The following is a 72,089-nucleotide window of genomic DNA, read 5'->3' on the forward strand; positions in this document are numbered from 1 at the left end:
AATTTAATTGGTTGCCCCAGATCTTATTTAGGGGCTTCATAGCAAAGGGGGTGAATACATATGCACACACCACTTTTCCGACATGTTTTCTTTAGAATTTTTTTAAACAAGTTATTTTTTTCATTTCACTTCACCAATTTGGACTATTTTGTGTATGTCCATTACATGAAACACCAAATAAAAATCAATTTAAATTACAGGTTGTAATGCAACAAAATAGGAAAAATGCCAAGGGGGATGAATACTATTGCAAGGCACTGTAGTGTATCTTAGAAGTGAGATGACTGTAGTTGATCTGGTTGCGATGCTACGAAGGTTATTATAGTTTTGTGTTTTTATATTTGTTTTGTGTTTTATAGCCCGTCTGAAGTTTGCCAATGAACATCTGAATGATTCAGAGGAGAACTGGGTGAAAGTGTTGTGGTCAGATGAGATCAAAATGGAGCTCTTTTGCATCAACTCAACTCGCCGTGTTTGGAGGAGGAGGAATGCTGCCTATGACCCCAAGAACACCATCCCCACCGTCAAACATGGAGGTGGAAACATTATGCTTTGGAGGTTTTTTTCTGCTAAGGGGACAGGACAACTTCACCGCATCAAAGGGACGATGGACGGGGCCATATACCATCAAATCTTGAGTGAGAACCTCCTTCCCTCAGCCAGGGTATTGAAAATTGGTCGTGGATGGGTATTCCAGCATGACAATGACCCAAAACACACGGCCAAGGCAACAATGGAGTGGCTCAAGAAGAAGCACATTAAGGTCCTGGAGTGGCCTAGCCAGTCTCCAGACCTTAATCCCATAGAAAATCTGTGGAGGGAGCTGAAGGTTCGAGTTGCCAAACATCAGCCTCGAAACCTTAATGACTTGGAGAAGATCTGCAAAGAGGAGTGGGACAAAATCCCTCCTGAGATGTGTGCAAACCTGGTGGCCAACTACAAGAAACGTCTGACCTCTGTGATTGCCAACAAGGGTTTTGCCACCAAGTACTAAGTCATGTTACTTATTTCCCTCATTAAAATGCAAATCAATTTATAAAAAATTTTGACATGCGTTTTTCTGGATTTTGTTGTTGTTATTCTGTCTCTCACTGTTCAAATAAACCTACCATTAAAATTATAGACTTATCATGTCTTTGTCAGTGGGCAAACGTACAAAATCAGCAGGGGATCAAATACATTTTTCCTTCACTGTAGGACAGTGTAAAATCAAACCGAGTGAAGAACAGGGCCCACCTGGCCTGGCGAGGGTTCAGCCTCCTCGCTGCCCAGATGTACTCCAGGTTACGGTGGTCAGTCCAGACGAGGAAAGGGTGTTTCGCCCCCTCGAGCCAATGCCTCCACACGGTCAGGGCTCTGACAACAGCCAACAGCTCCCAATCACCAACGTCGTAGTTCTGCTCCGCCTATCCCTACCTCGGACGCATCCACCTCCACTACGAACGGTAATGATGGATCGGGATGGGCCAGCACCGGGGCTGAGGTCAACAGAGCCCTCAGGTTACTGAAAGCCCTGTCAGCCTCAGCAGACCAGCGGAGCCGGGATGGCCCACCCTTCAACAGAGAGGTGATGGGAGCTGCGACCTTGCCACAGCCCCGTATAAACCTCTGATCGTAATTGGCAAAGCTAATAAAGCGTTGCACGTCCTTTACCGTGGTTGGAATCGGCCAATTACGCACGGCTGAAATGTGGTCTCCCTCCATCTCCACACCTGAGGTGGTGATGCGGTATTCAAGGAAGGAGACGTACTGTTGTAAAAACAGACACTTTTCTGCCTTGGCATAATGGTCATGTTCCAACAGTCGGCCCAGCACTTTGCGAACCAGAGACACATGCTCGGCGCGCGTAGCAGAATACACCAGAATGTCATCGATGAAGACCACCACACCGCGACCAAGCATGTCCAGAAACACCTCATTCACAAAGGACTGGAAGACTGATGGAGCATTCATCAAACTGTATGGCATCACCAGGTATTTTAATGCCCTGTGGTGTGCTGAATGCTGTCTTCCACTCGTCCCCTTCTCGAACACGCACCAGGTTGCACTCCGGAGATCAAATTTTGTGAAGAAGCGCACCCATGCATTGATTCAATCACAGATGGAATGAGGGGTAGAGGATAACTATAACAAATTGTCCCCTTGTTAAGTGCTCGGTAATCAATGCAAGGGCGCAGACCTCCGGTGGACGAAGTGTTGGGACGTATGAACCCCTGGCGCAGGGACTCGGAGACGTATGTCTCCATTGCCTCCGTTTCAGCCTGCGACAGGGGATATACAGTGCTATGAAAAAGTATTTGTCCCCTTTCTAATTTTCTCTACTTTTGCATATTTGTGATACTGCATGTTATCAGAGCTTCAACCAAAAGGGAACATAAGTGAACAAATAACACAACAATTACATATTTATTTCATTAACAAAGTTATACAACACTGAGGCAGCAAAGCATCCCCAAACCATCACACCACCACCACCATGCTTGACCTTTGGTATGATGTTCTTACTGTGGAATGCAGTGTTTGGTTTTCGCCAGGCATAATGGGACCCATCTCCCCGGAGGTTTATCGTACAATCCCCTGCCCGATGAGGTGGTAATTTGGTCGCCTGCGTTATGGAAAATGCGTGCGCCAAATTGTGGTATTCGGGGGGAATGCGCACGATGGAAGTAGTGTCTGGACTTTCCACCGTGGTTGCACCAACGGAAACAGCTAGACACCTACCCTGACACTCTCGCGACCCCCCCGAGAGAACCCTCTGCGGCCATGAATAGGTGGGGTTGTGTAGTGCTAGCCAAGGAAGGCCCAACACAACAGGGAAATCAGGGGACTCAATAATACAAAAAAAGTGATTTGCTCCTTATGGGTCTCCTGCGTAATCATCGTGACTGGTGCTGTAACCTTCCTAACAAAACCTGACCCTAATGGTCGACTGTCAAGTGCCTTAATGGACAATGGAATGGAAAGGGGAACCAATGTAATACCTTGACTATGAGCTACCAACCTGTCCATGAAGTTCCCTGCTGCGCCTGAATCGAACAGCACCTTACACTGGGAAACTACCGTGTGCTCAGGGCAGTGGACGTGTATGATGCGGTGTGCAGCAGAGGGCTCTGAACGAGTGTGGGTTTGCGCTACCTGGGATGATGCAAGAGTGCCCTGCCTACCGCCTCCAGACCCGGAAGAACCCTGATGATAACGTGCAGCAGAATGTCCTCTCCTGCCACAAGAGTGACACTGGAGCTGTCATCCTTCGTTCTCCCAGATCGCTGCACAACCCAGCTCCATCGGAATATCATCCGGGTTGAAGGGGTATGAAATGGGCAGGCCCCTTCCAGGACGTCCTCTTGAAGCTAGCAGGTTGTCCAACCGGATGGCCATGTCCACCAGCTGGTCGAAAGTCAACATGGTATCCCGGCAGGCTAGCTCCCTTTGGACGTCCTCTCGCAGGCTGCATCAGAAGCTGTCGATGAGGGCCCGCTCGTTCCACCCGGACCCAGCCGCTAGAGTACAAAACTCCAGGGCGAAGTCCTGCGTGGTCCTCGTCCCCTGCCTCAGGTGGACCAGCCGTTCGCCTGCCTCTCTTCCTTTGGGCGGGTGATCGAAGACTGCCTGGAAGACTGCCCGGAACTCCCTGTAGTTGTCCAACGTGGCTCCTCCTTCACTCCAGACCGCGTTGGCCCACTCCAGGGCTTTCCTCGAGAGGCAGGAGACGAGGGCGGACACCTTCTCCCGCTCCGATGGAGCCGGGCTGATGGTTGAGAAGTAGAGGTCCAGCTGCAGGAGGAATCCCTGGCAGCGGGCAGCTGTCCCGTCACACTACCTCGGTCGGGATAGACGAATCCCTCTGGGTGCTGGGGTGTGGGTGGCTGGATCCGGTCGCTCAGCTGGTCCCGAAGGGTCGGGTCCTCTCCTCTCCAGGCGTTGGACGACCTGGAGAACCCGATCCATCGCTTCTCCCAAGCTGGCTAGCATAGTAGAATGCTCCCGGACCCACGCCACGACTCCAGGCATGTTCCCTTCTCCTGCTGACTCCATGTTTGGGTGTGTGATTCTGTAGCGGGTGATTTAGGACGGAGTCAGGTGCAGGAGAGTAAATCACGGAATAAATTGTTTATTCGATAAACAGTGGTACGCAGCAATGCGTAATACACACCAGTGCGTTGAAACGGCGCACTGGGGAAAACAAGGCACATGGGTGAATATCCCGGCGATACACAATATAATCTAGCTCCACCAAGCTATAATATCCTCTACAATAAACAATCACACACAAAGACAAGGGGGCAGAGGGAACACTGATACAGGTACTGATGAGGGGATATGAACCAGGTATGTGTAATAAACAAGACAAAACAAATGGAATGATGAGATGAGGAGCGGCAGTGGCTTGAAGGCCGGTGACGACAAACGCTGAAGCCTGTCCCGAACAAGGAAAGGAGACAGCATCAGAGGAAGTCGTGACAGGTTTAGAATAAGGGTTAGGGTAAGGGTTAGGGCTAGGGTTAGGTTAAAGGTTAAATGTATGGTTAGGAAAAGGGTTAAGGTTAGGGCTTGGGCTAGTAGATAGTTGAAATGTTACTGATACTCTGTAGATAGTATATAGAGCATCTATAGATGGACTATCCAAATAAAGTGTTACTAAATGTTTTGGTTTGAGGAAAATGTATATTCTGTCTTTGTGTAGGCTATATATATATAGAACAAAGGTGTTTCTGTCTGGTCTTAACTTACTTACTTAACTTACCCCCCACCACACACACACACACACACACACACACACACACACACACACACAGACACATGCAACTTCCCCACCAGTGGCCCCCACCCCTAGTGGTCGCTTTATGTTGATTTTTGCAATTGTGCGAAGGGGAGTGACTTTTCTTATGGTCTGTACTGGGCGACGAGTTGAGTTGACAGGAGTTTCACTGTTGACTAGGCTACTCTCACCACCTCAACCTACAGAACCTCAAGCTGAGATTGTTGTCGTCAGAGAGAAGAACTGCAGCTCATATTGGAAAACGCTATGACATCAGGAAAATAAATAAACTTCTCAGGGACGCTTTGAGCATTACCAGGATGGACAAACAAAAAGGTAGGCTTACGGAAAAGCAGTGGGATATCATTTACTTTCAAGCAAAATAATGTTTCAGCAATACCTAGACGCGGTCATTTGCTGCTCCGGTTTCATTGCAAGTTCACCAGGCTACAAGCAAAACGTCACACATCATAATTCAGTTTATGAGGCTTAAACTTTCTAGTAAATTCTCTACAAGCTTTATTCATTTGATCAACATCTAGCCTACCTTACATGAAATAATTACTTCAAATAAATGTATAATCTTTTGTGTTAATAAATCAATTAGGCTTACTAATTGGGATATAATGTACTCGCCTATTATGTATTATTGACATATCACTTACATCAATGCATAGGCTATTACTAAGATATTACATGTAGAAACATTTTCCAGTTTGTGGCATTTTCGGTGCGCGCAACGGTACAACTGCAAAGCTTCAAAATGTTGCAAATAGAAATGTGATAGAGCTCCGCTCTTCCTCCTCTTGTTCAACATCAGTGCTCAGCACCTGCATTGTTTAACTAGGCCATCAGTTAATAATCTATCAGTCCATCAATCTATCTATTTCATCTTCTATCAATTTAATGCTACTTCGATCACTGGCTAATGCAGGACGTTTTATTGAAACCATTGAAGTCCAAAAAAGAGCTCCTGCGAGTGCCCCTGAATCCATTGGGTTTTCAGTTAGGCTTTATGACTTTGTGGCTTCTATCATGGAATGTAGCCTATTTAATAGCAGAAGAAAAGCAATAGGAAATAACCTCCTCTCTTTTCCGCCACTATGAAGTCTACAGAGATTTTAAGGTTAAAGTCTGGCCCATTTCACTTCTCAGTGAGTTCCTGAGAAGCATTAAAGCAACTTGTTTTGGCTTGTATTAATAGTCCTTGTATTTAGCTTTCAATGCCCCAAAACTGGATTGGAAATAAAATGACATCATGGACAATATCACATCCCCAATATCACTGTGTCAAAAGATATAGGCTACTTCAAGGTTTTAAGGTAGGCGATTGTGTACAGCTTAAAGCTGTCATGCTTAAGCTGACTGTCAGTCATTGCCCCACCACCACAGATTGTGTACATTGCTGATATCAGTTTTAATCATGTGTACATATTTGTGTGGCAAACACGCCACAGCTTCAATGGCTGCAGTGCCAAACCCATAGCAGCTCAGGAACAGGATGTTGTGTTGATGGTAGGATAGAGTCCTCTTTAATTTAGGAGATCAACATTCCCCACTCATTAAGACACATCCACTTTTCACCATTTTACCGCTTCTAAGAGCCTGTACACACACAAGCATGCATGCCATCCATGTACGCACGCATGCACACACACACACACACACACACACACACACACACACACACACACACTCCCACAACCCCATCACAGAGGAGAGTCCCTCATTTCAAGACTAGACACAACAGAGCAGGAACTCTTCTGTCACCAGTGAATACTTTTGATAGCTTTACATCAACAGCATGTTCAATATCCTACCATAGCTCTAGCCCCTTCTTTCACATTTTGGAGTGGGTGTCTCAAACATTTTTGAAATGTGGAAAATGCTACTGGTTTAAGCAACATTAGTTTTGCTAATATATAGTTGAAAAGCACCCACTTGAAAAACTTGACTTCTGAATAATGAACTTCAAAGTTCACTGATTTAGCATATCTGTCAATGGTCTCTCTGTTTGGTTTGAAATGAATGGTCACCTACTTTGAACACTCTTCAGCACTCCTACTCTGATGCACTTTATCAATACGGGCCCTTTCAATATGATCACCCAGACAGAGCCATATATTGACGTATTGTATATTATATGTCTTTGTGATCACCGTCAGTCTCAATGCAAAGACTCTCAAAGCAATCACCCTGCTATTCCTTGACATGGGGTACGGTACTGCGGTAATATAAAAGTTTAGACTATGAGGTAGAAACCATAGCGCAGGGGGTATTAGAAGACGTCATTAGGGAGACCTGCCAAAGCCCTTTTTCCTTAGGTGAGGAACAAAGGAAAAGAGGGAACCCGCTGGGGAGGAGAGAATGAGGCCAATGGAATCTCACTCCCAAGAATGAGCTGGTCGATGTCTGTTGCCTCTTGCTGTAACCCATAGAGCCAGACGCCAGTGCATCATGGCCTGCGTCACAAATTGCACCCTATTCCCTACGTGGTGTTCTACTTTGACCAGTGCCCTATGAGCCCTGGTGAAAAGTAGTGTGCTATATAGGGAATAGGGTGCCATTTGGGACGCATCCATGGCCCACAGAGCCTGCTGCCTAGATATTATAGTAGGATCAGCTTCAAATGAGCCATAGGAAGCCACACAGTACATCTTTATTCTTTGTTTGCCCTCGCAGCTAAACATTGCCACCAGGTTAACAGACAGTATTTGTTTAGTGACTTGGTTTTAGCGCTTTCTTGTCAAATCTGTCTTGTCTGAAGGTCGCTATGTGCAGATCAAACAAGTGAGGTAACAATGGAAGTCCTTTATCTCAAAGGGTTAGTAGTAATACCACATTGAAGGGTCTCCTTGTAATTAAAGACTATTACTAGATTATGAAGGTATATTCTTTCAATAACAATATTGTTCTTACATGAAAAAGCAATGTATTTTTACTAAAGGGCTGCTGGCAAAGGTGGGAACATGAAGTGAAGCATCATTGTAAATCATTGATTCCTAAAGGATGACAAACACACAGAAGAGGTGAAGAGAGTGAGAGAGTGAGTGGACAGGGGGAAATGCTGATTGCCCTGCATGTATTGGCTCCCGAGTGGCGCAGTGGTCTAAGGCCACTGTGCCACTAGAGATCCTGGTTCAAATCCAGACTCTGTCATAGCCGGCTGAGACCGGGAGACCCATGGGTTGGTGCACAACTGGCCCAAAGTCGTCCAGGATAGGGGAGGGAATGGCCGGCAGGGATGTAGCTCAGTTGGTAGAGCGTGGCGTTTGCAACGCCAGGGTTGTGGGTTTGATTCCCACGGGGGGCCAGTATGAAAAATAAAATAATAATGTATGCACTCAATAACTGTAAGTCGCTCTGGATAAAATGTAAACGTATTTGGTCTCTATGTAATTCCCATTATGAGAAGACCTCTGACTTTTTCATGTTTCCCTGTTTCTCTCCCTGGAGTGATGAATGAATAAAGAACAACTAAGCTCCTGAGTGAGACAAGACAAGACAAGACCTCAATGCCGCCCAGGCACTAAGGAGTTATTTTCATGGCGCCATTTAAAGACCATTGAGGACATCATATCAAGGGACATGTTTTATGTGGTCAATGTTGCAGTGGCAGTACAGAGTAGAAAGGCCCCGAGCCCCTCCCGCAATTTTCTCTTTTTGTTAACAAGTAGAGATAAAGGGACTACTGCAGCACAAAGGGCCTCTGATTGCCTCGCCCACATACTGCAGGCTGCAGAACTGGGCCCTCACTGTGGGGCTAGAACAGAAGCACTGCTCTATTCCCTTTGACGCTCTTCTACATAACAAAAAAATAGTTGTCATCATCACACATACATGATTGTCACATAGTCACATACAGTTGAAGTCGGAAGTTTACATACACTTAGGTTGGAGTCATTAAAACTCATTTTTCAACCACTCCACACATTTCTTGTTAACAAACTACAGTTTGTGCATGACACAAGTCATTTTTCCAACAATTGTTTACAGACAGATTATTTCACTTATAATTTACTGTATCACAATTCCAGTGGTCAGAAGTTTACATACACTAAATTGACTCTGCCTTTAAACAGCTTGGAAAATTCCAGAAAATGATGGCTCTAGAAAAAAAGTAATGGCTTTAGAAGCTTCTGATAGGCTAATTGACATCATTTGAGTCATTTGGAGGTGTACCTGTGGATGTATTTCAAGGCCTACCTTCAAACTCAGTGCCTCTTTGCTTGACATCATGGGAAAATCAAAATAAATCAGCCAAGACCTCAGAAAAAAATGTGTAGACATCCACAAGTCTGGTTCATCCTTGGGAGCAATTTCCAAACGCCTGAAGGTACCACGTTCATCTGTACAAACAATAGTACGCAAGTATAAACACCATGGGACCACGCAGCTGTCATACCGCTCAGGAAGGAGACGCGTTCTGTCTCCTAGAGATTAACGTACTTTGGTGCGAGAAGTACAAATCAATTCCAGAACAACAGCAAAGGACCTTGTGAAGATGCTGGAGGAAACAGGTACAAAAGTATCTATATCCACAGTAAAACGAGTCCTATATCGACATAACCTGAAAGGCCGCTCAGCAAGGAAGAAGCCACTGCTCCAAAACCGCCATAAAAAAGCCTGACTACGATTTGTAACTGCATATGGGGACAAAGATTGTATTTTTTGGAGAAATGTCCTCTGGTCTGATGAAACAAAAATAGAACTGTTTGGCCATAATGACCATCGTTATGTTTGGAGGAAAAAGTGGGGCCCTTGAAAGCCAAAGAACACCATCCCAAACATGAAGCACGGGGGTGGCAGCATCATGCTGTGGGGGTGCTTTGCTGCAGGAGGGACTGGTGCACTTCACAAAATAGATAGCATCATGAGGAAGGAAAATTGTGGATATATTGAAGCAACATCTCAAGACATCAGTCAGGAACTTAAAGCTTGGTCGCAAATGGGTCTTCCAAATGGATAATGACCCCAAGCATACTTCCAAAGTTGTGGCAAAATGGCTTAAGGACAACAAAGTTAAGTTATTGGAGTGGCCATCACAAAGCCCTGACCTCAATCCTATAGAACATTTGTGGGCAGAACTGAAAAAGCGTGTGCGAGCAAGGAGGCCCACAAACCTGACTCAGTTACACCAGCTCTGTCAGGAGGAATTCACCTAACTTATTGTGGGAAGCTTGTGGAAGGCTACCCGAAACGTTTGACCCAAGTTAAACAATTTAAAGGCAATGCTACCAAATACTAATTGAGTGTATGTAAACTTCTGACCCACTGGGAATGTGTTGAAATAAATAAAAGCTGAAATAAATCATTCTCTCTACAATTATTCTGACATTTCACATTCTTAAAATAAAGTGGTTATCATAACTGACCTAAAACAGGGAATTTTTACTAGGATTAAATGTCAGAAATTGTGAAAAACTGAGTTTAAATGTATTTGGCTAAGGTGTATGTAAACTGCCGACTTCAACTGTAGCTCTCATATTGATATCTTGTTGAGTCCATTTGTGTTTGGCCACATATGCTATACTATAACGGTCAGTTTCCCCAGTCACAGAATAAACCTAGTCCTGGACTAAAAAGCTCAATGGAGTCTACTGTCTGTGCTGAAAGGTATTTTGTTGAATGTCATAAGAAGATAATTGGTTCAGCTTTGCTTCCCTAATTGGAATCATGAATCTGCACTAACCTCGTTCCTTCTTTAGTAAAGGATGTTTCCCAAATTAGCAGGGAACATGAAATTCAGTGGAACACCAAAATGACTCACCAAATGTGTACACACATTCACCACTTCTGACCTTGGTGTAACAGAAGCGAGAATTTGAGAAAAGAATCCCCCTTTTCGTATGGGTTTTGGTTTTCCAGGATCCATATTCATAAAACAGAGTGCTGATCTAGGACCACTTTTGCCTTTTCGATCATAATAAATAAGATTACATGGACAGAGAAGACCTGATCCTAGATCAGCACTCCTACTCTGAGGCTTTATGAATACGGGCCCTGGCTTTCAGAAGGTTCAGAAGGTTCTAGTCCTTGTTGACGTCCGGGGGTGTATTCACTAGGAACCAAACAGAAGCATACGGCCGAAACGGGCAGGGACTAACCTGAATGTGTCCAACAAGAAACGCTAGTTTTCATTACCAGCCAACTCCTTTTTTCTATTTACAACTTACATCAGCTATGTTGGCCTACGGAGTCCCTTGGGAAACCCAACTACCAATCCATCCAATGATGGAATTTATAAATAAATTATCTGGGCTCCCGAAAGGACTGATCTGAACAAAAATATAAATGCAACATGTAGTGTTGGTTCCATGTTTCATGAGCTGAAATAAAAGATCCCAGAAATTTTACATAAGCACAAAAAGCTTATTTCTCTGAAATGTTGTGCACAAATTTGTTTGCATCCCTGTTAGTGAGCATTTCTCCTTTGCCAAGATAATCCATCCACTTGACAGGTGTGACATATCAAGAAGCTGATTAAACAGCACGATCATCACACAGGTGCACTTTGTGCTGGGGACAATAAAAGGCCACTAAAATGTGCAGTTTTGTCACACAATGCAATGCTACAGATGTCTCAAGTTTTGAGGGAGCGTGCAATTGGCATGCTGACTGCAGGAATGCCCACCAGAGCTGTTGCCAGAGAATTTAATGTTCATTTCTCTACCATAAGCCGCCTCCAGCGTCATTTTAGAGAATTTGACAGTATGTCCAACTGGCCTCACAACCGCGGTGGGGTTATGGTATGGGCAGGCATTAACTACGGACAACAAACACAATTGCATTTTATCAATGGCAATTTGAATGCACAGAGATACCGTGACGAGATCCTTGAGGCCCATTGTTGTGTCATTTATCCACCGCCATCACCTCTTGTTTCAGCATGATAATGCATGGCCCCATGTCGCAAGGATCTGTAAACAATTCCTGAAAGCTGAAAATGTCCCAATTCTTCCATGGCCTGCATACTCACCAGACATGTCACCCAATGAGCATGTTTGGGATGCTCTGGATCGACGTGTACGACAGCGTGTTCCAGTTCTCTCCAATATCCAGCAACTTCGCACCGCCATTGAAGAGGAGCAGAACAACAGATTTATTTTTTTGGTATCTGTGACCAACAGATGCATATCTGTATTACCAATCATGTAAAATCCATAGATTAGGGTCTAATGAATTTATTTTAATTGACTGATTTCCTTATATGATCTGTAACTCAGTAAAATCTTTGAAATTGTTGCGTGTTGCATTTATATTTTTGTTCAGTATATATAAACAACTTTTGGAATGCTCATATTTTGAGCTAGCCATTAAAAATCTAATGACATTTTCAAAAAAACGCTCTTTGTTGTTGCAAAATGTTTTCCTTTGCACTAATGAGTAATGAAGACACATCTGTTGTGTCAACAGTCCTGAACCGGCTGATCACAGCCTTGCATTCATTCCTGGTGGTGCTGGACAGTGAGAATCTCAGCTACATCGCTCAGGCCCAGAAGAAGTCCATCTCTGAACTGATGTCAAAGCTGCAAGACACTCCTGGTAGGTCACTGTTGTTGCTTCTTACTTACTTAGGCCCATTTCCCAATGAGGAGCATTGGCCATCAACAATGCCTCTCCTGCATACTTGGCAAAAGGTGTAGAATTGCAGGAGATTTGCTTTAAAACTGCAACATTCTCACTCAGCTCATGGCAAAATGTGTAGAATAGCAGGAAATGTGCTTTAATACTGCAAAATGTTATATCATCCTCATTGCAAAATGTGAAGAATTGCATGAGAAGAGCAGGGGGGGGATAGGATTGGCCCCCCCATTCTCATTGTGTCAGAGCGCTGTCAATCTGGGTTAGATTGTGCTGTTTTCCCGTTGGCTGGAATAATTTTTTGGGCTGCTCCATCGAGTTTAACAAGATGAAAACGGCACCCCTGGCAGCCTGAAACGAATGCCGTTGTCTGCATTTCTGTCATTAGAAGAAAAACATTCAACAACACAAGTGTCAGTCTTTGTCCATGGTAGGTACACACTTGATTATATATATATATATATATATATATATATATATATATATATATATATATATATATATATATATATATATATATATATATATATCTATATATATATATATATATATATATATATATATATCTGTACTATGTGGACACTTGCTCATTGAACATTTCATTCCAAAATCATGGGCATTAATATGGAGTTGGTCCCCCCTTTGCTGCTATAACAGCCTCTACTCTTCTGGGAAGGCTTTCCACTAGATGTTGGAACATTGCTGCAGGGACTTTCTTTCATTCAGCCGCAAGAGCATTAGTGAGGTCGGGCCCCTTTTTTAAAATGTTAAAACATACAATCTACTTGCAATGAAGCCGCTCAACATTTACATTACATTCAGTCATATAACAGACTCCCATCCAGAGCGAAACCACAGAGGCCACCAGGGTCAACGCCCTGCTCAAGGGCACGTCAACAGATCTCCCACAAGGTCAAAAACGAGGACCTGAACCAGCGAACTCTCAGCCATCGGCCCAAGCTCCCAACCGCCAGGCCACCAGCCCCCCACAGTTCCCCGAGAGCTGCCCCTAAACCATCCGAGACCACCCCCTTCCACTTGTCTCCAATTCCACATCCCAACCCTCAGCTTCCCTCAGCCCATCCCACCTATCTCTGCTGGCCACCCTCTTCCGATTTCTACACCCCATATATCTTTCAAATATGATGTGATGTTTAACATACCATTTTAATCTATCTAATCAAATAGAATCCACAGATTGTGAGTTGAAGATAAATAATTGTACTAACAGTATTAGTATATTAGTAAATGACTGACCAGGTCTCTCCAGATCTCCGAACAATGCTATTTATAGGGTCAACTTTAGATTAATGCTATGCTTTTTCAGCCATTCCTGAACCTGAGACCAGAAACATGCTACCTGAGGGCAATACCAAAACAAATGGTCTATTGATTCTGTATAGTCACAACAAAATCTGCAGAGGTTTGATGATTGTATGCCCGAAATATTCAACATTTTGTTGGTGGCAAGAATTCTGTACAATAGTTTTAGCTGGAAAGCACATTCTTGAACCTTGCATCGTTTTATATCAGTCAATCAATCAATCAATCAAATGTATTTATAAAGCCCTTTTTACATCAGCAGATGTCACAAAGTGCTATACAGAAACCCAGCCTAAAACCCCAAACAGCAACTAATGCAGATGTAGAAGCACGGTGGCTAGGAAAAACTTCCTAGAAAGGCAATAACCTAGGAATAAACCTAGAGTGGAACCAGGATATGTGGGGTGGCCCGTCCCATTCTGGCTGTGCCGGGTGGAGATTATAACAGTACATGGCCATTAAGGACAGATTTTTCTCCAAGATGTTCAAACGTTCATAGATGACCAGCAGGGTCAAATAATAATCACAGTGGTTGTAGAGGTTGCAACAGGTCAGTACATCAGGAGTAAATGTCACAGGGTATTTAGAGGTTGAAATAGCAGGTGCGGTAGAGAGAGAGAGTTGAAAACAGCAGGTCTGGGACGAGGTAGCATGTCCGGTGAACAGGTCAGGGTTCCATAGTCGCAGGCAGACGAGTTGAAACTGGAGCAGCAGCATGACCAGGTGGACTGGGCTCAGGTCCTCCAGGAGGGGAGGGAGAGAGAGATAAATTAGGGGGTGACAAACCGGGCAGGAAGATCACGTCAGTGACACAACCCACTCAAGTGACGCACCCCTCCTAGGGACGGCATGGAAAGCACCAGTAAGCCAGTGACTCAGCCCCCATATTAGGGTTAGAGGCAGAAAATCCCAATGAAGAGACGGGAACTGGCCAGGCAGAGACAGCAAGTGCGGTTTGTCGCTCCAGTGCCTTTCCGTTCACCTTCGCACCCCTGGGCCAGACAACACTCAATCATAGGACCTACTGAAGAGATGAGTCTTCAGTAAAGACGTAAAGGTCGAGACCGAGTCTGTGTCTCTCACATGGATAGGCAGACCATTCCATAAAAATTGAGCTCTATAGGAGGAAGCCCTGCCTCCAGCTGTTTGCTTAGAAATTCTAGGGTCAATAAGGAGGCCTGCATCTTGTGACCATAGTGTATGTGTAGGTATGCACGGCAGGACGAAATCGGAGAGATAGGTAGGAGCAAGCCCATGTAATGCTTTGTAGGTTAGCAGTAAGACCTTGAAATCAGCCCTAGCCTTAACAGGAAGTCAGTGTAGAGAGCCTAGCACTTGAGTAATATGATCATTTTTTGTTTCTAGTCAAGATTCTAGCAGTCGTGTTTAGTACTAACATAAGTTTATTTAGTGCTTTATCCGGTTAGCCGGAGAGTAGAGCATTGCAGTAGTCTAATCTAGAAGTGACAAAAGCATGGATGAGCTTTTCTGGATCATTTTTGGACAAACGTTTCTGATTTTTGCAATGTTACGAAGATGGAAAAAAACAGTCCTTGGAAATATTCTTGATATGTTCGTCTAAAGAGAGATCAGGGTCCAGAGTAAAGCCGAGGTCATTTTTTTATTTTTTTTGATGACTGTACAACCATCAAGATTAATTGTCAGATCCAAAAGAATATATTTTTTTCTTGGGACCTAGAACTATCATCTGTTTTGTCCGAATTTAAAAGTAAGACATTTGCCGCCATCCACTTCCTTATGTCTGAAACACAGCCTTCCAGGGTAGGCAATTTTGGGGCTTCACAATGGTTCATCGAAATGTACAGCTGTGTGTCGTCCGCATAGCAATGAAAGTTAACATTGTGTTCCGAATGACATCACCAAGAGGTCAAATATATAGTGAAAACAATAGTGGTCCTAAAACGGAACCTTGAGGAACACCGAAACGTACAATTGATTTGTCAGAGGACAAACCATCCACAGACACGAACTGATCTCTTTCCGACAGATAATATCTAAACCAGGCAAGACCTTGTCCGTGTAGACCAATTAAGTTTTCCAATCTCTCCAAAAGAATAGTTGTGATCGATGGTGTCAAAAGCAGCACTAAGGTCTAGGAGGACGAGGACAGATGCAGAGCCTTGGTCTGATGCCATTAAAAGGTAATTTACCACCTTCATGAGTTCAGTCTCAGTGCTATGATGGGATCTAAAACCAGACTGAAGCATTTCGTATACATTACTTGTCTTCAGGAAGGCATTGAGTTAATGCACAACAGCTTATTTTTTTTAAATGAGAGGAATGGGGGATTCGATATAGGCCGATAGTTTACATTTTCTGTGTCAAGGTTTGGATTTTTCAAGAGAGGCTTTATTACTTTCACTTTTAGTGAGTTTGGTACACATCCTGTTACGCGGAGTGGAACAGGGGAACCCAAGAGCAGACTCAGATGAGGAGACTGGGATGAAGTAACCAGGGTATTTATTGAAACACAGGGGAAGATGGAGTGCAGGTCAGGGGAAACTGCTGGAAACCAGGTGCGGAGGCTGAAGCTGGAGTGAGGGGGGTGGAGACAAGGTGAGCAGGGCCGGAGGGATATTCAAGGAAGTAGTAGAGTGGGGAATCCAGGACAGAGTAGCAGGATGACGAGGTGTGGGACTGGAGACAGGGACCATAGTCGGAGCGGGCAGAACTGTAGCGGAGAGGAAAACAGCGTCAGGCAAGGAAAACAGGCACAACAGGATAACAGGATCTGAATAGTAACAAACGGCTAGAACCGTAGACTGACTGAGCAGAGATTACGATCTGGCAGTGTGGAAGTGGCAGGACTGAGTATTTGTAGAAGTCTTGATTATGGAACAGTTTGCAGCTGGTGGGGATCTGCTCTGACTCCAGCACACCTGTCTCCGCCCACACAATCATACACAGAGAGAGAGAGAGAGAGAGGGAGAGGGAGAGAGTACTCGGGGAGTGGCGGCAGGTCAAGGAGACACAGGATGAGCAGTAGAGGGCGTTGCAGGAGCAGATGTGAAACATCCAGTGGCTAGGGAGCCATTTATTATGTTCAACATAGGAGGGCCAAGCACAGGAAGTAGCTCTTTTAGTAGTTTAGTTGGAATAGGGTCCAGTATGCAGCTTGAAGGTTTAGAGGCCAAGACTATTTTAATGAATGTGTCAAGAGATATAGGATTAAAAACTTGAGCGTCTCCATTGATTCTAGGTCCTTAATTTGCTTTCTAATGATCATGATCTTTTCGTCGAAGAAGTTCATAAATTCATCACTGCTGAAGTGAAAGGCATCATCTCTTGGGGAATGCTGCTTTTTAGTTAGCTTTGCGACAGTTTCAAATCTAAATTTTGGATTGTTCTTATTCTCCTCAATTAGGTTGGAAAAATAGGATGATCGAGCAGCAGTGAGGGCTCTTCGATATTGCACTGTACTTTCTTTCCAAGCTAGTAGGAAGACTTCCAGTTTGGTGGAGCGCCATTTCTGTTCCAATTTTCTGGAAGCTTGCTTCAGGGCTTTGGTATTTTCTCTATTCCAGGGAGCTAGTTTCTTGTGACAAATGTTTTTTGTTTTTAGGGGTGAGACTGCATCTAGGGTATTACGCAAGGTTAAATTTCGATCCTCAGTTAGGTCGTTAACTGATTTTTGAACTCCGACGTCCTTGAGTAGGTGGAGGGAGTCTGTAAGGGCATCTAGGAATCTTTGGGTTGTCTGAGAATTTATAGCACGGCTTTTGATGATCCTTGGTTGGGGTCTGAGAAGATTATTTGTTGCGATTGCAAACGTAAGAAGACGGTGGTCTGATAGTCAAGGATTATGAGGAAAAACATTTAGATCCACAATATTTATTCCACGGGACAAAACTAGATCCAGAATATGACTGTGGCAGAGTAGGTCTGGAGACATGTTGGAAAAAAAACACTGAGTCGATGATGGCTCCGAAAGCCTTTTGGTGTCAGTCTGTGGACTTTTCCATTTGAATATTAAAGTCACCAAAAATTTGAATATTATCTGCCATGACTACAAGGTCCAATAGGAATTCAGGGAACTCAGTGAGGAACTCTGTATACAGCCCAGGAGCCCTGTAAACAGTAGCTATACAACGTGATTGAGTAGGCTGCATAGATTTAATGACTAGAAGCTCAAAAGACAAAAACGCAAATTGAAATTTGCTATTGTAAATGTTAGCAACACCTCCGCCTTTGTGGGATGCACTGGGGATATGGTCACTAGTGTAACCAGGAGGAGAGCCTCATTTAACAGAGTAAATTTATCAGGCTTAAGCCATGTTTCAGTCAGGCCAATCACATCAATATTATGATCAGTGATTAGTTAATTGACCATAACTGCCTTGGAAGTGAGGGATCTAACATAAAGTAGCCCTATTTTGACATGTGAGATATCACAATCTCTTTCAATAATGACAGGATTGGAGGAGGTCTTTATTCCAGTGAGATTGCTAAGGCAAACACCGCCATGTTTAGTCTTGCTCAACCTAGATCAAGGCACAGAAAAGGTGTCAATGGGGATAGCTGAGCTGACTACACTGACTGTGCTAGCGGCAGACTGTACTAAGCTGGCAGGCTGGCTACAACCCTGCTGCCTGGCCTGCACCCTATCTCATTGTGGAGCTAGAGGAGTTAGAGCCCTGTCTATGTTGGTAGATAAGATGCACCCCGCCAGCTAGGATGGAGTCCGTCACTCCTCAGCAGGCCAGTTTTGGTCCTGTTTGTGGGTGAGTCCCAGAAAGAGGGCCAATTATCTACAAATTCTATCTTTTGGGAGGGGCAGAGAACAGTTTTCAACCAGCGATTTAGTTGTGAGACTCTGCTGTAGAGCTCATCACTCCCCCTCATACAACCCTGTACCATGGAATCGGTACATCATCAATCTCTTCCTAACTATTTTGCAATCTTTATTGCACAGCTGTCAACATTCTGGTCCTCAAATGAAACTGGTATACTTTCCTATTTATGCTATTTTTATTCCACGGTATTTATGCTATTTTTATTCCTCTGCCAGTTTTGATCCTTTATATTGGGCAGACAGACCAGTTCCCTACCTCCTCCCGCTGCCACCTGCCTCCTCCATTTTTGGGGTAATTGGTTGTAATCTTAGATTGAGCAGACCTTCCCATACAATTATGATAACTCCATGAAATACATAACTCTACCATTCCAATTTACAATATAATTTAAAAACAAAATACCCTTTTCAAACATATTTTCCATAAAAACAGGTATTTTATCAACGAGCACATTTGAGTTCAGCCACAATATTTTTTGTAACATTTGTTCTATCTTTTCAGGGGGATAAAATTGAAATTGTAACCAGCTCTGCAATGCTTGTTTGAAAAAGAGAGATACTTTGAAAAAGGTTTCATTTTCAATTAATCGAAAACGAGACATGACAATCTGCACAAAGGCAAAAAGTTCATTTTTAAACAATGGATGAGCTTTTCTCAGTAATTTAATTGAGAACAATTTAAGGTTCAAGTAAAACTTTTGTATAAGTGAAGCTTTTAGAGAGAGGTTTAGTGCTTTAATATTTAATCATCTCAACCCACCCAGTTCATATTCATTATATAGATAGGCACGCTTTATCTTGTCTCCCAGATAAAGCGAAATATTTTTTGCTCATATGATTTGAAAAACTAATCATCAGGAGTAGGCAGTGCCATAAGTGAGTAAACTGAGATATGACTAAGGAGTTAATCAGTGTAATTTTCCCATAAATAGACAGGTATTTACCTCTCCATGGTTGCAGGATCTTGTCTATTTTTACTAGTTTTCTATTGAAATTCATTGTGGAGAGCTCATTTATATATTTTGTGATATGAATGCTAAGTATGTCTACTTCACCATCAGCCCATTTTATAAACTGCAGGGTGATGTAAAAGTTGTATTTTTTTTAGATTAAACATAATATTGTACACTTATAATAATTATGTTTTAGTCCAGAGAGTCCAGAAAAGTTATCTTCAATGAGACATTGCAGGGATCTAGTTTGTGGACTTAATATAAAACTTGAGTCATCGGCATACATGGGCACCTTTGTTTTTATGCCTTGGATTTCTAATCCTCTAATGTTGTTATTTGATCAAATTTTAATAGCTACTATTTTGATGGCCATAACGAATAGATATGGTGACAGTGGACACCCTTGTTTAAGTCCTCTTGAGAATTCAAAACTCTCTGAGAAGTAGCCGCTATTTATTATTTTACACCTGGGGTTGCTATACATTGCTTTTACCCATTTTATAAGAGACTCACCGAAATTGAAAAAGTCCAGGCATTTATAAATAAAATCCAGTCTTACTTTATTAAAGGCCTTTTCAAAATCCGCTATAAATACCAGGCCTAGCTTCTTAGATGTTTCATGTTGTTCTATTATTTCTAGTAGTTGTCGTATATTATCTCCAATGTATCGTCCATGTAAAAAATCTGTCTGATCAGGATGAACAATACCTGGTAAAACCTTTTTAATTTTGAGTGCTATGCATTTTACTAGAATTTTTGCATCAAACATTGAAGTTTAAGAGGCATACAGTTTTTAGATAGACTGGATCTTTATATTTGCCATCTGGGTCTTGTTTTAATAATAGTAAAATCAGACCGACTTGCTCAGTACCTGACACACTACAATTTCTATAGGAAAGGCTTGATATACCTCTACCGGTATGCCATCAAGCCCTGGGGGTTTCCAGACTGAAAGGATTTAATAGCCTCAAAAAGTTATTCCTCTGCCTTCGCACTGATCTTTTTGTACAATTGTTAATTTTCTATGTTTTGTATTATTTGGAACGAGTTCGGGCACTGATGTTGGGCGATTAGACCTGGCTCGCAGTCAGCATTCCAATTCATTCCAGAGGTGTTCGATGGGGTTGAGGTCAGGGCTCTGTGCAGGCCAGTCAAGTTCTTCCACACTGATCTCAACAAACCATTTTTGAATGGACCTCGCTTTGAACAAGGGGTCATTGTCATGCTGAAACAGGAAAGGGCCTTCCCCAAACTTTTGCCATAAAGTTGGAAGCACCAAATCGTCTAGAATGTCATTGTATGTGGTAGCGTTAAGATTTCCCTTCACTGGAACTAAGGGGACAGATGGTGAAGCGTGATTCATCACTCCACTGCTCCAGAGTCCAATGGCGGCGAGCTTTACACCACTCCAGCTGACGATTGGCATTGCACATGGTGATCTTAGGCTTGTGTGCGGCTGCTCGGCCATGGAAACCCATTTCATGAAGCTCCCGACCAACAGTTCTTGTGCTGACGTTGCTTCCGAGTTTGGAACTCGGTAGTGAGTGTTGCAACCAAGAACAGGTCGCCGGTCCCATTCAGTGAGCTTGTGTGGCCTATCACGTCGCGGCTGAGCCGCTGTTGTTCCTAGATGTTTACACTTCACAATAACAGCACTTACAGTTGACCAGGGCAGCTCTAGCAGGGCAGAAATTTGACGAACTGATTTGTTGGTAAGGTGGCATCCTATGATGGAGTCACGTTGAAAGTCACTGAGCTCTTCAGTAAGGCCATTCTTCTGCCAATGTTTGTCTATGGAGATTGCATGGCTGTGTGCTTGATTTTATACACCTGTCAGCAATGGGTGTGGCTGAAATTGCCGAAATCCATTAATTTGAAGGGGTGCCCACATACTTTTGTATATACAGTGGGGGAAAAAAGTATTTAGTCAGCCACCAATTGTGCAAGTTCTCCCACTTAAAAAGATGAGAGAGGCCTGTAATTTTCATCATAGGTACACGTCAACTATGACAGACAAAATGAGATTTTTTTTTCTCCAGAAAATCACATTGTAGGATTTTTAATGAATTTATTGGCAAATGATGGTGGAAAATAAGTATTTGGTCAATAACAAAAGTTTCTCAATACTTTGTTATATACCCTTTGTTGGCAATGACACAGGTAAAACGTCTTCACAAGGTTTTCACACACTGTTGCTGGTATTTTGGCCCATTCCTCCATGCAGATCTCCTCTAGAGCAGTGATGTTTTGGGGCTGTCGCTGGGCAACACGGACTTTCAACTCCCTCCAAAGTTTTTCTATGGGGTTGAGATCTGGAGACTGGCTAGGCCACTCCAGGACCTTGAAATGCTTCTTACGAAGCCACTCCTTCATTGCCTGGGCGGTGTGTTTGGGATCATTGTCATGCTGAAAGACCCAGCCACGTTTCATCTTCAATGCCCTTGCTGATGGAAGGAGGTTTTCACTCAAAATCTCACGATACATGGCCCCATTCATTCTTTCCTTTACACGGATCAGTCGTCCTGGTCCCTTTGCAGAAAAACAGCGCCAAAGCATGATGTTTCCACCCCCATGCTTCACAGTAGGTATGGTGTTCTTTGGATGCAACTCAGCATTCTTTGTCCTCCAAACACGACGAGTTGAGTTTTTACCAAAAAAGTTATATTTTGGTTTCATCTGACCATATGACATTCTCCCAATCCTCTTCTGGATCATCCAAATGCACTTCAGACGGGCCTGGACATGTACTGGCTTAAGCAGGGGGACACGTCTGGCACTGCAGGATTTGAGTCCCTGGCGGCGTAGTGTGTTACTGATGGTAGGCTTTGTTACTTTGGTCCCAGCTCTCTGCAGGTCATTCACTAGGTCCCCCCCGTGTGGTTCTGGGATTTTTGCTCACCGTTCTTGTGATCATTTTGACCCCACGGGGTGAGATCTTGCGTGGAGCCCCAGATCGAGGGAGATTATCAGTGGTCTTGTATGTCTTCCATTTCCTAATAATTGCTCCCACAGTTGATTTCTTCAAACCAAGCTGCTTACCTATTGCAGATTCAGTGTTCCCAGCCTGGTGCAGGTCTACAGTTTTGTTTCTGGTGTCCTTTGACAGCTCTTTGGTCTTGGCCATAGTGGAGTTTGGAGTGTGACTGTTTGAGGTTGTGGACAGGTGTCTTTTATACTGATAACAAGTTCAAACAGGTGCCATTAATACAGGTAACGAGTGGAGGACAGAGGAGCCTCTTAAAGAATAAGTTACAGGTCTGTGAGAGCCAGAAATCTTGCTTGTTTGTAGGTGACCAAATACTTATTTTCCACCATAATTTGCAAATAAATTCATTAAAAATCCTACAATGTGATTTTCTTTAGAAAAAAAATCTCATTTTGTCTGTCATAGTTGACGTGTACCTATGATGAAAATTACAGGCCTCTCTCATCTTTTTAAGTGGGAGAACTTGCACAATTGGTGGCTGACTAAATACTTTTTTCCCCACTGTATAGTATGTATATATATATATACACTACCAGTCAAAGGTTTGGACACACCTACTCATTCAAGGGTTTTTCTTTATTTTTACAATTTTTTACATTGTAGAATAATAGTGAAGACATAAAAACTATGAAATAACACATATGGAATCATGTAGTAAACAAAAAAGTGTTAAACAAATCAAAATAGATTGTATATTTGTGATTCTTCAAATAGCCACCCTTTGCCCTGATGACAGCTTTGCACATGCTTAGCATTCTCTCAACCAGCTTCACCTGGAATGCTTTTCCAACAGTCTTGAAAGAGTTCCCACACATGCTGAGCACTTGTTGGCTGCTTTTCCTTCACTCTGCGGTCTGACTCATCCCAAACCATCTCAAATGGGTTGAGGTCAGAGGATTGTGGAGGCCAGGTCATCTGATGCAGCACTCCATCACTCTCCTTCTTGGTAATATAGCACTTACACAGCCTGTTGGTGTGTTGGGTCATTGTCCTGCTGAAAAACAAATGACAGTCCCACTAAGCCCAAACCAGATGGGCTGGTAACGTTAATGAACTTATCCTCTGCAGCAGAGGGAACTCTGGGTCTTCCATTCCTGTGGTGGTCCTCATGAGAGCCAGTTTCATCATAGCGCTTGATGGTTTTTGCGACTGCACTTGAAGAAACTTTCAAAGTTCTTGAAGTTTTCCGGATTGACTGACCTTCATGTCTTAAAGTAATGATGGACTGTTGTTTCTCTTTGCTTATTTGAGCTGTTCTGCACATAATATGGACTTGGTCTTTTACCAAATAGGGCTATCTTCTGTATACCCCCCTACCTTGTCACAACACAACTGATTGGCTCAAACGCATTAAGGAAAGAAATTCCACATATTAACTTTTAAGGAGGCACACCTGTTAATTGAAATGCATTCCAGGTGACTACCTCATGAAGCTGGTTGAGAGAATGCCAAGAGTGTTCAAAGCTGTCATCAAGGCAAAGGTGGCTGTTTGAAGAATCTCAAATATAAAATATGTTTTGATTTGTTTAACACTTTTTTGGTTACTACATGATTCCATATGTGTTATTTCATAGTTTTGATGTCTTCACTATTATTCTACAATGTAGAAAATAGTACAAATATGAATGAGTAGGTGTTCTAAAACTTTTGACCGGTACTGTACAGTCTTCTTAATATAAATAGACATACATGTAATACAACTCAGTTTTCATTGTTTGTGTATTCTTAATGTTGTTCTTGAAACACCTTCATTAACCCATAAGAGTCTAAGCCCTGTCTAAACCGGGGATGGGGGGAGGGAACTTCTAAGCTATATGGAATTGTTTTAAGAAGGCCATACCAAGGATAATTTAGCTACTTGATTTTGAATTTTAAGACCGTGTGTCCAATATCTGAAAGATATAAGAAAGATCAGGAAACATTTGTTATTTTCTTGGACATGTATTTAACCCCTTATTTTGGCACTAAACAGTCTAAGACCTGTCTAAGCTGGGGAAGGGGGGGGGGTTCTACTAAACTATATGGAATTGTTTAAAGAAGGATCATTTTGCTGTTTGATTTTGAATTTTAAGACCCCTTGAACTATAAAAGAAATAAATATTTGATGAATATTTTTATTTGGCCTTACTGCTATTAGCACATACAAACACATTGAATAACAGATTCACTACATGGAACAACAAATAGTCCCAAAAAATTAATCCAAAGGAAGTTTGTTCTGAGGTGTTTATCCTACAGTGGGGAGAACAAGTATTTGATACACTGCCGAATTTGCAGGTTTTCCTACTTACAAAGCATGTAGAGGTCTGTAATTTTTATCATAGGTACACTTCAACTGTGAGAGACGGAATCTAAAACAAAAATCCAGAAAATATTTGATACATCAGAAAAGCAGAACTTAATATTTGGTACAGAAACTTTTGTTTGCAATTACAGAGATCATATGTTTCCTGTAGGTCTCGACCAGGTTTGCACACACTGCAGCAGGGATTTTGGCCCACTCCTCCATACAGACCTTCTCCAGATCCTTCAGGTTTCGGGGCTGTCGCTGGGCAATACGGACCTTCAGCTCCCTCCCAAGATTTTCTATTGGGTTCACGTCTGGAGACTGGCTAGGCCACTCCAGGACCTTGAGATGCTTCTTACGGAGCCACTCCTTAGTTGCCCTGGCTGTGTGTTTCGGGTCGTTGTCATGCTGGAAGACCCAGCCACGACCCATCTTCAATGCTCTTACTGAGGGAAGGAGGTTGTTGGCCAAGATCTCGCGATACATGGCCCCATCCATCCTCCCCTCAATACGGTGCAGTCGTCCTGTCCCTTTGGAGAAAAGCATCCCCAAAGAATGATGTTTCCACCTCCATGCTTCACGGTTGGGATGGTGTTCTTGGGGTTGTACTCATCCTTCTTCTTCCTCCAAACACGGCGAGTGGAGTTTAGACCAAAAAGCTCTATTTTTGTCTCACCAGACCATATGACCTTCTCCCATTACTCCTCTGGATCATCCAGATGGTCATTGGCAAACTTCAGACAGGCCTGGACATGCGCTGGCTTGAGCAGGGGGACCTTGCGTGCGCTGCAGGATTTGAATCCATGACGGCGTAGTGTGTTACTAATGGTTTTCTTTGAGACTGTGGTCCCAGCTCTCTTCAGGTCATTGACCAGGTCCTGCTGTGTAGTTCTGGGCTGATCCCTCACCTTCCTCATGATCATTGATGCCCCACGAGGTGAGATCTTGCATGGAGCCCCAGACCGAGGGTGATTGACCGTCATCTTGAACTTCTTCCATTTTCTAATAATTGCGCCAACAGTTGTTGCCTTCTCACCAAGCTGCTTGCCTATTGTCCTGTAGCCCATCCCAGCCTTGTGCAGGTCTAACATTTTATACCTGATGTCCTTACACAGCTCTCTGGTCTTGGCCATTGTGGAGAGGTTGGAGTCTGTTTGATTGAGTGTGTGGACAGGTGTCTTTTATACAGGTAACGAGTTCAAACAGGTGCAGTTAATACAGGTAATGAGTGAAGAACAGGAGGGCTTCTTAAAGAAAAACTAACAGGTCTGTGAGAGCCGGAATTCTTACTGGTTGGTAGGTGATCAAATACTTATGTCATGCAATAAAATGCAAATTAATTACTTAAAAATCACACTATGTGATTTTCTGGATTTTTGTTTTAGATTCCGTCTCTCACAGTTGAAGTGTACCTATGATAAAAACTACAGACCTCTACATGCTTTGTAAGTAGGAAAACCTGCAAATCAGCAGTGTATCAAATACTTGTTCTCCCCACTGTATATCTGAGCGATATTACAAAGAAAGGAAACATTACAAAGGAAACATTATATGTATTTGTTATATGTATTTAATTCCTTATTTCTGTCACTAAACAGTCTCCATATATACAGTTGAAGTCGGAAGTTTACATACACCTTAGCCAAATACATTTCAACTCAGTTTTTCCGCAATACCTGACACTTAATCCTAGTAAAACCTCCCTGTCATAGGTCAGTTAGAATCACCACTTTATTTTAAGAATGTGAAATGTCAGAATAATAGTAGAGAGAATGATTTATTTAGCTTTTATTTCTTTCATCAAATTCCCAATGGGTCAGAAGTTTACATACACTCAATTAGTATTTGGTAGCATTGCCTTTAAATTGTTTAACTTGGGTCAAACATTTTGGGGAGCCTTCCACAAGCTTCCCACAAAATGTTGGGTGAATTTTGGCTCATTCCTCCTGACAGAGCTGGTGTAACTGAGTCAGGTTTGTAGACCTCCTTGCTCGCACACGCTTTTTCAGTTCTGCCCACACATTTACTATAGGATTGAGATCAGGGCTTTGTGATGACCACTCCAATACCTTGACTTTGTTGTCCTTAAGCCATTTTGCCACAACTTTGGAAGTATGCTTGGGGTCATTGTCCATTTGGTAGACCCATTTGCGACCAAGCTTTAACTTCCTGACTGATGTCTTGAGATGTTGCTTCAATATATCCATATAATTTTCCTTCCTCATGATGCCATCTATTTTGTGAAGTGCACCAGTCCCTCCTGCAGCAATGCCCCCCCCACAGCATGATGAAGAAACATTTCTCCAAAAGTACAATCTTTGTCTCCATATGCAGTTACAAATCGTAGTCAGGCTTTTTTATGGTGGTTTTGGAGCAGTGGCTTCTTCCTTGCTGAGCGGCCGTTCAGGTTATGTCGATATAGGACTCGTTTTACTGTGGATGTAGATACTTTTGTACCTGTTTCCTCCAGCATCTTCACAAGGTCCTTTGTTGTTGTTCTGGGATTGATTTGCACTTTTCGCACACAAAGTACGTTCATCTCTAGGAGACAGAACGCGTCTCCTTCCTGAGCGGTATGACAGCTGCGTGGTCCCATGGTGTTTATACTTGCGTACTATTGTTTGTACAGATGAACGTGGTACCTTCAGGCGTTTGGAAATTGCTCCCAAGGATGAACCAGACTTGTGGAGGTCTACCATTTTTTTTCTGAGGTCTTGGCTGATTTCTTTTGATTTTCCCATGATGTCAAGCAAAGAGGCACTGAGTTTGAAGGTAGACCTTGAAATACATCCACAGGTACACCTCCAATTGACTCAAATGATGTCAATTAGCCTATCAGAAGCTTCAAAAGCCATGACATCATTTTCTGGAATTTTCCAAGCTGTTTAAATGCAGAGTCAACTTAGTGTATGTAAACTTCTGACCCACTGGAATTGTGATACAGTGAATTATAAGTGAAATAATCTGTCTGTAAACAATTGTTGGAAAAATTACTTGTGTCATGCACAATGTAGATGTCCTAACCAATTGCCAAAACTATAGTTTATTAACATGAAATGTGTGGAGTGGTTGAAAAACGAGTTTTAATGACTCCAACCTAAGTGTATGTAAACTTCCGACTTCAACTGTACTGCCATTAATTTTTTTGACTGGTACCGGGGGACCTTTACACGAGTCTTGTGAGGCCTGTGGGCGTCCTAGAGCAAATCAACCAACATGTACTGTACGTATTGTGTGTATTGTGCATATAGTGTAGCCCAAACTGTTCAGACGCTACAGACAGAAGTTGGCAGATCGGCTGGACCGACTTAAGACAAGTCCCAAGACGCTTGTGGGGTCGTAGAGCAAGAACACCATTGTGTTCGTGAGAGTTTAATCTTTCCATAAAGGGGTCATAATAGTTTGTAGGCCAATCCGTTCGGACGCTACAGACGATTTTGTGAGAAGACCAATATTCGGGATGTCTCATGGTCTGACAAACACCGCTCTAGCTCTGTCACCTTTCACCGCAGATGCGGAAGTGTTACATAGGCGGATGCTGTGGATTGAGACGCATACAATGCAAAAAACATCTCTAGCTTAAACGGTCTGAATTTTATGGGTATCTTTTTTATGCTTATTATATTTCCGTCGGGGCGCGGACATCAACCTTGGGGGGTCCCCCGTCTACTGTTCGTCCCTCCACCCAATATCTACACCACAATTTTGCCCTTTTACCATATAAACAATATGTTTGCCATGACTAATGTAGGTCTACTTACTTATCTTCTAACTACTACTCTACTGTTGTTACCACTCTTGCCACCTTTACCACCACTAATGCCAATGAAAATCCAGTCGTCATGCATCTGACCATTGAATAAACACACTGCTGTATCTGGAAGTGGCTGTAATGACAACATAGTGCTGCATCGTTGTCTGCATTTCTGTCATTAGAAGAAAAACTTTCAGAATGACTGAGTTGATGCTGACAGAATACAGTCGGGACTCGGGAGTCTGGATCAACATTCTACAGCACTTTATAGGAGATTCCCCTGTCCTTGTAAAGTCATTATGTGTCCCTGTTAACCTGCTGGCCACTGTATCGGTGTGGAAGGAAAATCTGGAGCAGGACCAGGAGGATTCTTCTCTAGCTCCGATGCAGAGTCAAGGGAAGTGTGTCTGGGATCGATCCTCTCCATCTCTGTCCAGGAGATGAATCTGCCTGAGTGCAGTCATCCAACCTCCATGGGCTCTGGTCAAAAGTAGTGCACTATAAATGGTATGGGCTGCCATTTAGGACTCAGCCAATGTCTGTTTTAGCATTTTAAGAGACTGAGGCCAATGTTTGCCTGAAGAACAAAGATATGTAGATGTTTAGCATATGGTGCTACGCAAGGTTAATAAGGAAGAATCTATGCACCATACTATTGTTCAGTATATGGTCCAAACTATTTACCAACTGTAAAATCTAATCTTGAATAGCTGGAATTCTGGATCCGGACACATTTTGGAAACATCTGAACAGAGATAGGGATCTGATGAACCATTCATTGAGACATTTTATTTTTCTGTATTCCTGTGTTCCAGTCGAGGATGCTGAATATATGTTAATGAGCTGTCCATCAGGGGCCCCAAGCAACGATCTCAGGGAAACCCAGCTGTCAGGCACAGGTACATGACTGCATTTCTCTCATCAGTATCATGTGCATTTGATTTTGTCACTGATGTATTGAGGTGGAGGTTATACAGGTGTTTTTTCCTGTAACCTCTGACATTTAACCTGTAACCTAGCTGTGACCTTTACCACTAGATGGCCTTTTCCAGTCAGGACCAGACCCAGACTCAGCCAAGGAGTCCTCGTCCTCTGCATCTCCCGAATGGCTACGGAAAGGGGTAAGTGCTTATCACAACAGCTGCCATAGCTGTTGATAACTTTGGTTCAAGGCATTTTGTGCATATTCCTCCACTTACACCCTGTGTTGAACAATGTTAAACCCCATAGATGAAATTCTTAACCAATTTGGGTAACACTTTATTTTAAGGGGTTCTTATTACAGTGTAATTACATGCATAATTACACTGTAACAAGTATTGTAGTTAATTGTAATAACTCATAGTTACACTGTAATAACAACATGTAACTAACTGGTGGTAATTGCAGTCTGTAATTAGAGGTGTAGCAACAAATGCTTGTTACCATGCTTGTTTCCACTAAGTTCACCAATGTAGTGTATAGTTTCCTCTCCGCTGCATCCAATACAGTAAGAATTGTCACGAGGTTGTAATCTCTTGTGGACACATGCACGGGGGTGTCCGGGATTACAAAGGTTGGAGGCTCAATAGGCTAACTAGGCTTTTGACAGGATGTTTTGGGTATATGTGATTCATTATAGTTGATGATGTGTATCTTTGGTTTCGTGATCTTTTTTCCCAGTGCCTATGAAAACAATTGGCCATTTATAAGATAGGGCTGCCTGCATCATTGTTGCTATTTACGCTACCCCTCAGGGAAGTGTGAATGAAGGAATAGCCTTAATCAGTTTTAGTTTTTAAGTAGTCTTAATCAGATAACCAAACAAGCTCTTTTGAATTTCTTAAATCTGGGTTGGGTCAGGACACCCCATGTAGTACTGTAGCTAAATGTTCAACTGTGTTGGGACTTAATTGTGAAAAGGGGTGTCTTGTTGTTGGAGTCCTGAGATGTTTTTAATAGCAGCCTCAAGTCCAAGTTGGTGTGTTTTTATAACACAATAATGTGAGGTGAACATTCACAGGACTAATTTGGCCTACTTTATAAAATGTTCCAACCAAAAGGGAAACATACCTGAGTGATGTAAGAATGGTTTGCTTTCTAAATTCAGAGACGACTTTGTTATTGTGTTACAAAAAATATCTACCGAACCTGCTTTGGACCGTTTTAATTATGTGACGTGGTAGACATTTTGGAAGGCTGGGAGTACATTCAGGTGGGCTACAGCGACTCTGTAAGTGGCCTGTGCTCCTCTTCAGATGACTGGGAGAGAAAGTTACAGCAAGAAGGTGAAGATCCAGTGACATCATTTATTTTCAGGGCCTTCGCCAGAGCATGTGACCATAATGACAAGGAAAAGTGCATGCAGCACTAGTAGCTGAGGGCCATGGGGGGCAGCGAGTGGGAGGAGGGCAGGGGGGTCTGTGATGTGGGCCGCTAATGAGAGGGCCCCAGGCCCTGCTGAGGTTTGTGTCTCGCCGAGTGTTGAGGAGTGCAAGAGGTCAGAGGGCACGCTCCTGCCTCGAACAGGGGCCTTTTCAAGTAGCCAGCGGGAGCGACCCGAAATAAACAACAGAAAGGGGGGTAGCCTAACTATTCAGTGATGATCAACTGCAACCACAGTAAACTAAGCCTCTCCTCTGCTGCGTGGAACTCTGTTCCTCCATCCTCCTCCGGCCTTTTGTCAGGGGTACAGAGAATCCCAGCATAGGGATTCGTAATCAGGGTTTATGCTGAGGATCAAAGCGGGAAGGAACGGTTGAGGGGAAAGAGGGGCAGTATCAGCGAGAGAGGAAATGCTCTGTTTATGCGAGAGGCCATCTCCCCTTCATCAATGATGCCATTGGTGGAGATGGAGCCAAGGTAGAGGAAGTGGATGTTCATGCCGCAATTACTTCTGTCTACGTGATGGAGTAATAGAACACCCACACAGAGGAAGGCAGGAGGAAGTCCGATTGCCAGAGTCAGAACCCCTCGGAGACCATGAGCTCAGTGGCAGCCTTCCGTTCTGTAGACAGACACACAGACACACATAGACACACACACTGAAATGACCAGGCTACATACACATTCAAACACATACACTCATTCAGGGATGCTCACACACACACACACACACACACACACACACACACACACACACACACACACACACACACACACACACACACACACACACACACACACACACACACAGTAAGTAGGTACAGAACCCCAAGAGAAGGAGCACTTATGAAGACCAGGTAGGAGGCTGCTGTGTTAACCGTCTGAATCTCTGCCAATAATTATCCAGCTAACCCACTCAAGACTCTCGTCCAGTTCCGTATTACTACTATGAATCAGAATCACCTTTATTCGCCAATACATTTACACATACTCAGAATTTTACTTGGTGATATGGTGCCGCTAATGATAGACAACATTTAGACACTTACAGACAATAGAGTTTAAACAAAGTTTACATAAATTATATACAACTAGGTAGAGTAAGCATGAAGCTACAGTGTAAGAGAATGAGCAGCTATACAAATGTACAGTGGGTATACGGTTGATATACAGTGTATGTACACATTTACAGTATCAGTATGAATATATCTAAATGCAGAGAGATGGACAGAGTGCAATGCAGTATAGTGCAGTTATTTTGTGTACAGTTCAGATGGCCGGTTGGTGAGGGCCACAGCCTGGGGGAAGAAACTTTTCAGGTGGCGGGAAGTTTTGGTCATGAGTGACCTGAACCACCTGCCAGAGGTGAATTTTTGGAGGAGGTGGTGACCGGGATGGGAGGGGTCGGCTATGATCTTTCCTGCACGCTTCCTTGCCCTGGAGTCGTGCAGCTGTGTGGACTGGGCACTGGGCTTACACAGCTGCAATCACTCTCCACTTTACCACTGTTTGTGCAAAACAAAGGCTGTGGCGCGGTGGTGGTGACCGCTAACTCACTATGAAAAAAGAGCTGGCTTCTCCCAATAAAGTGTAAAGAATGTGCAGAGAGCGTTTACAAGCACATCTCTCTCTCTCTCTCTCTCTCTCTCTCTCTCTCTCAGTGCATGCTGAGTTTGAGAGGTCGTGTGGAGGGCTCTGTTCTTACATATTTTCTTGATTCTTTCCTTGGTAAATTTTTATTTTCTATGGTGGAGGGTTAACACACTGTTTGTTTTAGCGGTACCCACTGTTAGTTTTTTTCAAAGTTAGAGAGGACGAGGACAGAGTTTTTAGTTTCCTGGGTTTTGAACGGTGTGGTGTGCCCAATGGCTTCGCAGTCTAGCGCGGAGGAGACGCTGTCTTCACGGCATGGATTCAGGTGTGTTCCTAAGAATGGAATTAAGGTGGAGGAAGTTCTGCTCATGGTCGGCGAACAGGTAGGAGCTGAATTTATACATTCCGCATCCAGAATGAACAAAGATGTGGTTGTGTTCATGAAAAGAGCACATTTGGTGAGTAGGCTCATTGCTAGTGGAATATTTGTAAGGGATGTGTTGGTGCCGATTTCTCCTCTTTCGACTCCTTCGACTAGGGTGGTAGTTGCTAATTTGCCTCCGTTTATTACGGATGATCAAATCAGGAAAGAGCTGAGTCGTTTGGGTAAGTTTGCTAGAGGTTTCCGTGTACTGTCTGCAGGTTTTCAGGCAGATGCCGTTAAGCATGTTGTTTCGTTCCGGAGGCAAGTGTTTATGTTTCTGAATAACAATGAGCAACAGTTAAATGTGCATTTTAAAGTGAGGCATGTGGAGTGGCTCTACGCGGGGTTTGGCAGCACAGATAGTCTACGATGCTTTGAGTGTGGGGACTTGGAGCATAAGATCTTTGTGTGCCCACATAAAGGCTGTAGACAAGGTGAGGGTACAAGCGCCAGTGGGGGATATCGAGGTCAATGTGCAGGGGGCCATTAGACGCAGGCAGCAGAGGCTGGGTCTAGTCATGCTATAGATGGTGGTGTAGATGAGGCTGGGCCTAGTCAGGTTATGCTAGTGGATGAGGAGAGTATAGTGCGGAAGGGTAAGCAACTAGCAGGGGTGGAGGAGAGTGTCAGGCGGAAGAGGAAAAAGGGGGAGAAGAAAGGAGGTGGGATGGGAGAGGCTGGTGTGGTCAAAGGCATCAAGGAACTGGGAGGGAGGCCCCGACTAGAGAGAAAGGGCAGGTGGTCAGGATGGGAGATGGAGTTGAGGAGGAGGAAAGTGAGTCTGAGGAAGAGGACGATGAGAAGGCTTTCTTTTCAGACTCCTCCTCAATGGTTCCAGAGCTGACAGACAGTCAGGCAGAGTGGTCAAAGTACACAGTGAGGGAACTGTCAAGGTTACTGAATGAGACTAAAAGGAAAAAGGTTAATCTTGAAGCTTTTTTTTGCAATCCAGAAAAGTTTGTACGATCAGTACAACCCGCTATGGAAAATGAGGGGCATGGTGTCCTCTCACCCAGGAAATGTTTTAGGTTGAGGAAGTGGTTCACAACCGTGTGTAAGGGTCTACCTTAAGATGCTGTTTAGATTAATAGTTTTTTTTCTGTCACTGGGGCTTTTTGAGCTTTGCTATTGGTCTCTTTCTTAGCTGGCTTTTCTCCCACTTCTTATGGAGACTCTTCGGGTAGGCTTGCTTAATATAAATGGCGCCAGAGATGCGGGAAAAAGGAGTCTGTTGGGTGAATATGTAAAACATAAAAAAGTACAGGTGTTGTTTCTGCAGGAGACGCATCAGTCAGTTGCTCGCCCCTGAAGTCGATTGGGGGCTCTGGTGGAAAGGGGCAAGTGTGCTGAGCCATGGAACAAATGTTAGTGCAGGGGTGGCAGTCTTTTTTGCACCGGGTCTGGCCGTAAAAATGTGCTCTTCAAAGGAGGTGTGTAGGGGTAGACTTCTTGTAGTAAAAGCAGAAATTAACAATAGGGGTTTTGTCCTTATACATATGTATGCGCCTAACACAGGGAGAGAGAGGGGGCGTTTGTTTGGGTGTCTTAGACAGGAACTCTCACAGGTAGCTCCTGACGAGACACTGGTGGTCAGCAGGGACTGGAACTGTACGATGGATTTGACGAAAAACAGAAATGGGGAGGAGCCTCATTCAGGCTCAGTTGGGGTGTTAAGGGACATCATTAATCAGTTTGACCTAGTGGATGTTTGGAGAACTAGACATTCCAACACAAGACACTATACATGGGTGAAGGTCTTTGGGGTTAGGGTGAGTGCAGCATGACTAAATCGGTTTTACATGTCCAGGAATCAGAGCAATAGGCTGTTGGGTGCTACCATTCTCCCGGTGGGTTTTTCGGATCACCACATGACCATGGCTCGGCTGTCTATTTCACTAGGGCCTCGGCAGGCATCCCTTTGAAAGTTGAATGTAAAGCTCTTACAAGAGATAGCAGATAGCATTACTGGGTGATCTGAAAAGTCATAGTCAATCGATCAATAATATAATCATACTTTTAGCAAAAATGTTTATTTTCAATTCACAATCTGTAGAAACAATGTGAATAGAAAGGTTCAGAACTTTTGTAAGACATCACAGTACAGTTGAAATATATATGGCAAATAGAAATCCTATATGGATGGTGTTAAGAGATAGATGGGAGGTGTTGCATGGAATTGAAGGATGGGACTAATAACAACTAACAACAAATAATAACAAGATAACTAATAATGTAAGCATACTGTGTCCATAATAAGTACATAGGTTGTATGTTGGGAGCTTTTGGGAAAGAGCACAGTTAGAAAGATATGGCATATAGAAGCAAACCGGATGGACATCATGAAAATGATCGGAGAGGTTGATAGTAGAAGAAGTTCAGGAGAAAAAACAAACAAAATATAATTATTGTAAAATTGACTGTGTCCATAAAATGTAGATAGTAAGTATAAGCTGGAAGTAGAGGCCTAAGCATTGTTGTTCACTAGTTTACTCCAAGTAAGTAATAAAGAGGAATATATTTTTTTTAAGGATATGTATGTGTATGTATGTATGTGTGTATGTATGTATGTATGTATGTATGTATGTATGTATGTATGTATGTATGTGTGTATGTATGTGTGTGTGTATGTGTGTATATGTGTATATATGTATATATGTATATATGTATATGTATATGTATGTGTATGTATATATATATAAAAACATGGGGGATTGGAAGTGATGCAGACAATTACATTGATGGATGTTCCAATCTATCTGCAATATTAAGCTGATCTACCCCAAAAAATAAATAAAAATAAAAATAAAATCTCTTACAAGATGCCACTTTTTGCTCAGGTTTCCAGACTTTTTGGGAAAGGTGGGGGCAGCGAAGAGAGGTGTATGAGTCTCTAAGTCAATGGTGGGATGTGGGAAAAGTCAAAATTTGGCTTTTCTGTCAACAGTATACAGCTCTCTCATCCTCAGAGGCTAGGAGAGTATTGGGGGAACTTAAGCATAGTATCAGTGAATTGAATGTAGAGCTGGTGGGGCAAGGCAATGTAGGTTGATTGCATAAACAGATCTGGGACCAGAATACATCAATTCGGTTCAGCCACCAGCAAGGCCTCTCATCTCCTCCAAGTGTGTGGTTTTGGTTTAGTTCCCTGGGGTGCACAGTACAAATGACTGACCTCTGAGCAGGATTGACCTTTTTTATGTACTACATTCAAACAGTCTGGGCATTTTTCTCATTTTAGCTGTTGCACTGCCTGACCTCTGAATGCTTAAATAATGTCCTCTTTCCAGTAAAAGTGTTTGTTGTGTGCACTGGATTTTGTACCCCATAATTAAATGTTGGCTCATTGCTTTCACCCTTTGAAAGTAGATGTAGCTTGCCATAATGGTGGTATTGTGCAGATGAATGTTACCATTCAACTGATTTGGGTGATGTTCCAAACAGTGAAAGCAATTATGTGAAGCAAGAAACATACAGGATGTATGTATTACGTTAGTTGGCGAAGGTATTGAAGCACAGATATATCTGGGCTGTGTCTCAAATGGCACCCTATTCATTACATAGTGCACTACTTTTGAGCATTGACCCTTGTCAAAAGCAGTGCACTATATAGGGAGTAGGGTGCCATTTGGGACGTAGCCATAGATCAGGTCATGTCTCACAAAGATAAATAACAGACAGTTTTCCTAAACTAATCCAATCTGTTGGATTTATTGCATCCGTTACTGAGATGATTGTTCCAGTTTAGATGATTGCATTAGTCTCAGTATTCAATCATTCTGAATGTAAATTGCGGGTGATTAAAAATTCCACTTGTTGGATATCCTAACTCTGGTGGGATTCCAATAAGAATTACACATCACTTTGCAAGCCAGCATAATGTGATTTGCAGGCCTGATGTGGCCTGTAAACCTGGATATTGCTAACACCACTGTGTTAGGGCATAACTAGGCCCTCAAAGAAAGGCCTTATGATATATGTATTGTTATAAATAATACATTTTTTAAGGCTAATAAGGCTGGTGAACCGTTCATAGAGGGTCCTAAGATAAAAAAGTTATTAGTAGAACCCTTCATAGACGGTTCTAGGAAGAACCTTTAGGTGATAAAATGGTTCTTGGTAGAACCGTTCGTAGATGGTTCTAGGCAAAACCCTTCATAGGGGGTTCTTTGAAGAACCCTACATAGAGGGTTCTAGATAGATGTCACGCCCTGGCTCTGGGGACTCTTAAATGTTGAGCCAGGGTGTAGATTTTCATTGTTTAGTTTTCTATGTTTTTGTTCTAGATCGTGTTGATCTATGTTGGCCAGGGTGGTTCCCAATCAGAGACAGCTGTAGCTCGTTGTCTCTGATTGGGAACCATACTTAGGCAGCCTGTTGGCACCAGTTAGTTTGTGGGATCTTGATCCGTAAAGGTTTGGTGTGTGTAACCACAGGACTTCACGTATCGTTCATTTTGTTGTTTTGTTCGTATGTTGTGTACTAAATAAAATGTACGCTTATCACGCTGCGCCTTGGTTCCACGAGTCATCAGTCAACGTGCGTGACAATAGAACCCTCTACAAAGGGTTCTACCCAGCACCAAAAAGGGTTCCCCTATGGAGACAATCCGAAGAACCCTGTATGGTTCTACTTAGCACCTTTTTTTGTAGGAGTGCATCCCTACACATGTAAATATGATATTGGCACTGACCCTGGAACTGACCCTGTATATAGCTTGCTTAATTTCTCGTGTTCTTCTTATTTATATTTCTTGGATGTTTTTGTTCTACCTAACTTTATTTTATAGTACTACTTATATTGATTACTGCACTGTTGGGAAAGAACTTGTAAGAAAGGCATTTAACTGTACTTGTGCATGTGATAATAAAACTTGAAACTTGCAGGCCCCCTCTCATGACCACTTCCTGTGTGCCCCCTCAGAGCCAGGGGCCGGCTGTACCCCTTCATCCGCCAGAAGGTTTAGATGAGGACTGCTACGAGGAGGCTGAGCCCTTTGTTTCAGTCAATCACACCACAGGTATGCTCAACAAGTCATTAAATACATCAGTCTCACTCTCCCTCTCTCTCTCCCCTGTCTCTCTTTCTCTCTCTCTGTCAAGAGCCATTGCCAACAACTTGAGTTACTTTCACAATGGGATACATGTGACTTTGTGCTGTTTCTACAGTCAAATAATGTACTTGAAATATAGCTCAAATATAAACGAAATGTCATCCTCAAACCTTTGAACTTCCACAGTTGTATACTATGTATTTTACAAAAAAAGTAAAAACCCAGCATGTCTCTCTTTTTACAGTGGTATCAAAAAAATAAAATACAGAAATGCATCCCCTGTGTGTATGTGTGTGTGTGTCTGTTTGTGTGTGTGTGTTCATGCGTGTGTGTCCTCCAGACAAAGGTGACTCAGACAGCAGTCACTACGAGTCATACGGGGAGGAAGATGAGGAGGAGTTTGTGAAAGACCGGGCCCACTACATCCAATGGAGTGCCACCCAGCCCTGTCTGCGGCCCACTCCTGAGTCACGCATCTGTGGCTACCTGTGGAGGAAGAAATGGCTGGGCCAATGGACCAAACAGCTCTTTCTCGTCCGCAACAATCTGCTCTTGGTAAGCACATCCCTAAGGACAAAATACATGGTGCAATCACCTGCTGGGTGTCGACGAATGTGTTTCGAACATGTTTCATCCAGGTAGGCTGTAGCTGTTTTAAAGGCATTAACCTCTAAGTAGGCCATAAATTGTTTGTCTTATTTGCCTGTTGCATGTTACTTCCAGTTCTACAAATGTTAGACAAAGTCATACTGGCAAGAGCAGTGTGTGGGTTCTCCCTTTCTTTTAAGAAAACATGATTCCCATGCACCTGCAACAAGCATACTCAGATGTGATTTTCCTATTTTGAATAACAGTGCTACAAATGTGCCAAGGACCTCTACCCGCTGCTGGAGCTGAACCTGCGGGGCTGCCAAGTGGTGTACAAGTCCAAGCACAACAAGAAGATGCAGCACGAGCTTAAGGTGGTGGCTGGCTCCGACATGGTGGTGATGGGCTTCCAGAGCTGCCAGCAGGTGGAGGAATGGAGGAAGGTTTGGAGGTGTTTATCATTACAGAAAGACAACAAAATATTTTAAAAAGACAGAAATGTACTGTTTGATACAGAAATCAACTGAAGGGGAGCAAAGGGAGGGGTAAGAGGACATGCCTTTTTGGATGGGTAATGCCCATGATTGTCCAAACAGGCATGCCTAGCCCATCTGAAATAAATGGCGGTATTATCAGGTTATTATCAGACTGGGAGAATTTGACAGTTACGGCCGTATTTGGAACTCGGGAGATAAAGGGTATGGCTGTGTAGGCATTAAGGGGCGGATTCCTGGACACAGATTAAGCCTGGTCCTGGACAAAAAAGCAAGATCAATTAAGAATTTCCATCGAAAATTCTGCCCCTAAAGCTTTTGTGTGTGTGTTGTTTTAAATTCTTACTTGTTGTCTGGCTGGTCCCTAGATCATTGAGGAGGTGAGTAGCTCCTCCTACTATGAGCCAGAGTCCCAGAGTTCCTCCTCGTTACTCAAGTGTGACAGACTGGACTCTTGCAGGGTAAGTAATCTGCCACCACAAGAATTAAAGCTACTCCGGACCTTAGTTCACATTCAATTAACTTCCTCTCGACTTGACTGAATTAGGTGGCTCAGATTTTCTCTCAATGCAGCCCTTTCATGTGTTGTTTTCCTCACAGTCAAGCACAGTCATTCACACTTCAGACTCTGATGTAGAGAAACTGTCCACGCTGTCCTCTGCTCTCAGCAGTGGGGAAATTAAGGATAAAGGTAAGCACAGGCAATAATGCCGTCCCTCTCAGCCTATCCTCCCGTTTGTCAACATAAACAAATGCCTCTGGTCCGTACAGGACTGGAGCACCCTCTGTTTCAGAGGCTATATATAGCTCCATCTTAAGTTGCTCCGTAGGGACTGATTGCATCACTGAGAACTCTGTGGAGACAGTGTGGTATTGTTTGCCTCGTTTGGAAGTTACTAGAGGTCTACCTTTAAGTCATAACAGGCACGTTGTTGGTGGAACACTGGCTCATTGTGAATGGGAGATTCCTGGGGAATTGATTTGGCACCTTTGGCACAATTAGAGTCTGGTGGTGAGCCCAACAGGTTAGCAACCCCTCTGAACCCTGTTGGCCAACATAACCGGGAGGAGAGAGAGACACATTTGGTGGTTTTAGGCTGTGTCCAAAGTAGCATACGTTTGACCAGGCCCCATAGGGCTATACTGTATATATAGGGAACAGGGTACCATTTCAGATGCAGCCATATACCCTGCCCAGCTTGTTTGTAGCCCTAATTGTGTAATTAGCTAACTGGGAATAAAAAATGTGATGCTACCTCTTCATGGTGACTTCTTTTCAATGTCCATTGATCTGGGTGTGAACTTCATGACTAGAGAAAATATAATGGCTAACGATGTCCACAAACTGTAAGATACTGTCATCATCTTTGTGCAACAGAGACCAGGTACAAATTGCCCACATGTTTTCTTTCTATTGTCAATGTATTCTTTGTCCGGCCTCTGTCTGGTAGCCTGGTCTTAGATCTGTTTGTGCTGTCTTGCCAACTCCTGACCATAAGAGTTGGAAAGACAGTCATTACTAGGGCAGTGGCGGTCATGACATTTTGTCAGCCGGTGATTGTCAAGCAAATGCTCATATCGGTCTTATGTGGCAAAATTTGAAATTGTGTTTTTTACATTGGATAAAAGTAGAGACTCAGAGCTACAAAATGGTATATCATACACTGCATTTGAGGAACAATAGGAAAGTAATTTAGCTTTGAAAGTTGATAAACTTGTAAACTCACTTTTGAGAAAATGGCCTTTCAATCTTTTGGTACTACTATTGGAGAGCCCTTCTTTGTCTACACCCATTCAGCATCGTTCAAACCCTCTTAAGCTTTATCCCCACCCATCTCTTTAAGTGTTGATCCGAGAGTTCTGTACTAACTTGCTAGCTACTTCCAGACATCTAAGTAAGAGAGAACAGCTCACTGATCATTACTCGCCCTAGCAGAGCTGGTTAGGCTGTTATGTTATCCAGAGCGTTGGTGACTGCAACTGTGCTGTCAGATTGTCTGTTCGTAAATTCAGAGCGTTTCGCATTCAGAGTGCACACTGGACGCTCTGGCCAATGAGTAGGGTTGATCCAAACATTCTGACCACACAACAACAGTCTAACTGGCTAACATTGGCTAGTTTGCTAGCTACTTCCAGACAAATAGTTAGAGAACACCCCACTCTGACCATTTTACTTGCCCTAGCAGAGCTAGTTAGGCTGTTTTCATGTTATCCAGAACGTTGGTGACTGTAACTGTACTGCTGGCAACAATTTAATTACGCTTTTTTGCCTACGTTTATTGACACCGGCCATGTTCAACGGGTGTTGAATGTTCGTAAATTCATCAGTTATTCTGCACTCTGGCACACTAACACAAGAGTATTTTGTTAAGACATGTACAATGAACCATAATCTCAAAGCATTACGTTACTACCCTGCATGAATCTACAGGTAGCTAACCAACCAGGTTCAATATTAGCTGGCTAACATTAGGCTATAACTAGTGGCTCTGAGATACAAATTATAAGATCATACACGTAACGTTAGTTAGCGAGCCAGCCAGCTAACGTTAGCTAGCTAATAGTACACTTTAACTTGAAATGAAACAACTTTCTGTCAAAATTAGAAATGTGTAATATCTGAAAATGTAGCTAGCTAGACTATCTTACCCATATACATCATGGTTGGACGCGTCTCCTGTCGGATGCCATGGTTGCCCTTAGTTTGAAGATGTAATCCGGACATCTCCTTAGCTATCATACTCGAATTCCACTGATTTCAAAACTCGGTCCTCCAGAAAGTGGAGAGCATACACATAACGTTAGCTAGCGAGCCATCCAGCTAACGTTAGCTAGCTCATTTACATTTACGTCATTTAGCAGACGCTCTTATCCAGAGCGACTTACAAATTGGTGCATTCACCTTATAGCCAGTGGGATAACCACTTTACAATATGTATACTTTTTTTGATGGGGTAAGGGGGGGTAGAAGGATTACTTTATCCTATCCCAGTTATTCCTTAAAGAGGTGGGGTTTCAAGTGTCTCCGGAAGGTGGTGAGTGACTCCGCTGTCCTAGCGTCGTGAGGGAGCTTGTTCCACCATTGGGGTGCCAGAGCAGCAAACAGTTTTGACTGGGCTGAGCGGGAACTGTGCTTCCGCAGAGGTAGGGGGGCCAGCAGGCCAGATGTGGATGAACGCAATGTCCTCGTTTGGGTGTAGTGACTGATCAGAGCCTGAAGGTACGGAGGTGCCGTTCCCCTCACAGCTCCGTAGGCAAGCACCATGGTCTTGTAGCAGATGCGAGCCTCAACTGGAAGCCAGTGGAGTGTGCGGAGGAGCGGGGTGACGTGAGAGAACTTGGGAAGGTTGAACACCAGACGGGCTGCGGCATTCTGGATGAGTTGTAGGGGTTTAATGGCACAGGCAGGGAGCCCAGCCAACAGCGAGTTACAGTAATCCAGACGGGAGATGACAAGTGCCTGGATTAGGACCTGTGCCGCTTCCTGTGTAAGGCAGGGTCGTACTCTCCGAATGTTGTAGAGCATGAACCTACAGGATCAGGTCACCGCCTTGATGTTAGCGGAGAACGACAGTGTGTTGTCCAGGGTCACGCCAAGGCTCTTCGCACTCTGGGAGGAGGACACAACGGAGTTGTCAACCGTGATGGCGAGATCATGGAACGGGCAGTCCTTCCCCGGGAGGAAGAGCAGCTCCGTCTTGCCGAGGTTCAGCTGAGGTGGTGATCCGTCATCCACACTGATATGTCTGCCAGACATGCAGAGATGCGATTCGCCACCTGGTTATCAGAAGGGGGAAAGGAGAAGATTAGTTGTGTGTCGTCTGCGTAGCAATGATATGAGAGGCCATGTGAGGATATGACAGAGCCAAGTGACTTGGTGTATAGCGAGAATAGGAGAGGGCCTAGAACTGAGCCCTGGGGGACATCAGTGGTGAGAGCACGTGGTGCGGAGACAGATTCTCGCCACGCCGCTTGGTAGGAGCGACCGGTCAGGTAGGACGCAATCCAAGAGTGAGCCGCGCCGGAGATGCCCAACTCGGAGAGGGTGGAGAGCTAACAGTACACTTTAACTTGACATTAGGTTTATGCAGTTTTACCACGCGATACATTACAAAAAAAGCCGCGTTAGACAGGATTACCGAGATATACTGACCAGCTCAAATAGACAGAAGCGTGCTATGTGGCAGACCAATCCAAACTCATCTCTCGGCATGTCCAGCCCACTCATTATCTTAGCCAATCATGGCTAGCGGGAAGATTGCTGTCTTTTTCTCTGGCTAAACCAACTAGGCTTGTAATTTAACAATTGTATTTGTATTTACAGATGGCATATAAGTTTGTTAATAAAGCACATGAAAGTTCACATGTTCGAGAAGGTATTTCTGCCAAAAAAAAACATTTTGATAACATACGCCTAGTTTCCTGAAATGGGTCACAAATAACTGCCGGTCTCACGGTAATTGACCGTAATTAACATAAACACATTTAGCATCTACTGGCTGCCATGCATAACTTACAAGCCACTGATGCAGACCTTTGGAACATCTACATTTTAAAAAGTATAATAAATCCACGTAATATAGCCTACACCATCACAATAAATCCATTATTTATTTTAGACAGGTCTAAAGAAACATGATATGAAGAAAATGTAGTCTATTTCAGAAGAACATAATGGCATACTCTGAGTTGTCCTTATGTGTGGCCCTGATCCGGCTATGCCATATGGCTGTGGGCTACACTAGCTAAATTAGCAGACAAGATTTGCTTAGAATTCCATGGCATTATTTTATAGTATGAAGAATACAATTGAACATAGCTGAATAAAATAAAAATGATATTTTCTCCAAACGATTTGAGGGAGTGTGCACATGTTATGTGTTGATGGTTAACAAAGAAACAGGTATGCTTACTGCTTAATTTATTTATATAACTTTAGTTGTGATTCAAATGTTGGGCTATATGTTTAGATTTTTTCTACATTCTAAGGCTGCATGATGTGACTCTAATGATGATTTGAAAAAGGTTGCATGAAAGGCATGAGCTCTGCTTTGTTTTTTGCGCAGGCTGTACACACTTTATCAGTCTCTCCTTCACAATTTGACAAGCACTTGATAATACCTCCAATTTCCCGGCTGCATCCCCTTTGTGTGGCCGTAATGCCCCGTAAAAACATCCATGCCTTTTGCGGCAAGTGGTCGTTGTGCCCTTGGGCTGAATATAATTATTATTACAGGTGAAGACAGACATATCGGGGACGCAACTGCGCGAGTCCTTATCCAATTCTGAGGCGCATATTGAAGATATTGGAAGAACTGTCCACATTTATTTTTCGTCAGCCAACAAGAAGAGTAGGCCTAACGAACAGCAAAAGCACAAGCCTATGTCACTCTACTATCACCCATAGTAGAATAGTTGATCTATTCTATTCTGTGCGACAAATAAATATTCCAAACATATTCTGGGACAGTTGTGGGATGTGATAGATCCCAAATTAATACAACCCCTAGCATCAAAAAACCTGTTTTAAGCAATGAGCCTGGCGCAACAGATGAGAATGTTTAGCTTAAAATGTTGATAAACTATTAGGTTATTTCTTCACATTATAAGCTCAGCAATGCGCACACGGCAGTAGGCTATAAGCGCGAATGTTCCATTAGCAGGAAAACACCATTCTCAAAAGTGACCACAAATGCGATTATGCATGTAATGCTTTTAATGTAAAGGTGTATTTTTATGGTGAACATTTTCTACCCCAAACTTGAAACTCACGAGCTGCGTATGTATGTATGCCAGTAAGGCTCTACACCCGTTGTCATGCCCTGACTCAGGGGACGTTTATTTGTTGAGTCAGGGGTGTGTATGTTCCGTGTAAGGTATGTTGTTTGTATGCTACCTTGGACTTCACGTTTCGTTTGTTGTTTTGTCGTGTATTTAGCCGTAAAAAAATATGAATGCATATCACGCTGCGCCTTGGTCCTTCTTGTTCGTAAACGATCGTGACAGAAGATCCCACCAAATGAGGACCAAGCAGCGTGTCCAGGAGCAGACAGCCTGGACCTGGGAGGAGATTCTGGACGGGAAGGGATCCTGGACTTGGGAGGAGATTCAGGCCGGAATGGATCGCCGTCCTTGGGAGGAGACAGTGGAGGCGCGCTATAGAGAGGAGCAGCGGCAACGCAGAAGGTGCCGGCCGAGGAGGAAGCCCGAAAGACAGCCCCAATAAATAAAAAATTGGGGGCTAAAAGGTTGGTTGGCGGAGCCTAGTGTTAGAGCAGAGCCAACTCCCCGTACTCATGCAAGGAAGCGTGTGACTGGGCAGGCTCCGTGTTATGCGGAGCTACGTACTATACGTCCTGTGCGTCCTGTGCTGGCACCACGCACGTGTCGTGCGAAGATGGGCATTCAGCCAGGACGGGGTGTGCCGGCTCAACGCTCGTGGTCTCCAGTACGCCTCCTCGGTCCCGTATATCCTGCGCCGGTGCTACGTACTGTATCGCCAGTACGCGTGCACAGCCCCATACGTCCTGTGCTAATGCCTCACACATATTGTGTGGAAGTAGGCATCCAGCCAGGACGGGTTGTGTCAGCTCTCCGCTCCAGACCTCCAGTCCGCCTCCATAGTCCGGTACGGCCCGTTCCTGCTCCCCGCACCAAGCCAGTGGTGCGTGTTCCCAGTCCGGCCCGGCCCGTTCCTGCTCCCCGCACCAAGCCAGTGGTGCGTGTTCCCAGTCCTGCCCGGCCTGTTCCTTTCCCTCGCACCAAGCCAGTGGTGCGCGTCTCCAGCCCGGTCCGGCCTGTTCCTGTCCCTCGCACCAAGCCAGTGGTGCGCGTCGCCAGCCCGGTCCGGCCTGTTCCTGCCCCTCGCACCAAGCCAGTGGTGCGCGTCGCCAGCCCGGCCCGGCCTGTTCCTGCCCCTCGCACCAAGCCAGTGGTGCGTGTCGCCAGCCCGGTCCGGCCTGTTCCTGTCCCTCGCACCAAGTCAGTGGTGCGCGTCGCCAGCCCGGTTCGGCCTGTTCCTGTCCCTCGCACCAAGTCAGTGGTGCGCGTCGCCAGCCCGGTCCGGCCTGTTCCTGCTCCTCGCACCAAGCCAGTGGTGTGTGTGTCCAGTCCGGCACGGCCCGTGCCTGTCCCACCGGTGCCTGGTCCGGCACCGGTCAGCTGCTCCACTCCGGAGCCAGAGCAGTCCGCTCCACCGGTGCCTGATCCAGCTCCGGTCAGCGGACTGCTCTGGCTCCGGAGTGGAGCAGCTGACCGGTGCCGGACCAGGCACCGGTGGGACAGGCACGGGCCGGACTGGGAGCGGAGCCTGTGCAGTTCGATCCACCATCGTCGGGTCCAGCTCCAGTCAGCGGTTCCAGTCCAGACCCAGACGTCAGCCCCTCTCCAGGTTCGGGGTCTCCCACACCAGGGTCCAGACAGGGCTTGGTACTTCGTGGGAGGAAGGAGAGGGGAAGCAGCGCGCCGAGGTCCAGACCAAACCAGGGGCGCAACAGGGAGGTGGAGAGAAAGTGGTGGTCACGCCCGGAGCCGGATCCGGAATGCCCACCCGGCCCCTACCCTGTTATGTTTATGTGGCGCGGTCGGAGTCCGCACCTTTGGGGGGGGGTACTGTCACGCCCTGACTCAGGGGACGTTTATTTGTTGAGTCAGGGTGTGTATGTTCTGTGTAAGGTATGTTGTTTGTATGCTACCTTGGACTTCACGTTTCGTTTGTTGTTTTGTCGTGTGTTTAGCCGTAAATAAATATAAATGCATATCACGCTGCGCCTTGGTCCTTCTCGTTCGTAAACGATCGTGACACCCGTTGTAAAGCGGATTAGTGTGTTTCATTGTAATAAGTTATCTGGCCACTTTAGTTGTGATACAAACCTTATCAAAACATATAGGCCTATGTGCTAGGCTACATGAGGTGTGTGACTATGATTTGAAAAACTCGCAAAAAAAAGCATGTGCTGTTTGCCTTAAGCTGGGCGTCATTCACAAGTTATAATATATCATTCACAAATGATAGGCTAATATTGTCACCCATCACAATATTTTTGATTTAATCTTGTCTTTACATATACTAAATAATATATGTGTGAAATTTTGTTTGATTTAGAACGGACCATTATCATGCACCTGTCTCGAAACGGGCAGCAGAAAAAAATAAATGTCATCTATGCAGTTAAATAGCGAATGGAGGACGCTTTTCCCATGGTTCATTTTCATGCCAGCCACGTAGGCTATACTCCTGTTTTAAACAGAAGCAATGTGCTTAATATTAGGAAAGTTGAGAAATAAATATAGTAGGCCTAGCCTATAGAAAGCTGATGGGATCCTTCTCTTTTTAATAGAGGCCATCACTCTGTTTTCTCACGCAATTGCACAGCCTATAGAAATGTTGCGCAACATGAGCTCATGGGCTCTCATGAAGTGTTTGATTTTCGATTACATTCGTATTGATATCAGAGTGATTAGAGGGACAATAGAGTGCGGAGTACCAGGCAGTTAGTAAGTTTGGTAGGCTACTAATGACCATCAGCAGCATCAGAGCTTGGAGAAGCCTAATTACCCTGACTAAACAGTCACGTGGAATTTGACTGCCATCATGACTCGTGACCGCCGGTATGGCGGTAATACGGTCACCGTAACAGCCCTAGTCATGACCATAGTAGTTAGTGCAAGACCAGGCTATCTCATCTATCTCAAGGCTCTCATGCCCTTTGACCCCGTTTCCTGTTTGGGCTGCAGGGTTTCTAAACGTGCTGATGAACTGCCAGTGGCAGAGCCTGTGGTGTCAGGTGGAGGGCGGGGTGCTGAAGATGTTCCGAGACAAGGGCTGTGAGGAGAGCCCCCAGTACACGGTGCCACTGAGAGGCTGCCAGGTTCGACCGGACTCCGACACGCCTCAGGCCTACCGCATCACTGTGGTCCAACACGGAGACCAGGTGGCAGTACTGGAGGTAAGAGCTTCGGGGTGAAGTTCCCCCTAGGTGCATATCTAGGATCAGCTTCCCCTCCCCCAATCGTAACCTTACAATTATTGGGGGAAATCCAAAACTGACCCAAGATCAGTATCCAGGGGAAACTTCAACCTACTCCCTGGTAAAAATATGAGGAACATGGTGGATATTCAGCTGGGGCTTTTGGTGTTGTAAAGGGGGTCAGGGATAGTTCATGGATCACTATGAGTTTAGTCACTTAACGTCAGTGTGGTTCAATTAGATCATGGTGGAAAGTCATTCAACACTCTTACATTTAAAAAAAAGAGAAACTTGCTATATATACGCGGTCACTACCAAAAGCGACCCAATTATTTCCTACAGGTTCATTTTAAATATAAAATAAGTCAAAACCCAAAAAAGGAGCTGTGCAGGATAAAATAGCACCAAATTATTCCTGGAACAGTGCATGGAGTGTTGTTGAAGCTCTCCTTCTTCTTTCTCTGTCTACCTCGTTCTCTTTATCTCTTTCTCACACAACCACTCTCTTGCTCTGTTCATCCATGTCTTTGTTCCAGGCCGGCTGTGCAGATGAGAAAGAGCAGTGGGTGCAGCTCCTGCAGGACGGGAGTGTAAGTCAGGGTCAGACTGACTCTCTGTACCACCATGACATCACCTCAAAATCTGCTGGCGACCTGAGGTAATAAATGTTTATGGTGATCACTTGATCCTTTACTATGTGTCTGATTTAGAGGTCTTCTCAGGTTCAAAAAGTTGGCCCGGACCCGATATTTCCTTTTTAAGGGGGACCCAGACACGAATGGACCCGAGAACAATCAGACCTGAACACGGATGGACCCAACAACAACCAGACCTAGACCTGTAGGCCCTTACCAGAACGGATCCGATATTTCTTTTTTAGACCCGAGTGACAAAAAAAATGTTATCGACCAAGTTGCTCTTCTGGTTAACGAATAGGTCTTTATATGTTGGCTAGGCCTTCTATAAGTCAATAAATTCACCGTAGAAGCGTAAAATAAATATGCTGCATACTATTCTGAGTCGTTGTCGGGTCCATTCAGGTCCACTCGGGTCTATCAGCCATAGTTGCATAGACCCGAGACCGGATGACAATCAAACAGGATCCGACCGGACCCGAGGGAAAAGTTCGAATTTTGGACCCGGGTCAGGTCTCTGGTATTTCGGGTTCAGTCGGACCCGTGAAGACCTTTAGTGTGATTATCTACTATGAAAATCTACAGAACAGGGTCAATATCTACAAAGTGTCTCTGAGTAGGATTGCTGATCTAAAATCAGATTTGATAGATTATATAGACAAATCCTAGATCAGTACTCCTACTCTAAGACACGTTGTGAATACAGGCCCTGAACTATGTTTTAAAATGCATACGGTCACTTGGTTAACATTTTTTTCTTACCATCAGTGGTTTAAAGGAACTAAGGTTCCCGACCTCAAACATGTACATCGACGACCCCTTTCACCAGCTCTATGGAAGTGGCAACTCGCAACCCATCTACTCCAACACAGCCATACTGGAGCACATGGTACGCCCATTCTGGGGGGGCAAACAGGAGCTGTAAATGAGTTGTATAGCGAGATTTTAGAAGGATGTTCCGACTTCACTCCTTTGCTACTTTTTTCTTGGGTTCTGTAAGACTAAGGCTGGGATTCTAACCAATGCAGATTCATGGACTTCTAAAGGCGACTCATGTTTGAGCTGACATCCATGTCGTGTGCGGCGAATACAATCACCAGGAATGTCCGTAAAATTGCCTTTAAAAGTCTATCACAGTGCGCAGGTAGTTAATCTGAGTTGGTTTGAATCCCTGCCTAATACACCGTACAGCATTGTGTGTCCAGGGTTTCGAGAGACTTTGACTTATTGTACCGTCAGGCTTGAATAAGGACATGGTCAGGTGATAGTCAGAAGCGTACATTTCTTTTTTTAATAAACTGTAAAAAAAAAAAAAAAAAACTGTAAACAGAAAACAGTACAAAGAAGTCAGTGTGATATTTCAATAGATTTCCTTTGTTTTGCTCTCATCAGTTCCAGAATTCCCAAAAAGTTGCCAGGGGAGAGTCGGTGTTATCTAAGGATTCAGTCAACTACAGCAACACTGAAATCTTTAACAACCACAGTGAGTTGGATTCGACTTTAAAGTAAAACAATTCTACTACATCTAGCTTGAATTAGAAAAATTTCTACATAATTGTATGTTATTATAGATTCTCTGCACAGCATTTACCACCATCATCCAATAGCTTTGTTGCGTTGCAGTTGCATGCTGTTGCATCAATGTAAAACACTACACAGACACAAAGGCATAGTGCTTTATAGTGGTGGGAACCCTGTTACTCTGGTCTCTACCCCACTGTTTTTGAGGAGTTTAGATACAGTATTAAACTTTGGGACTACTTCATGTAATGCCCCCAAGCTTTGGGTTATTTAAGAGCTGAGGGCTGAAGATAGAGTCTGATCCCAGATCTGTTTGTGCTATCATGCCAAACATGAAAATGAGTGATAAGGTAGCACAAACAGATCTGGGACCAGGCTACTGAAAATATGGAACACAGTTGAAAAGAGTGTGCAGGCCAGGAGGGCATGTAAGGCCACGGTTCCTCCAGCTCTTACTCACTATTAAGCAGTGAGCTATGATTCTTTCTCGTAGTTGTGGAGGGAAATACGCCTATGTGCTCTGAATTTGGAGAGCATTGGTTATCTGTCGTTTCTGGTGGTTTGGTCATGGCAGTGGGATCTAGCCTTTTTTCAGAATGTCAGTATAAGGGCCTCTTAATAACACAAGATATCATATTTTCCTGTCAACAAAACTAATTTGAGTCTTTGGAACAGAGTTGAGTTCCATCTTTCAATTTCAAATTGATGCTATTGCTATTACAATATTACTTATTTTATTAAATGTTAGTGTTTATTTGTTTTTTACAAGTATTTAATGTAGGTATTTACTGCAGATTTGTGACAGTGACTGCTCTTTAACAGGTAGTCAATTGTGTGAGGTGGAGCTGGGGGTTCAGAAACTGGACTTGACCGGGAAGAGGTGGTTGCAGCTGAGAGCCGGATCAGAGATGAACCTCATCACTGCAGGGAAGACAACCAAACGCACCTGCTTCAGACGGTCTCTGGCTTTCTGTACAGAACGGGCACAGGTAAGGCCATTGTACGCTGCCACCCACAACCATTTTATGCCATCCATAGAATTCTCATCCCTGAAAATATCCAGGGCACATATACATAAAGTGGCTCAGAGTAGAAGTGCTGATCTATGATCCGGTCCCCCATGTCCATATAATCATATTCATGATGCTCTAAAATGCTAAACTGATCTTAGATCAGCACTCCTTCTCTGAGAAGTTTTATAAATATGGGTTCAGATAGCCTACAGTGAAGTTTTGCGGCACAATGCTGTCACTTGCTGTTTGGAATGCTAGTGTGTTATGCTAGTGTGTTGTACTGAAACTACAAATTGATTCATAGTGTGACATGGGTAGGCCAAACAGAATTTGTCAAATTCCTAAGGTGACTCATTAATAAATCAAGGAAAAAACATCAAAAAGGAAATGTTTAATCTTCTCTCCAGTTTAAGGTTGGACACATTTTCTTCCTTTATTCCTTTCTTGTCTAACAAAAAATGTATGTGTAACTTGCCTTGATTCCTGTCGTTAGTACAGATGCCTGTGTGTTGAGAAGCAATTAGCCTACAGTACACATACATAGTAGTCCTTCCCAGTCTTTAGATACAATGACCAGAGGAGCCAGTTCAAAGATGAGGCCCTTGATATCATTAGCCAAAAATAACCTCTTCATGTAGAACTTGAAAGGGTTCTTGGGCCGACCAAAGTTGCTTGACACATTGTAAACTCTCCTTACCAGTACGAGTTTGTGTTTTATCTCCTTTTGGCTGGGTCACTGTGACATTGTGGTGAAGTTGGAGCTCCTGACAGCATGGGTCTTCTCTAAGGTCTGTACTCATTTAATAGGCCTTGTCTCAACAGGGTGGGTTCTTCACTCCGCTATTGCGACGGACCGCCTCCGCTAAAAACTCATTGAAAAGAGCCCCTTCCGCCCTATTTATTGAGCATGGCAAGGTGTTTCAGAGAAAGAAGGTAAGCTTTATCCTAAATATGGTCTGATAATCTGATAAGAGCAATCTATTCTGAACATCACTCTGCTCCATTGAGACAACCATATCAAGACAATTTAATGGAGGAATGTAAGTCAAATTGCTAAATATAATTGTTAAATTTAATGTACCATGTGTTCTCTTTGTTTGTATTTTGTAGGATTGGGAGACAAAGGCCTTTACTTGATACTGGTCCTTCTGGTAACCATTACCTTGTACTGTACACATTCCCTGACTTATATTAGTATATGAAGAGTTTCATTCCCAAACGTTATCCTGTAAATCCATTTTCAGAAATGTTGGTAAATGAGCTTTTATTGTTTAAAGAAATTATGTAAGCGATTGGTTTGTTTTTTCACTATCTAATCATGGCATGGTTGTTCATTGACAGAAATGTATTTGTTTAAAATCTATCACTTGATGGTTTCATTTCAGAGAGACAAATAATCATGTTTTTTTGCTAAATGCTACTGTATATATCTTCCTCACTCTCAGAGAAATAAGTATTAATGCTAGGTTTACACAGTGAAATTTAACAAATAACTACATTTTTTATAAAGAACGGTACAAATTATACATTTGTGACATCAATATGATTATTTTGTTTACAAATAATATTCATTACAGTAATATGAGATCTGTGTGTAAATCATTTACATTTTACATTTGAGTCATTTAGCAGATGTTCTTATCCAGTGCATTGATCTTAAGATAGCTAGGTGAGACAACCACATATCACAGAGAAATATACAGGACACGAACATTCCATTCCAGCTAAAGGATGGATATATAGCATCTTTAAAAAAAATACAAATAATTCATACACATCTAAAATCTATGAATAAAAAATCTGAGAACAGTAATATTTTACACACACATGACGGTACCCATAAGCAATAATTTCTGATGAAAAAACACAAATGTGAAAAATGTGTGGATAGAGCGTTTTGGAAATAAACTCTTCATATATTGCACTGAACATATTATTACTGTGCATGTGGATCATGCACCAAGTTTTGTCTTTTATTTTGTTTTTGGGGAGTACTTTTTAATTGAATACATCACTTGTTTGGGGTCTTTCCCTGTTTTCCTCTTTTCTACCAAACATTTTTGTCATCAGAAATGTTATCTGTCCTGATGATAATACAGTAACATTATATCTGCCGAATCCCAAATGGCACCATACTCCCTATTTTGTGCACTACTTTTAAACCAAGGCCCTTAGAGGTCTAGTAAAAAGTGCTGCACTTTACAGTTGAAGTCGAAAGTTTACATACACTTAGGTTGGACACATTAAAACTCGTTTTTCAACCACTCCACAAATTCCTTGTTAACAAACTATAGTTTTGTCATGTCAGTTAGGACATCTACTTTGTGCATGACACAAGTAGTTTTTCCAACAATTGTTTACAGACAAATTATTTCACTTATAATTCACTGTATCACAATTCTAGTAGGTCAGAAGTTTACATACACTAAGTTCAGAGTGCCTTTAAAAAGCTTGGAAAATTCCAGAAAATGATGTCATGGCTTCAGAAGCTTCTGATAGGCTAATTGACATAATTAGAGTCAATTGGAGGTGTACCTGTGGCTGCATTTCAAGGCCTACTTTCAAACTCAGTGCCTCTTTGCTTGACATCATGGCAAAATCAAAAGAAATCAGCCAAGACCTCAGAAAAAAAATTGTAGACCTCCACAACTCTAGTTAATCATTGGGAGCAATTTCCAAATGCCTGAAGGTACCACGTTCATCGGTACAAACAATAGTACACAAGTATAAACACCATGGGACCACGCAGCCATCATACCGCTCAGGAAGGAGACGCGTTCTGTCTCCTAGAGATGAACGTACTTTGGTGCGAAAAGTGCAAATCAATCCCAAACAGCAAAGGACCTTGTGAAGATGCTGGAGGAAACAGGTACAAAAGTATCTATATCCACAGTAAAACGAGTCCTATATCGAGATAACCTGAAAGGCCGCTCAGCAAGGAAGAAGCCACTGCTCCAAAACCGCCATAAAAAAGCTTTTATTTCTTTCATCACATCCCCAGTGGGTCAGAAGTTTACGTACACTCAATTAGTATTTGGTAGCATTGCCTTTAATTTGTTTAACTTGGGTCAAACGTTTCGGGTAGCCTTCCACAAGCTTCCCACAATAAGTTGGGAGAATTTTGGCCCATTCCTCCTGACAGAGCTGTTCTAACTGAGTCAGGTTTGTAGGCCTCCTTGCTCACACACTCTTTTTCAGTTCTGCCCACATATTTTCTATAGGATTGAGGTCAGGGCTTTGTGATGGCCACTCCAATACCTTGACTTTGCTGTCCTTAAGCCATTTTGCCACAACTTTGGAAGTATGCTTGTGGTCATTGTCCATTGGAAAGACTCATTTGTGACCAAGCTTTAACTGCCTGACTGATATCTTGAGATGTTGCTTCAATATATCCACAAAATTTTCCTTCCTCAAGATGCTATCTATTTTGTGAAGTGCACCAGTCCCTCCTGCAGCAAAGCACCCCCACAGCATGATGCTGCCACCCCCGTGCTTCACGGTTGGGATGGTGTTCTTTGGCTTGCAAGCAACCCCCTTTTTCCTCCAAACATAACAATGGTCATTATAGCCAAACAGTTCTATTTTTGTTTCATCAGACCAGAGGACATTTCTCCAAAAAGTACGATCTTTGTCCCCATGTGCAGTTGCAAACCATAGTCTGGCTTTTTTATGGCGGTTTTGGAGCAGTGGCTTCTTCCTTGCTGAGTGGCCTTTCAGGTTATGTCGATATAGGACTCGTTTTACTGTGAATATAGATACTTTTGTACCTGTTTCCTCCAGCATCTTCACAAGGTCCTTTGCTGTTGTTCTGGGATTGATTTGCACTTTTCGCACCAAAGTACATTAATCTGTAGGAGACAGAACTCGTCTCCTTCCTGAGGTGTATGACGGCTGCGTGGTCCCATGGTGTTTATACTTGTGTACTATTGTTTGTACAGATGAATATGGTACCTTCAGGCGTTTGGAAATTGCTCCTAAGGATGAACCAGACTTGTGGAGGTCTACAATTGTTTTTCTGAGGTCTTGGCTGATTTCTTTTGATTTTCCCATGATGGCAAGCAAAGAGGCACTGAGCTTGAAGGTAGGCCTTGAAAAACATCCACAGGTACACCTCCAATTTACTCAAAGGATGTCAATTAGCCTATCAGAAGCTTCTAAAGCCATGACATAATTTTCTCGAATTTTCCAAGCTGTTTAAAGGCACAGTCAAGTTAGTGTATGTAAACTTCTGACCCACTGGAATTGTGATACAGTGAATTATAAGTGAAATAATCTGTCTGTAAACAATTGTTGGAAATATTACTTGTGTCATGCACAAAGTAGATGTCCTAACCGGCTTGCCAAAACTATAGTTTGTTAACAATTTGTGGAGTGGTTGAAAAACGACTTTTAATGACTCCAACCTAAGTGTATGTAAACTTCTGACCCACTGGGAATGTGATGAAAGAAATAAAAGCTGAAATAAATCATTCTCTCTACTATTATTCTGAAATTTCACATTCTTAAAATAAAGTGGTGATCCTAACTGACCTAAGACAGGGAATTATTACTACGATTAAATGTCAGGAATTGAGAAAAACTGAGTTTAAATGTATTTGGCTAAGGTGTATGTCAACTTCCGACTTCAACTGTATATAGGAATAGGGTGCCATTTGGGACGGGCCCTAAGATAAGGCTTGTTTATCCATTTAAGAGATGAAGTGTTTTTATGAAGACATTCTGCTGTTTTACATTTCTGAAAAATTGTGCTATATAAGAGAGAAGTTCTGTATTAAATGTTTGGTTGCCTACAATTTGCTGTAAACACTAATGAAAACATCTATATGTGTTCGATAAAGTATTGCTGGGGTAATGTTTTAATTTTGGCCGAATTTTGGATAGATGTACATTATGGAAGTATAGTCGGTTATTTATCTCAAAGCGTTGACAGATGGTCAAACACACAATAATGCTTTGAATCTCATTAGCAGTTCACTGTCAGATGAGATTGTGTATAAACCATATGTCAACACTGATAATGTACAGTGTTGACATATGGTTTATACACAATCTCATCTGCTTAACAATGTGTAAAATAAAGTGTGGATTGTCTGGAAAGTCTGGAAATAATTTTCTGAGGCTGTACGGAGTCAAAGCCGATTCAAAAGTCAAAAGGGCGCGAGATGAAACATCATTGTGCGAGTAAAACACGAGTTGAGAGAGAAGGAATGTGGTCGAGTGAGCAGATGACAGGTCCCACGAGGGCAGGTCAGCATGGTGAGCGCAAATTAAACTTGAGAGCTTGTCAGTGTGACTTTGAGCAAGCAGAACTGCATTTCCTCAAGCAGTAAATTAATTTGAGAGCAGAGATTTTTGTTCATCTGAAGATATACTTACTACATGTCAAAACAAACATTTCTGCACTCACAAATACGCTGTGTCCCCACACAGATATCTCCTCTCCCTCTTCAAGTAGGTTACCTTGGCTCTCCTCTATGCACAGCATTCTGGGGACTTCCTGCAGGTAACCATGACATCCACCAATCAACCACCATGCTTGAAATTATGAAGGGTGGTACTCAGTGATGTGTTGTGTTGGATTTGCCCCAAACATAACGCTTATTCAGGAAATGTGTCTACAACATTAATATGTTCTCCCTAGAATTGTTAGCTGGGTATCCATAGTTGCCTCTTTTGATAAAGCCACAGCAGTCTTAAAATTAAAGATGTTAAAACATTTAAACTCCAATTGAACTGCTGACATTGTCGTGACGTGACTTTAATGTATGACTGTTATTTATCGAATCACCTATCTATGTTTAATTGTCACTCGATTAAATTAATCATGTAACCATTAACTCATTAGGAATTTGGGGCACCACGGAAGAAGTTGTTTAACGAGTTACCATCTCCCGAATTAAACTCTTAGAAGATATATATGTTATATATCGATAAGTCACTTATTAAATAATTACCTCTTATCAGTCTCATTCTGAACATTGCATCATCCTTGAACCTGCAAGAACCCTAACCTTATTGATGAATCAGCAATACACAAATTTGCTTCATTATTTATTTACTAACTAACTAAATAATAACACAATACCAACAAACACACACAGGTTATTGATTACTAACATAATACAATGAAAACAGGTCCCTTGGAGTGGCCTCCTGTAGCTCAGTTGATAGAGCATGGCGCTTGCAACGCCAGGGTTGTGGGTTCGTTTCCCACAGGGGGCCAGTATGAAAAATTTATGCACTCACTAAGTCGCTCTGGATAAGAGCGTCTGCTGAATGACGTAAATGTAAATGTAGTGGACTGGACTAACAATAGAATGAACGCTTGGGTAGTGGAGGGGTCAGAATGGAAGGGAGAGAGAGATTGAAACTATTGTGGTTACTTTGGAGAATATGCTCACAGTAATCATAATACTTATGCACCCTAATAACGCTCATTCAGATTAGAAATGGAAATGTATTTACGTGTTGCTGTCCTCGATAGTTGAGTTGACGATGTAGGACTCTGGTTTGCCCACCAGAGATCTCAATGTCCTTGGTAGAGTTTCTGGTCGTAGTGGTGGTTAGAATGGATACTTCAGATGTACCAGCGGTTGTCGGAGAGGGATTGTCCTCTCCTCTCGTGTCTTTAGTGAAAGTTCTCTAGACGACTATACATGCCAGCTGCAGACTGATATGATAAGGTCTAGTGCATTGTCTTCTTCTTCACCTCGTGTAGAGGTTGAGAGTTTCAGAGTTTCTCCATTTCAAACGTGTGGACTAACGTCTCACGTTTTCTGGTCTTTCTAGTCTAACCATTTTGAAACGTGTAGCTTCAGCTTCACGCTTCTTGGTCTTGTACAGTGTCAACCATTTTAAGCCGTGGGGCTTACTGGTCTGGTAGAAATTCAACCATTTGCAACGTTTGGCTCACGCTTCACGTCTGCTGATCTGTAGAGTTTCAACCATTTTAAGCTGTTGGGCTTGCTGGTCTTCCTTTGGTAATGAAGATATAGTTTTAAACCATTTGCAACGTTTAGCTCACACTTCACGTCTGCTAGTCTAAAGGTTGATTTGTTTTTCAAGGCTTTTTATCCACTCGGGGTAAAAGGGGCGTTCCATCATGTTTACACGATCTCTGATGTCACTCGGGGCGTGGCTATTCACTGTGCATAGTTTATATGAAAAACTATTATCTCATTAGAAGACTAAAATCACATTCCTATCTTCACCAAAATACTCTCATACTTAATCATATATTTTATACAACATTTAGATGTAAACTTGATACAGTGAGGGAAAAAAGTATTTGATCCCCTGCTGATTTTGTACGTTTGCCCACTGATAAAGACATGATCAGTCTATAATTTTAATGGTATGTTTATTTGAACAGTGAGAGACAGAATAACAACAAAAAAATTCAGAAAAATGCATGTCAAAAATGTTATAAATTGATTTGCATTTTTTAATGAGGGAAACAAGTATTTGACCCCTCTGCAAAACATGACTTAGTACTTGGTGGCAAAATCCTTGTTGGCAATCACAGAGGTCAGACGTTTCTTGTAGTTGGCCACCAGGTTTGCACACATCTCAGGAGGGATTTTGTCCCACTCCTCTTTGCAGATCTTCTCCAAGTCATTAAGGTTTCGAGGCTGATGTTTGGCAACTCAAACCTTCAGCTCCCTCCACAGATTTTCTATGGGATTAAGGTCTGGAGACTGGCTAGGCCACTGCAGGATCTTAATGTGCTTCTTCTTGAGCCACTCCTTTGTTGCCTTGGCCGTGTGTTTTGTGTCATTGTCATGCTGGAATACCCATCCACGACCCATTTTCAATGCCCTGGCTGAGGGAAGGAGGTTCTCACCCAAGATTTGCGGTACATGGCCCCGTCCATCGTCCCTTTGATGCGGTGAAGTTGTCCTGTCCCCTTAGCAGAAAAACACCCCCAAAGCATAATGTTTCCACCTCCATGTTTGACGGTGGGGATGGTATTCTTGGGGTCATAGGCAGCATTTCTCCTCCTCCAAACACGGCGAGTTGAGTTGATGTCAAAAGAGCTCGATTTTGGTCTCATCTGACCACAACACTTTCACCCAGTTCTCCTCTGAATCATTCAGATGTTCATTGGCAAACTTCAGAGGGGCCTGTATATGTGCTTTCTTGAGCAGGGGGACCTTGCGGGCGCTGCAGGATTTCAGTCCTTCACGGCGTAGTGTGTTACCAATTGTTTTCTTGGTGACTATGGTCCCAGCTGCCGTGTAGTTCTGGGCTGATTCCTCACCGTTCTCATGATCATTGCAACTCCACGAGGTGAGATCTTGCATGGAGCCCCAGGTCGAGGGAGATTGACAGGTCATTTTTGTTTCTTCCATTTGCGAATAATCGCACCAACTGTTGTCACCTTCTCACCAAGCTGTTTGGCGATGGTCTTGTAGCCCATTCCAGCCTTGTGTAGGTCTACAATCTTGTCCCTGACATCCTTGGAGAGCTCTTTGGTCTTGGCCATGGTGGAGAGTTTGGAATCTGATTGATTGATTGCTTCAGTGGACAGAAGAGTGTGCTCCTAATCTCAGCTTGTTACCTGTATAAAAGACACCTGGGAGCCAGAAATCTTTCTGATTGAGAGGGGATCAAATACTTATTTCCCTCATTAAAATGCAAATCAATTTATAACATTTTTGACATGCATTTTTCTGGATTTTTTTGTTGTTACTCTGTCACTCACTGTTCAAATAAACCTATCATTAAAATTATAGACTGATCATTTCTTTGTCAGTGGGCAAACGTTCAAAATCAGCAGGGGATCAAATACTTTTCCCCCCTCACTGTAGATAGAATATGTACACTTTCTGAGTTACAGTTATGACTTGATACCATCCTTAATGACATCACAAAATAATAAACACTATAACATTATTATTCTTTAGATCCCCACTGACCATTTCCCACATTCTTTTAAGTAGTTTTGTTTCATTATCCACTTTTGGATGTTGGAGTCTTGGCGGGAAGACTTCCTTTGTCTCACAGGGAAATTCTTTCTTCCCATACTAGAGACCAAAAGGAGTACTTTTCTGCAAACTATTTATGACCGGCTGTTAAGTCATAAAACTGGTCCCCAGGAAAGGGGGTGTTCAAACCTTTGCCTAGCAGGAATGTTTGATCCTCAACCCATGAGGGCAAGTCATGACAACATCTTATTTTCCTCTCTCTCTCACTCCAGTTGTTTTCAGAAAACAGGTCTGTGTGTGTAGAGAGAACACATTTGACCAGGTGGAGTCAGGCTTTTACTTCATCGTCCTGGACCACTACACCACTGAGGCAGAGGATGCCAAGGTTAGAGCAGTGAGAAGCCTCCCGAGTGGCGCAGCGGTCTAAGGCACTGCATCGCGGTGCTTGAGGCGTCACGTCGCAGCCGGCCACGACTGAGAGACCAATGAGGCGGCGCACAATTGGCCCAGCGTCATCCGGGTTAGGAGAGGGTTTGGCCGGCCGGGATGTCTTTGTCCCATCGCGCTCTAGCGACTCCTGTGGCGGGCCGTGCGCATGCACGCTGACACGGTCGCCAGTTGTACAATGTTTCCTCTGACACGTTGGCCTCCGGGTTAAGTGAGCGGTGTGGCTTGGCAGGGTTGTGTTCGGAGGATGCATGGCTCTCAACCTTTGCCTCTCCCGAGTCCGTACGGGAGTTGCAGTGATGGGACAAGACTGTAACTACTGCTATGATGAGTTTCTCTGGTATCAAGGAATTCAGGATGCAAGAATATACTCGAACAATTAGATGGAGAGTTGTACAATGTATTTAATAATATGGTACCAGATTCATTTTTACATTTACGTCATTTAGCAGACACTCTTATCTAGAGCGACTTACAGTTAGTGAATACATATTTTTTTATACTGGCCCCCCGTGGGAATTGAACCCACAACCCTGGTGTTGCAAACGCCATGCTCTATCAACTGAGCTACATCCCTGCCGGCCATTCCCTCCCCTACCCTGGACGACGCTGGGCCAATTGTGCGCCGCCCATGAGTCTCCCGGTCGCGGCCGGCTGCGACAGAGCCTGGATTCGAACCAGGATCTCTAGTGGCACAGTTAGCACTGCGATGCAGTGCCTTAGACCACTGCGCCACTCAGGAGCTGCACGTGAGTTGCCTCTTGCTATTTGAATGACAGACACAGAGATCTCTCAGTTTATATACTACATTGTAAACCAATTCTAGCCAACAGTTGCCAACCATTATTGGGTGTCACTCCCAACCACAATAGTATCATCTTGGACCCCAGTTAGGACATTCCATCACATACTCATTCTAAGATTAACACCAGTGGCCCCCCAGTCTTCCTGGCACGCAGACTTTATGGCACTCACCAGTGACATAAATAAATGGAATGTCCTCATCCTCAAAATCCTATATAAACACGGGGTCCTCTGTAGCTCAGCTGGTAGAGCACGGCGCTTGTAAGGCCAAGGTAGTGGGTTCGATCCCCGGGACCACCCATACACAAAAAAAATTATGCACGCATGACTGTAAGTCACTTTGGATAAAAGCGTCTACTAAATGGCATATTATTTATATCAGTTCCCCCATTTTCTTTATTTTTCTGTTGTATGTAAAATTCCACAGATTTAACATTACTTTAACCAAATAATTCACATAAAAGTTGATTTCCCAAATAAAAATATTCTCCCATATAACTTCCATATAACTTTGAATTCATCCCCCTCTACATTCTCTATACTTGAATCCAAACATATTCTCAATATATTTAATCAACAAAGGTACAAACTCTGTCATCTGGATCATGCACGATCAAACATCTCAAACCTATATTCACTCGGCCTGAGTAAAAGATCAATACATTACTTACTAATAGATATTCACGCTAAATATCTATGTAGTCAAAACCTTACTGATATATGAGGAAAAATCCCACATAGACCATAAATATATTGTAAATAACACACTTGCATACATAGTTGTCACTTATACCCATCCTCTTAAACAGGCTAACTAAAAACTTACATACAAATGAATTCCTAACATCATGACATCATCCAGAAAATACATTGATACATGACTATTCCTAAGTTACATGTAAACTACGATACAGGTAGATGAATATATCCCATTCTTCATTCATAGGAACCCCAAGTTTTTCCTCTGGTCACATTGGGGCGCTATCTGATCGACGGAGGTAATCACGTAACTACATTTCGAATCCTTTATGTAACCTTATAGCCAAAGTTATACATTTCCACTATCACCTTCACAAATCCTCAATCAGCATTATCAATGGACTCTACACTTAAATAAGATGATATAGATGAAGAATTTGTCCCATACATTAATGTTGACTGATACATCTCTAGCTGTAATCATTGACATGTTAGTAATCGTTTGTACAGATCTCAAAATCAATCCCAAAGTATGTATAACATGCATCTCCCCCTATAATCGCACACACTCACCCTTGAGCTGCTGTAATAGCATCCAATGCTATGCGATTATCAAGTGCCATTTCAGACCCAATTGCTTGAAAACCCATGACTGTTGCATTAGCAACTCTAGCAACGTCATGACGCGTCAATGCTATGATAATGATTGGAATATTGTAATTCCGTATTCCCACAAATAATCTTAAATACTAACTGAGTATGTGTAAATATTCTAAAACCTTAAGGTATTGGGTTGTAACTAGTAGACAAATCAATCGGATCCGAATTCCTTACATGTACATAACCCATAAATTCTGAAATCTCCCTTGTAGATCGATGCCCCTTAATGTTTTTATGGACAAATTCAACAGGCTGAACCACGTAAAGAAGATTGTTTAAAGTACACACTCCACAGATTCCCCTGAATAGTGGAGGAAGATTAGGAACGTCATTCCAGGAATATGGAGGAACGTCATTCCAGGAATATGCCTTAGGATAGAGACAAAGGATAACACTCTGGTGTCAGTCACTGATAAATCAGGATAGCCTTGGATTAGGTAGGAGCGAGGAATTCGACCCGAGGTCAGGTCAGATGAAGAGAGAAGAAACATTCTTATGTCACACACCTAACCCAGTAATAGGAACCAATTAAGTTATTGCATAGCAACAGAGAAGTACCAATGTTTAACCCTAGCTCCATGTTGTAGATTAACGATATTTATCTTATAGTCCCATTGATTCTGAAGAAATTTAACTATAGTCTACTGAAAAATCATCAACATATCCAAATTAATTATCCAAACCAAATTTAGAATGACAATTATTAGTGACTCACATGTGTCCTATCACTCAAAGTTAAAAACCCTCAATTTAGCACACATTAACACTGGCAGAATGTACATTTCTATTAACATACATGAATAAATATCCAGAATTCCATTATTAACTTCCTCATCAGGAGAATAATCACAGATCATTATCTCAATGCATTCTTAGTACTATAAATTTAGCAGTGTATAGACCTCCTACATCAACCTGATACCCCCATTAACAATTTTAGATAAGTCCCAATTAATTACAGGCACAGTTGACCACCCCTTCTTTCCCGGCACTCAATCTTCTGGCGTCTCTTTATTATGGTTTTCAGATAGCTTCATAGTTCAATGTGGATTGCCCATAATAATGTCCCAATTTCAATGTCTCACCTGAGAAGCTACCATCTCTACCCCCCATTCTGTCTCGTCCATTTTCCAACCAGTATACCAGCAACATGAGATATGTTTTGTTGGAATGGATCTCTCTTCATGCTCACTCCACACGGACTCCTGTCACACTCCCGAGAGAAAAGACATGAGAGAAAAGGTAGTTGATTACTTCGATTGGATGCTGAATCTGACACAGGTCTCTTGGTAGAAGTGGTGCTGGTCAGGACTGTATTCAATTCCGTTGTTGCTCCTCTTCAGCCTGTTAGAGGGGGTTTTGAGGTTCACACCGTTCTTGACCGAATTATCCCTATTTTGCATCAAGACACCATCTGTAGTAACCTCGAGAGAGAGGACAGAACATAACAGTTTAGTTGAGTTCATTTCTAATCCAATAAATCCATATAAGCATTGACTATATGACAAATTATTATGTTTTATCAGTTATTCTTAAAACCACTTTCCAATATACTCCTCTTATCACCCTGTCGATTACTCCTCAGAGTCACAGGATCATGAAGTTAAACCTCAATTTCTGTTAGGGGGACTAGTCAAATACAGAGAAATCAATGGTGGGGAAGTCAGGTGAGTCTTGAAAGTCTGGAAGATCTTGAAGTTCTTGGAGCTCTTGTAGGATCTTGGATGTCTTGGATGTTCTTGGAGGTCTGTCCCTCCGCCGAGGGACACAGCCAGAGCACGTAGCTCATCAGTAGCATTCCCATTGCCATCCTCCCCCATCTCCTGATTTTGGCCAGCTCCAGCATCCTCAGCTCCCTCATCTCTAGGTCATCTGTTTCCTCGTGGTACTCTGTTGCAGTGGTTTAGATGATACCAGGTCGAGCTCCCCTCTGTCCGTACAGCCGTTGGAGTAGCCTGGGTGACAATGTATGTCCCCTTTGGCTCGGGACCTTCTTCTGTCACTAGGGTCTCAGGCTAAGGCAGAGTCTTTCTCAATTTATCAACATCGTTCTGTGGAGTGTGTCCTTCTGGCAGCGTACCAATAGGGAAGCCGAGAGACACTGCTGCAAAGACACACAGACACAGACAGACACAAAAGAAAACAACGCTATGCAGTGGCGGGGCCATCTTCCTCCTCTGGGTTGGAACTCTCCTACAGGGGGACACATGGATCCAGGTATCTCTCTCTGCTACTTTTGGGATGCAAGAATATACTTGAACACTTAGATGGAGAGTTGATGCAATGTATTTAATAATATGGTACCGGATTCTACACAACAAGCGGCACGTGAGTTGCCTCTTGCTATTTGAATGACAGACACAGAGATCCCTCAGTTTATATACTACATTGTAAACCAATTCTAGCCAACAGTTGCCAACCATTATTGGGTGTCACTCCCAACCACAATAGTATCATCTTGGACCCCAGTCAGGACATCCCATCACATACTCATTCTAAGATTAACACCAGTGGCCCCCCAGTCTTCCTGGCACGCAGACTTTATGGCACCCACCAGTGACATAAATAAATGGAATGTCCTCATCCTCAAAATCCTACAGTGGGGAAAAAAAGTATTTAGTCAGCCACCAATTGTGCAAGTTCTCCCACTTAAAAAGATGAGAGAGGCCTGTAATTTTCATCATAGGTACACGTCAACTATGACAGACAAAATGAGATTTTTTTTCTACAGAAAATCACATTGTAGGATTTTTAATGAATTTATTTGCAAATTATGGTGGAAAATAAGTATTTGGTCACCTACAAACAAGCAAGATTTCTGGCTCTCACAGAACTGTAACTTCTTCTTTAAGAGGCTCCTCTTTCCTCCACTCGTTACCTGTATTAATGGCACCTGTTTGAACTTGTTATCAGTATAAAAGACACCTGTCCACAACCTCAAACAGTCACACTCCAAACTCCACTATGGCCAAGACCAAAGAGTTGTCAAAGGACACCAGAAACAAAATTGTAGACCTGCACCAGGCTGGGAAGACTGAATCTGCAATAGGTAAGCAGCTTGGTTTGAAGAAATCAACTGTGGGAGATTATTATATAATCTCCCTCGATCTGGGGCTCCACGCAAGATCTCACCCCGTGGGGTCAAAATGATCACAAGAACGGTGAGCAAAAATCCCAGAACCACACGGTGGTTCACCTAGTGAATGACCTGCAGAGAGCTGGGACCAAAGTAACAAAGCCTACCATCAGTAACACACTACGCCGCCAGGGACTCAAATCCTGCAGTGCCAGACGTGTCCCCCTGCTTAAGCCAGTACATGTCCAGGCCCGTCTGAAGTTTGCTAGAGTGCATTTGGATGATCCAGAATCAGGATTGGGAGAATGTCATATGGTCAGATGAAACCAAAATATAACTTTTTGGTAAAAACTCAACTCGTCGTGTTTGGAGGACAAAGAATGCTGAGTTGCATCCAAAGAACACCATACCTACTGTGAAGCATGGGGGGTGGAAACATCATGCTTTGGGGCTGTTTTTTCTGCAAAGGGACCAGGACGACTGATCCGTGTAAAGGAAAGAATGAATGGGGCCATGTATCGTGAGATTTTGAGTGAAAACCTCCTTCCATCAGCAAGGGCATTGAAGATGAAACGTGGCTGGGTCTTTCAGCATGACAATGATCCCAAACACACCGCCCGGGCAATGAAGGAGTGGCTTCGTAAGAAGCATTTCAAGGTCCTGGAGTGGCCTAGCCAGTCTCCAGATCTCAACCCCATAGAAAATCTTTGGAGGGAGTTGAAAGTCCGTGTTGCCCAGTGACAGCCCCAAAACATCACTGCTCTAGAGGAGATCTGCATGGAGGAATGGGCCAAAATACCAGCAACAGTGTGTGAAAACCTTGTGAAGACTTACAGAAAACGTTTGACCTGTGTCATTGCCAACAAAGGGTATATAACAAAGTATTGAGAAACTTTTGTTATTGACCAAATACTTATTTTCCACCATAATTTGCAAATAAATTCATAAAAACTCCTACAATGTTATTTTCTGGATTTTCTTTTCTCATTTTGTCTGTCATAGTTGACATGTACCTATGATGAAAATTACAGGCCTCTCTCATCTTTTTAAGTGGGAGAACTTGCACAATTGGTGGCTGACTAAATACTTTTTTTCCCCACTGTATACCTTTCCTGCCTTAATTAAGGTTACACTGATAGTTGTGAATTCTTAACCTATAATTTTGGCATGAGAATAGCTGTGCAGATATGATTCAACCTTTTACTCCCATTGAACCCACACAATCATTAGGTTTATTTCTCCATAATTTTCAAATAACATACATTTGGAAAACTATAGGCTTTGAATTTGCACTTTAATCAAGTATGGGTCAGACTTTATTTGGATATTCCCTTATGATCTACAGATGCTCAAACTATCAACTGCAACTGTTAATTAATCTGACCATAATTCTATCCTCCTGATTCCTGCTTACAAGCAAAAACTAAAGCCGGATGTACCAGTGACTCGCTCAATACGGAAGTGGTCAGACGACGCGGATGCTGTGCTACAGGACTGTTTTGCTAGCACAGACTGGAATATGTTGCAGGAATCATCCAATTGCATTGAGGAGTATACCACCTCAGTCACCGGCTTCATCAATAAGTACATCGGCAATGTCATCCCCACGGTGACCGTACGTACATATCCCAACCAGAAGCCATGGATTACAGGCAACATCCGCACCAAGCTAAAGGTTAGAGCTGTGCGGGACACTAATCCGGATGCTTAAAAGAAATCCTGCAATGCCCTCAGACAAACCATCAAACAGGCAAAGCGTCAATACAGGACTAAGATTGAATCCTACTACACCGGCTCTGACGCTTGTAGGATGTGGCAGGGCTTGCAAACTATTACGGACTACAAAGAGAAACCCAGCCGTGAGCTCCCCATTGACGCGAGCCTACCAGTTGGGCTAAATGCCTTTAATATTCGCTTCGAGGCAAGCAACACTGAAGCATGCATGAGAGCACCAGCTGTTCCGGACGACTGTGTGATCACGCTCTCCGTATCCGATGTGAGCAAGACCTTTAAAACTGTCAACATTCACAAGGCCGCGGGGCCAGACGGACTACCAGGACATGTACTCAGAGCATGCGCGGACCAACTGGCAAATCAAATTAAATTGTATTTGCCACATGCGCCGAATACAACAGGTGTAGACCTTACAGTGAAATGCTTACTTACAAGACCTTAACCAACAATGCAGTTTTACTCAACAATTATATATGAAGTTGAGTGGAAAAAGGACTGGGGGGGGGGGCAAATATACTTCTCCCATGGGCAAAGAAACTCAAAAGGGGTGATTATATTAATTTACAGTAATTTTGATCCGAATGTGCAAATTGTCCAAACAGATCCGCAAGGTAGATGGATGATTTTAAATATGTTATTGGACCATAAACAGATATGGCTCATTAACCTTTACGGACCAAATAATGATGATCCACAATTCGTTGACAATATATATAATAAATTATCAACCCTGCAAGCAATACAAGACTCTATTATTATGGTGGGAGATTATAACACTGTTTTAAACAGCTCAATGGACCGTGAAGGAAATCACACTACAAACTATCAACCTCATGCTCTTAAGGAAATCATGAATGTCATGGATACATAAGAACTAGTGGATATATGGAGGCTTAAATAACCTGACCTAGTGAGATATACATGGCGGAGACTCAATCAAGCTAGTCGTCTTGACTTCTTTCTTATGTCATTCTCGTTGGCACCAAAAGTTTAAAAAGTGTTGATAGGGGACAGAATGCGGTCGGACCATCATATAATTGGCATATACAGTGGGGAGAACAAGTATTTGATACACTGCCGATTTTGCAGGTTTTCCTACTTACAAAGCATGTAGAGGTCTGTAATTTTTTAAAACAAAAATCCAGAAAATCACATTGTATGATTTTTAAGTAATTAATTTGCATTTTATTGCATGACATAAGTATTTGATACATCAGAAAAGCAGAACTTAATATTTGGTACAGAAACCTTTGTTTGCAATTACAGAGATCATACGTTTCCTGTAGGTCTTGACCAGGTTTGCACACACTGCAGCAGGGATTTTGGCCCACTCCTCCATACAGACCTTCTCCAGATCCTTCAGGTTTCAGGGCTGTCGCTGGGCATACGGACTTTCAGCTCCCTCCAAAGATGTTATATTGGGTTCATGTCTGGAGACTGGCTAGGCCACTCCAGGACCTTGAGATGCTTCTTACGGAGCCACTCCTTAGTTGCCCTGGCTGTGTGTTTCGGGTCGTTGTCATGCTGGAAGACCCAGCCACGACCCATCTTCAATGCTCTTACTGAGGGAAGGAGGTTGTTGGCCAAGATCTCGCAATACATGGCCCCATCCATCCTCCACTCAATACGGTGCAGTCGTCCTGTCCCCTTTGCAGAAAAGCATCCCCAAAGAATGATGTTTCCACCTCCATGCTTCACGGTTGGGATGGTGTTCTTGGGGGTTGTACTCATCCTTCTTCTTCCTCCAAACACGGCGAGTGGAGTTTAGACCAAAAAGCTCTATTTTTGTCTCATCAGACCACATGACCTTCTCCCATTCCTCCTCTGGATCATCCAGATGGTCATTGGCAAACTTCAGACGGGCCTGGACATGCGCTGGCTTGAGCAGGTGGACCTTGCCTGCGCTGCAGGATTTTAATCCATGACGGCGTAGTGTGTTACTAATGGTTTTCTTTGAGACTGTGGTCCCAGCTCTCTTCAGGTCATTGACCAGGTCCTGCCGTGTAGTTCTGGGCTGATTCCTCACCTTCCTCATGATCATTGATGCCCCACGAGGTGAGATCTTGCATGGAGCCCCAGACCGAGGTTGATTGACCGTCATCTTGAACTTCTTCCATTTTCTAATAATTGTGCCAACAGTTGTTGCCTTCTCACCAAGCTGCTTGGCTATTGTCCTGTAGCCCATCCCAGCCTTGTGCAGGTCTACAATTTTATCCCTGATGTCCTTACACAGCTCTCTGGTCTTGGCCATTGTGGAGAGGATGGAGTCTGTTTGATTGAGTGTGTGGACAGGTGTCTTTTATACAGGTAACGAGTTCAAACAGGTGCAGTTAATACAGGTAATGAGTGGAGAACAGGAGGGCTTCTTAAAGAAAAACTAACAGGTCTGTGAGAGCCGGAATTCTTACTGGTTGGTAGGTGATCAAATACTTATGTCATGCAATAAAATGCAAATTAATTACTTAAAAATCATACAATGTGATTTTCTGGATTTTTGTTTTAGATTCCGTCTCTCACAGTTGAAGTGTACCTATGATAAAAATGACAGACCTCTGCATGCTTTGTAAGTAGGAAAACCTGCAAAATCGGCAGTGTATCAAATACTTGTTCTCCCCACTGTACATTACTCTTATTGAATTTTTTTTCTATTGTTAATGTAAAATAACAGCCATACAGAAAGACTCATGGGAAGGTGAAATTACAGAGGAGGAACTTCTGGATGCAATTAAAGTCCGGGAAAACTCCAGGTTTGTATGGCATACCAGTTGAGGTATACCAAAACTTTTTTGATAAACTCAGAGGACCGTTATTAGCATGTTTTAACCACTCCTATGTAAATGGTAGATTATCAGACACTCAAGAAGAAGGTCTGATTTTATTATTACTGAAACAGGATAAAAGTGGGGAAAATAAAGATCCAGTCCTGGAGACCCCTTACACTTCAGTGTTGTGATGCAAATATTCTAGCAAAATGTATAGCGCATAGAATTAAATAGGTATTGTCAGACATTATTCATTCTAATCAGACAGGTTTTTAACATGGACGACACATTGGAGATAACATAAGGCAAGTACTGGAAATAATAGAACACTATGAAAAATCTGGGAAACCAGGCCTGCTATTCATAGCTGACTTTGATAAGGCTTTTGATAAAGTACGACTGGAGTTTATATATAAATGCCTGGAGCATTTCAATTTTGGAGAATCTCTTATGAAATGGGTTCAAATCATGTATAGTAACCCTAGGTGTAAAATAGTAAATAATGGCTATTTCTCCGAAAGTTTTAAACTGTCAAGAGGAGTAAAACAAGGTTGTCCACTATCGGCATATCTATTTATTATGGCCATCGAAATGTTAGCTATTAAAATCAGATCCAACAATAATATCAAGGGATTATAAATCCAGGGCTTAAAAAGAAAGGTGTCATTGTATACTGATGACTCATGTTTTCTTTTAAATCCACAACTTGAATCCCTCCACAGCCTCAGAGGATCTAGATAAATGTTCTTACCTCTCTGGATTACAACCAAATTATGATAAATGTACTATATTAAGTATTGGATCACTAAAAAACACAATTTTTACATCACCGTGTAGTTTACCAATAATATGGTCTGATGGTGATGTGGATATACTCGGAATACATATCACAAAATAAATAAATGATCTCACTCCAATAAATTTTTATATAAAGTTAGCAAAAATAGATAAGATCTAGCTACCATGGAAAGGTAAATGTCTCCTGATTCTGCCTCCTCAACCCTCCTCTCCTCCCTTTCTGCATCTTTTGACTCTCTATGTCCCCTATCCTCCTGGCCGGCTCGGTCCTCCCCTCCTGCTCCGTAGCTTGACGACTCATTGCGAGCTCACAGAAGAGGGCTCCGGGCAGCCGAGCGGAAATGGAGGAAAACTAGACTCCCTGCGGACCAGTCATCTTTTCACTCCCTCCTCTCTACATTCTCTTCCTCTGTTTCCGCTGCTAAAGCCACTTTCTACCACTCTAAATTTCAAGCCTCTGCCTCTAACCCTAGGAAGCTCTTTGCCACCTTCTCTTCCCTGCTGAATCCTCCTCCTCCTCCCTCTCTGTGGATGACTTCGTCAACCATTTTGAAAAGAAGGTTGACGACATCCAATCCTCATTTATTAAGTCAAATGATACCGCTGGTCCTGCTCACACTGCCCTACCCTATGCTTTGACTTCTTTCTCCCCTCTCTCTCCAGATGAAATCTTGCGACTTGTGACGGCCGGCCGCGCAACAACCTGCCCGCTTGACCCTATCCTCTCCTCTCTTCTCCAGACCATTTCCGGAGACCTTCACCCTTACCTCACCTCGCTCATCAACTCATCCTTGACCGCTGGCCATGTCCCTTCCATCTTCAAGAGAGCGAGAGTTGCACCCCTCCTCAAAAGACCTACACTCGATCCCTCCGATGTCAAAAACTACAGACCAGTATCCCTTCTTTCTTTTCTCTCCAAAACTCTTGAGCGTGCTGTCTCTAGCCAACTCTCCTGCTATCTCTCTCAGAATGACCTTCTTGATCCAAACCAGTCAGGTTTCAAGACGGTGGCTCTCCGCACTTCTAAAGCTAACTTTCTCTCCTCTGCTCTTATCCTTCTAGACCTATCCGC

General features: G+C 43.1%; 1 protein-coding gene across 1 annotated transcript; it reads left to right on the forward strand.

Annotated features, from left to right (window-relative positions):
• The first annotated feature begins 4,958 nt into the window (after positions 1-4,958).
• LOC121587240 (actin filament-associated protein 1-like 2) lies at positions 4,959-52,353 on the forward strand. The gene is made up of 16 exons (XM_041904153.2): positions 4,959-5,095; positions 12,176-12,304; positions 29,275-29,358; positions 29,498-29,580; positions 37,761-37,857; positions 38,231-38,445; positions 38,745-38,921; positions 39,341-39,433; positions 39,573-39,663; positions 47,709-47,920; positions 48,478-48,599; positions 49,345-49,465; positions 49,969-50,059; positions 50,920-51,086; positions 51,933-52,043; positions 52,221-52,353. Exons 1-16 carry the CDS (start codon positions 5,080-5,082, stop codon positions 52,245-52,247), a joined length of 1,836 nt encoding a protein of 611 aa, XP_041760087.1. The 5' UTR covers positions 4,959-5,079; the 3' UTR covers positions 52,248-52,353.
• The last annotated feature ends 19,736 nt before the right edge of the window (positions 52,354-72,089 follow it).

Source organism: Coregonus clupeaformis, chromosome 18 (assembly GCF_020615455.1).
Source record: "Coregonus clupeaformis isolate EN_2021a chromosome 18, ASM2061545v1, whole genome shotgun sequence".
In the NCBI taxonomy this organism is placed as follows: Eukaryota; Metazoa; Chordata; class Actinopteri; order Salmoniformes; family Salmonidae; genus Coregonus; species Coregonus clupeaformis.

What these genes read in the sequence shown, in the direction of transcription:
- LOC121587240 (XM_041904153.2), top strand. An exon ending in AACCCAGCTGTCAGGCACAG is followed by an intron (nt 29,359 to 29,497) that starts GTACATGACTGC and finishes CTTTACCACTAG; the next exon opens with ATGGCCTTTTCCAGTCAGGA. An exon ending in CCGAATGGCTACGGAAAGGG is followed by an intron (nt 29,581 to 37,760) that starts GTAAGTGCTTAT and finishes GTGCCCCCTCAG; the next exon opens with AGCCAGGGGCCGGCTGTACC.